General features: G+C 34.6%; 8 protein-coding genes across 11 annotated transcripts in view; 4 read left to right on the plus strand and 4 right to left on the minus strand.

Moving 5' to 3' along the window:
• The first annotated feature begins 2,113 nt into the window (after positions 1–2,113).
• On the plus strand, positions 2,114–5,518 carry LOC105252286 (THAP domain-containing protein 1-like). Of its 2 annotated transcripts, XR_002192593.2 has the most exons (7): positions 2,114–2,285; positions 2,469–2,711; positions 2,809–2,996; positions 3,121–3,297; positions 3,401–3,709; positions 4,290–4,479; positions 5,344–5,512. XR_002192593.2 is itself a non-coding variant. In XM_011259593.3 (6 exons), the coding sequence occupies exons 1-6, from the start codon at positions 2,224–2,226 to the stop codon at positions 5,403–5,405; spliced, it is 1,041 nt and encodes a 346-aa protein (XP_011257895.2). In that variant the 5' UTR covers positions 2,114–2,223; the 3' UTR covers positions 5,406–5,518. The 2 variants fall into 2 exon arrangements, 1 of the variants encoding a protein (XP_011257895.2); XM_011259593.3 differs by lacking the exon at positions 4,290–4,479 and having other exon boundaries at positions 5,344–5,518.
• Positions 5,519–6,163: 645 nt separating this feature from the next.
• On the plus strand, positions 6,164–10,926 carry LOC105252285 (another transcription unit protein-like). Its single transcript, XM_011259591.3, has 6 exons — positions 6,164–6,270; positions 6,710–7,426; positions 7,555–7,967; positions 8,107–8,697; positions 10,340–10,544; positions 10,711–10,926. The coding sequence occupies exons 1-6, from the start codon at positions 6,225–6,227 to the stop codon at positions 10,875–10,877; spliced, it is 2,139 nt and encodes a 712-aa protein (XP_011257893.2). The 5' UTR covers positions 6,164–6,224; the 3' UTR covers positions 10,878–10,926.
• A 2,011-nt stretch (positions 10,927–12,937) lies between these two features.
• LOC105252284 (ubiquitin carboxyl-terminal hydrolase MINDY-3 homolog) lies at positions 12,938–16,272 on the minus strand. Its single transcript, XM_011259590.3, has 5 exons — positions 16,167–16,272; positions 15,403–15,802; positions 14,141–14,409; positions 13,691–13,988; positions 12,938–13,554 (listed from the first exon to the last, which is right to left on the minus strand). The coding sequence occupies exons 1-5, from the start codon at positions 16,270–16,272 to the stop codon at positions 13,248–13,250; spliced, it is 1,380 nt and encodes a 459-aa protein (XP_011257892.1). The 3' UTR covers positions 12,938–13,247.
• Positions 16,273–24,680: 8,408 nt separating this feature from the next.
• On the plus strand, positions 24,681–27,042 carry LOC105256054. Its single transcript, XM_011265693.3, has 2 exons — positions 24,681–24,810; positions 24,891–27,042. The coding sequence occupies exon 2, from the start codon at positions 24,923–24,925 to the stop codon at positions 25,409–25,411; it is 489 nt and encodes a 162-aa protein (XP_011263995.1). The 5' UTR covers positions 24,681–24,810; positions 24,891–24,922; the 3' UTR covers positions 25,412–27,042.
• A 6,200-nt stretch (positions 27,043–33,242) lies between these two features.
• On the plus strand, positions 33,243–38,324 carry LOC105256053 (leucine-rich repeat extensin-like protein 2). The gene is made up of 3 exons (XM_011265692.3): positions 33,243–33,362; positions 36,229–36,693; positions 37,755–38,324. Exons 1-3 carry the CDS (start codon positions 33,348–33,350, stop codon positions 37,854–37,856), a joined length of 582 nt encoding a protein of 193 aa, XP_011263994.1. The 5' UTR covers positions 33,243–33,347; the 3' UTR covers positions 37,857–38,324.
• Positions 38,325–39,719: 1,395 nt separating this feature from the next.
• On the minus strand, positions 39,720–47,344 carry LOC105256052 (lysophospholipid acyltransferase 5). Its single transcript, XM_011265691.3, has 8 exons — positions 46,942–47,344; positions 44,229–44,336; positions 43,994–44,116; positions 42,358–42,473; positions 42,119–42,277; positions 41,785–42,021; positions 41,395–41,703; positions 39,720–41,292 (listed from the first exon to the last, which is right to left on the minus strand). Exons 1-8 carry the CDS (start codon positions 47,039–47,041, stop codon positions 41,011–41,013), a joined length of 1,434 nt encoding a protein of 477 aa, XP_011263993.1. The 5' UTR covers positions 47,042–47,344; the 3' UTR covers positions 39,720–41,010.
• Positions 47,345–53,515: 6,171 nt separating this feature from the next.
• Positions 53,516–62,741, minus strand: LOC105256051 (putative sodium-coupled neutral amino acid transporter 11). Of its 2 annotated transcripts, XM_011265689.3 has the most exons (7): positions 61,305–62,741; positions 58,759–58,812; positions 58,023–58,113; positions 56,105–56,314; positions 55,779–56,031; positions 55,333–55,681; positions 53,516–55,237 (listed from the first exon to the last, which is right to left on the minus strand). In XM_011265689.3, exons 1-7 carry the CDS (start codon positions 61,374–61,376, stop codon positions 54,779–54,781), a joined length of 1,488 nt encoding a protein of 495 aa, XP_011263991.2. In that variant the 5' UTR covers positions 61,377–62,741; the 3' UTR covers positions 53,516–54,778. The 2 variants fall into 2 exon arrangements, with proteins under 2 accessions (XP_011263991.2, XP_025264130.1); XM_025408345.1 differs by lacking the exon at positions 58,759–58,812.
• Positions 62,742–62,893: 152 nt separating this feature from the next.
• Positions 62,894–72,089, minus strand: part of LOC105256050 (mitogen-activated protein kinase kinase kinase 7) — a 10,743-nt gene continuing 1,547 nt past the window's right edge. Inside the window, exons 5-10 of one of the 2 annotated variants that reach the window (XR_889570.3) lie at positions 71,888–72,000; positions 70,749–71,182; positions 68,628–68,730; positions 64,732–64,985; positions 64,047–64,559; positions 62,894–63,334 (exon numbers count right to left, since the gene is read on the minus strand). Coding sequence is in view for 1 of the 2 variants with exons in the window: in XM_011265688.3 (XP_011263990.2) it covers positions 64,362–64,559; positions 64,732–64,985; positions 68,628–68,730; positions 70,749–71,182; positions 71,888–72,000 (1,102 nt within the window). In the remaining variant the exon portion in view is untranslated. The other variant, XM_011265688.3, reaches the window with a different exon arrangement.

A 72,089-nucleotide genomic window follows, 5' to 3' on the forward strand; every position in this document is an offset into this window, starting at 1 on the left:
ACTGATCTATATACAAATATAAAGGTCCTATATAAAGGTGCCTTTACATAGGAGCGTCTGAGCATCGAGCGTTAAAGCGTCAAAAAGGGTGACAAGCGCAGTGTGCCTATGCCAATGTTTCATGCATTCGTGATTAAAAATATTGTTTTTATTGATTTTCAACGTGCACACGTTATATCTTATACAAAGAATACATTGTAATAAATAATATTCATGTTGTAATAATATATGTTTAGAAGACATATATTTATACCAATTATTTGGTTATGTTGTACTACGTTGCTAATCGCGCAATTCTATAATATATATTTTGTATAATAATATCTATTATATATTATATATATTAATACATTTTCTATGAAGAATATACAATCTACTTATCTCTACGGTATCTATTAAATTTTTATTACTAAACATTGTATTAGCGTCAAGATGCTGGAATCTGCCTGTTTAGAATTATGCGCAAGGGTGCGCACGTGTTTTTGACGCTCAACGCTTGACGCTAAACCCCTAACAGGGGGTTTAACACATGTAGATACTGAGAATGTTCGAAGAATATCGCAAAAGTACAATGCATATATTCTCAGAACATTCGAGATACATACTATGATATATTAAGTATATACTAAGAATGCTCTAATGTCCGCCTATTTTGGTTAATAGTAAATACTGAGAATATCTTGCAGTATAATTCATATATGTAATATAAATACTTTTGATAAATGCCGTAAACGCACACACTATTTCTCATTTTAATTTCAAATAATCTTTTTAATATTCTGAATCCCAATCAAGAATCCAGAACAACTAAATTACTAAACAAATTTTAAATTAAGTCAGCTTATTATAAATTAAACTGACTAAAAAGAAAAAAGAAGAAACTTTAGAACTCATGTTAAATACCAGTCCTTTATGTCCATTTCACCAAAATTAAACTACGAGTTTGGTAGCGCGCGTAGCGGCAAAATGAGGAAACACATGCAATATTATAGAATATCCGGAAAATATATGAGAAAGAATATACTAATACGCGAGATATTCAAAGTATATTCTGAGAATATATGAAAAATAATATACAACAAGAGATGTTATGGGATTATTCTCAATATATTATATCTGTAATGTATATTTACAGTATAAGTATAGAATATTCGAATGATATCATGTGCTGTTAGGGACATAAAAATGTTATAATAATTAATATAAAATTTTCAAGTTCGAATTAATATAATATTAAAACAATATATTAAAAAATGTATACCACATTTCTTATATATATTTGTGCATCCTTGCACCACGCATCTTATTGTCATTATTATGGATATATATATATATATATATATATATATATATATATATCCATATATACCTATGTATGCACCTTAATTTATTTTGCTCGTTTAATTTATATATACATAAACGGAACAACGACGATATATAGTATATATATCACATATCTCACTCAATAATCCATAGTCGTAGGACTATAAAATATTAGTCGCATTCCAATCGGTAACTCAGTCTGCCGCCTTTGGGTGCCTATGTGTACATACTTTCGGGGTAGAGAACCTCTAGGAGAGAGAATGGACAACTGATCATGTGACATGTGATCAAGTTTTTTCATGATTGGCTGGCAGAAAATGTATCAATTTTAGCTATTGCGACGCCAATGCAAAATATGATAACACACAAATAGGTTAATATATGTGTGTCATGTGTGTCCTATTTGTGTGTCATCATATTTTGCATTGGCGTCGCAATAGCTAAAATTGATACATTTTCTGCCAGCCAATCATGAAAAAGCTTGATCAGTTGTCCATTCTCTCTCCTAGAGGTTCTCTATTTCGGGGTACACGCTAGGTGGGGAATATATAACGAGCCTAGCAGTCTAGTGTATTATAGAAGTCTGTGGTCTAATCGGAAGTGTCTCTCCGAGCGAGGTATGTACACTGCGCGACAACGATTCGTTCCCTGGCCCCTCTCTCGCGGGGCAAGGGGAGCGTAGAAGTGACCAATCAGCTGGCAGCGTGGCAATGGCTGATTGGTTACAGGCTACGCTCTCCACGGAACGAATCGTTGTCGCGCAGTGTACATACATACATACCAATTGAAGGTCCACCATTTTACATGCCCGAGGTTCGCGCATGCGTATAGTGCTGTCCACCGTGGCACTGCAGATTAAAATGCGTAAAAGTTTAAAATCAGGTTTATAAATAATTTGCCATGGTGAGGTGTTGTTTTTGTGGAAGCATTCACAAAAAAAATGATAGACGAACATATCATAAGTAAGTAAATTGAATAATCTATACATTATACACAATATTTACGAAATGTGACAGGTTGTGTTTTCGAGTTAATCAATAAATTAAGTCAATTATTTTCATATTTCATAGAATAGATAGCTAAAGAAAACTAGTTATTCGAATATTTAACATTTTGTTCTATTCTGTGCGACCCATCTTTTACAGGTTTCCTTTATCAGATAAATTCTTATTGGAACAATGGGTCAACAATATACCATTGAAACATTGGAAACCTACCTATGAAAGTTTATTGTGTTCAGATCATTTTACTGAAGACTGTTTTGATAGATCTGAATTTAGAGTACGCTTGAAGCTTAATAGTGTTCCAACTTATTTTGGAGATTCCCCGGCAGTCTGTACAATATGCAAGCGCGAACGTTCATATCAATCTCCTTATTCATTCTTCAGGTATATTTTTTAACGTTGTATTATTCGACATTAGTCCTAAAGCTTTATATCTTATTCATTATCTTTATATTTTATATCTATATTTTTTTTATAATAGGTTTCCTTTGGAGAAACAAGAACTCCTCAACAAATGGTTGAAAAATATAAATATGTTAAATTGGAAGCCTACTGAAAGTAGTCGTTTGTGTTCAAGTCATTTTGAAGCATCTTATTTGAGAAAAGTACAAGGGAAATATTGGGCATTGAAGGAAAACAGTATTCCAACAATATTAAATTCTCCTAATAGTAATTCACTTGATAGAACTTCAGATAAATTAAATATCAATAATTTTTATTATAATTTCTATCTAATTTTTACCATAATATGAAGAAAGAAATGATTGTAATAACAAAAAAGTATCATTTCCAGTTCTTGATTCGACTGAATTACTTGCTTCTAAGGAAAATAGTCCACCTTCAACAAGCAACATTATGAATTCACATTCATCGCACAATGTGTTGACCAATCCAATTCTTGTTAACGAGGCAAGAAAAGAAAGCTGTCATGATGTTAGCAACATAATTATGAAGACACTTGACAATTCTGGTAAGGATTTAAGGATGAATGATGAACAAATTAATATATGAAAAATATATAACAAAATATATGAAATGAGAAAATTCATAACAAATTGTTAACAATTTCGCAGATGATGTGGAAATGGTATCAACGTCCATACAATTCGACTCAATAGCATCTCCAGTGTGCAAATCTCAGCAGATTGTAGATCATGATCATCAATATGAAAGTCTTTCCACAATATTGCGTCGTAGACTATTTGAATGTGAACAAAAGTTGAAAGAAAAGGAAAAGATCATCAAGATACAGAAAAGGAAATTTAATCAGCTGCAGAAAAAAGCATCATATTTCCGAGACGTGATCAATGAGCTTCGTAGATCTGTCAAGGTTCAAGTTTCTGAAGCTTGTTTACGTTCTCTGGAATCTATAGACGATTCAGGTATTCAAAAATTTTTGTAATGTGTCATGAAAGTAAGTCATAATAGTAAGTCTAATTTTATTTCAAGAATGCAATATCCACTGGCCCTTCGTAGTTTTGCGTTAACATTTTTTTATTATTCTCCAAAAGCCTATAATTATGTGCGTTATAAAATGAATTCAGCTTTGCCTGCACCAAGTACATTACGTTCATGGTACAATTCCATTGATGGTGAAGCAGGAGGTACTACGGAAAGTTTTGAAGCTTTATCACGAAAAGTTGAGGAAGTCAAAACGAAAAAACCGAAGGTACTCTGATCATTAATGATAGATGAGATTGAAATTAAAAAAGGAACACTACGTGATAGAGATGGAAAGGTTTATGATCACATTGATTATGGACCAGAATTTGTGCTAAATGACAATTGAAAAGAAGCTAAAAATGCTTTAGTTTTCATGGTAGTTAGTCTTGATAGATAATTGGAAATTGCCCATTGCTTATTTTCTCATCAATGGAATTGCATCAAAAACATCCGCATTAATTGAAAATACATTAGTTCAGTTGCATGAGATCGGTGTTGAAGTTGTCTCTTTGACTTTAGATGGGTCTAATGAATATTTTGCAACTGTTCGAAAATGGGAGTGTCCCGTTTGCCCACGTCCCGATTGACCACTGCCAATCATATCGACCTGTGCCTATGGTAACCAGCAACGATTAACCAATCAGAGAATCCTATTTTGAATTGGCCAATTGGCGACGTGGGTAATCGAATCCCGTTCTTCGAAAATTGGGTACAGTTTTTTCTGAAAATAAAATATAGCCTTATTTCTCCCATTCAATAACTTCTAAACCTATATACGTAATTTTTGACGCTTGTCACATGCTTAAATTGATTCGTAAATGCATTTGATGAAGGGAAAATTTTACTGGATAATAAAGGAAATAAAATTGAATGGAGATACATTGTGCAATTAGCAAAATTACAAGAGGCAGAAAGTTTACGTGCTGGTAACAAATTACGTTTAAGACATATTGACTATTATAAAATGAAAATGAAAGTAAATTTAGCGGCTCAAACTCTGAGTCAGAGTGTTACCGACGCGTTAGAGTTTTGCTTAAAAGAACTTCAGTTACCAGAGTTCGAAGGTTGTGAAGCAACGATTGAATTTATCCGTTCGATTGATATTTTATTCGATTTCTTAAATTCTCGTAATCCTTATGGTCAAGGATACAAAGCTCCGTTAAAAATAAAAAACGAACATATATGGAGATCGCGAATCGAAGAACTTTTGACGAACATTTCAACGTTGTGAAACGGAGAAAATAAATTGATGTTTTCATTAATTATATATATATATATATATATATATATATATATATATATATAATTGTTGAAAACATCAATTTATTTTAATATTATATATATATATATATATATATATATATATATATATATATATATATTCTGAAATTATTTGCTTTTATTATTTGCATTTTTATGTCCAGAATTTAAATTTGTTTTAGAAATAAAAAAGTTCTATTTTTCTTTTCAAAAATTGTCTTTTTTTCTTCTTTTTTTGCCATCATCTTTCACTCTTCACAAATTATTTATACATCGATATAAAAAAGAAACTCATAATTGATTTATTTCTCAGGTAACTGTTATCCCTCAACTTCAAATGACCAACAGTTTGAGCTGTACAAAGTGATCTTCTAGTGATATCAAGGCATAATTTGTGATTATTTAAGTTTTTTATATTGCACATAACAATATCAATTTCTTAATTTTAAGTTTTTTTATAATCAATGGATAACATTCTCTACACTTGTAAATATTTTATTTATATAACGAATAGAAAATAAGATTTAAGAAATTATAAATAAAAAAAAAACATTTAAAAATTCCTCGAATCATTATAAGTTTATTGCAATTTAAACATAATATAAATTTTTATTGAATAAAGAATTATTGTCTTATTAAATATAAAATCTTGTAATATTTTGAATAATTTTATTATTTATTTCATCGTTTAATACTGATTCTATTATTAATAACAAAAAATTAATGTAAATTTATGTTAACGTAATTTTAGTCAAACTCATTTGAATTTCCCACCCTTGGAGGCAAATTGCCGGGTAAGATGGCGGCTGTCCATAAAGGCCAACGCACGTAAAGAACTCTGATTGGTTGAATCCTTTATGTCGCATCCATAATGCATTATTTTGAATGCATAAATTTATTTAAATTACAAAAAAGCAACTTTCCCAAATCAAATAGCTGCGTAGCATTTCAAGCTCGAACTTAAGACGATCTCAAATATAAGATCGGACTATGAATACCGGCCATAATACTGTAATGCGCGATTGGTTGAAAAAAAAGAAAACGAAGTGCCTCAAGTCCGTTCGTGTCATCAAACGTTGGTGCACATGAACTCATCTGCTCTAACCGCCATCTAACCTGTGATCCAAGTGCTCTCTGGAGTACATTGGAGTATGCGACGCGAACAAACCTATACTGTGCTTCAAGCAGGTAAACATGTCGCCGATGCGGCAGAACTTGCGCGATTCCAGCGGTGATTCTGGTACGTAAATGTTGATGGATTTTCATTTACGTTGTGTGTTTCTTTGCAATTCTATGAAATTAATAATGTATATGACACGAATGTCACAAGCAAAGTAATTTCAGCAATTTTTGAGGTTATGTCTATAAACGATATTCTGATCGCATTTGTTTTATTTTCTTAATCGTTATATTTAAAGGTCCATATTCCGAATTCTCTTTTATCGATAAAAGTGCTCCTTATAAGCCTTTTGATTGGCTATAAGCCACTTTTAGAGGCCCTTTTATCGATAAAAGAGGATTCAGAATATGGACCAAAATGTTTCCTTCTGGGAAACTTTGCAATAAAAATTAAACGTGTTATCTTTGTACTATATCTAATATCGTGAAATTTTCCTTCTTACTTAGATCAAGGTTCAAAATCTGACGAGAAATCTATAAATCCTGATTCTGTTTTTCAGGATCAGAATCCGACAATGCCTCTGCCTCCTCGAGATCAAGTCGTAGCGATAGTCGAGCGTCGCAGGCTCCGAGACAGACGTCGAGCAACGCTAGGAGCGAGCGCTCCGAGGACGAGAATGACGCGCCCGCGTCGCCCACGTCGAATGCCAGCCGCGCGTCGAGATCCACCGTCGAGTCGAACAAGCTGGATGGTAGTCGCAAGTCGGAGAGCCCTTCAGCGGGCTCAGGCTCAAGACGTTCGAGTGTCGGTTCAGTTCAGAGCGAGAAATCCGGTTCTGCGAGATCCAGGAGCGGCAGCCCAAAGTCAGTGGCCTCCAACAGTTCGATAGACTCTCAGAAGTCACCCAGGTCACCGAGGTCGCGCTCGCCGTCTCCGCGCGGTAGCGTACGTTCCTCTAGTCCGAAGTCACCCATCAGCTCGAGATCTGCCCATTCGGCGGAGAGGAAATCCAAGACTCCAGCTTCTCCTGTATCCAATGCATCGGATTCACCAAAAAGTAGACGATCTAGAAGCGTTTCCTCGCAAAGGAGTAACAAGTCAGTGGGTTCCGCGAGTCCAGCAGAAAGGCGCTCGAATTCTTCCGCGTCGTCGAGAAAGTTTGACGAGTCCGCGGAAAGAGCAGGTTCTGAAAAATCTGACGGCAAGAGGTCGAGATCCAAAAGTCCAAAAAATGATAAAAGCGATAACGAATCGAACAGATCCTTTAAACAAACAGGTTTGCATTTGTTTTATTTTATTAGTCAATATATTTAAAATATGTTTCTTTCTTGTGAAACTTGGCAATAAGTTAAAAAATATATTTGGACTGTATCTAATGTTATGAAACTTTCTCTCCTTGCTTAGATCGCAGTCCAAAGTCTGATGAGAGCGATGAAGAACGATCAAAAGTTAAACGACAAAACAGCGGTTCTGGTTCAGATACGGAAAAAACTGTTAAACGAATTAAAACGATAATAGACTCAGATTCTGATAACGAGACGGCAGATAAAGAGAATAGCGTTGCTCCAACCGCGGACGCATTATTCGGTGATGCAAGTGACATTAGCACAGATGATGAGAAGGACAAGAAGGAAGAAGAGAGGGACAAGGAACGGAGCCATAGTCGAAGTAGGAGTAGAAGCAAAAGTCGTAGTAGAAGTAGAAGCAAAAGCAGAAGTAGAAGCAGAAGCAAAAGCAGAAGTAGAAGTAGAAGTCATAGTCGTGGCAAATCCGAGAGCGGTGGAGAAGGTCCAAGTCATCGCGCCATCATCGAAGATGTAAGTTAACAAGACAGGCATATAATCTTTACATTAATGTGCTTTCAGGCTTTCGCGACTTATTTTTAATTCAAAGCGAGAAAAGCGAAATTTGACGAGAACCGCCAATGTTTTAACATTAAACATATTCTATGTGTAGGAAGAGGATAAAGATAAAGAAGAAGAACCAGAGCCACCTCCAGAAACTAGAATCGATGTAGAAATTCCGAAAATTACTACTGATCTCGGACGAGAAATTCACTTTGTAAAGTTGCCGAATTTCTTGTCCGTTGAAACACGACCGTTTGATCATGAAACGTACGAGGATGAAATTGACGAGGAGGAAACTCTGGATGAGGAGGGCCGAGCGCGATTGAAGTTAAAAGTTGAAAATACATTGAGATGGAAAGAAACATTTAACGATGACGGTAAAGTAGTGAAAGAGAGCAACGCAAGATTCGTTAAATGGTCAGACGGCAGCATGTCGTTACATCTGGGTTCGGAAATCTTCGATGTGTACAAGCAGCCTTTACAGGGCGATCACAACCATCTCTACATTCGTCAAGGTACCGGTTTACAAGGCCAAGCAGTGTTTAGAACAAAATTAACTTTCCGACCACACTCTACCGAATCATTCACGCATAGGAAGATGACTATGTCTTTGGCTGATAGATCACAAAAGACCTCCGGCATCAAAGTTCTTTCTCAAGTAGGAATGAATCCAGATCAGAACAGATACGAGATGATAAAGGTATGACAATTTCTTTATACAGGGTGGCCCCGAACGTTCCAGCCAGACTTTCAGATCTTATAGGAAATTTAATTCTGAACAAAAAATTTCCTATAAACATGGGTCGAAAAATGCTTCCTTAAGAAGTTATCGCTCCTCTGAAAAACCTCTGATGAAGGAAGAGCAAAAAGTGAAAAGAAAATGAAATAAAAAGAAAATGAAACTAAATAAATTTCTAGAAAAAAACGATAAAAATAAAAATCTTTTTCTTTTATACAGAGTGTTCCAAAAGTCCCGGACCGGTCGAATATTTCATAAACTATGCAGTTTAGAAAGAAATGTTTCAGACAAAAGTTGTATGGCTTGAAGGGGGCCATCAGATAGTGGCAATGATTTGACATGGGAGAGTCATTTGAAAGTCACGTGAAGATCACCGTCAATTTCTTAACCCTCTATTTTTTATTACATATTCGTGTAGCTTATCTCGAGTGCTTTCCAAAACACTATAAAAAAGTATTTCTTCATTGAGTATTTTTCGAGTTATGAGGCTCGAAATCATTTCTTAATTTTGCATAAACCATAAAATATCTAGTAAAATTCATTTTTCGATTATCTTACCTCAATAATTTTATGTACAAAATAATGAGAGGAATCAATTGGTGTAAAGAAAAAACATAGTTGTTTTTAAGGAAAAAATATGTAATTTGCAATTAACAATTACATTTTTTTTTTTAAACAACTATGTGTTTTCTTTACACCAATTGATTCCTCTCATTATTTTGTACATAAAATTATTAAGGTAAGATAATCGAAAAATGAATATTTTACAAGATATTTTACGGTTTATGTAAAATTAAGAAATGATTTCAAGCCTCATAACTCGAAAAATACTCAATGAAAAAATACTTTATTATAGTGTTTTGAAAAGCTCTCGAGATAAGCTACACGAATATGTAATAAAAATAGGGAGTTCCATTTAAGAAATTGACGGTGATCTTCACGTGACTTTCAAATGACTCCCATGTCAAATCATTGCCACTATCTGATGGCCCTCTTCAAGCCATACAACTTTTGTCTGAAACATTTCTTTCTAAAGTGCATAGTTTATGAAATATTCGACCGGTCCGGGACTTTTGGGACACCCTGTATAATGTTAATGTAATAGCATTTTAAGAGCAAATATATTCTTTCAAAACAAACCTACATCTAAACATACAAAACAAAGCTTTAATTTAAAAGTATAATCCGTTACATATCATAAATTTAAAGAAAAAAAGAAAAAATAAAGAAAAATTTTCTTTTATGAAAATAAAATAAGTTAGTTAAAAAAAAATTTATTTTTATAAAAGAAAAAGATTTTTTTATTTTTTATTTTTATCGTCTTTTTCATGAAATTTATTTAGTTTTATTTTCTTTTTATTTCATTTTCTTTTTACCTTTACCTTTGTTCTTCCTTCATCAGAGGTTTTTCAGAGGAACAATAACTTCTTAAAGAGGCATTTTTCGACTCATGTTTATCGGAAATTTTTTGTTCAGAATTAAATTTCCTCTAAGATCTCAAAGTCTGGCTGGAACGTTCGGGGCCACCCTGTATAATATCTGTTAAATTGATTTTTCTATGCTCTTGCTTCAATATGTCATTGTATCTTTTTTTTCGTTTTAGAAAGAAGAAGAAAAATTACGTATGGCGATGCGAGTCCAAAATAAAACAAAGAAGAGTACTAGTGGTATTCGGAACACTAATCGTACCACAGGAGCATATAGTGGCGATGCTTATCATGATGATGGTTCCGATGACGAGGGCGCAATTTCATTGGCAGCTATAAAAAATAAGTATAAAAAAGGAATCGCAGCAATTCCTTCTAAAGGTCAGTTCTGTATATTACATTAAAATGAATAACTTAAAAAAAATTTTTTTTTTCTCTCTTACATTTATCTCTTATATAAAATTATATTAGATTTATTTATTCTTATATTAAAAGCAATGTCGTGCAATAATTCTTTTATGATATTTAAAAAATATTGTCTCTACAGCTTCAAACATTTATTCTTCGGATGAGGAAGGATCGGATATTGAAACACATAGGCCCAAAAAGAATATTAAAGGAAAGGCACTTAAAGATTCCGATGAAGAATCTAATTCTGAAACTTCTGCAGGAAGTGGTGGTGATGATAATCAAGTTGATGATGCAAGTGATTAAAATGTATACATATCTTAAAATTTAGGAAATAAAAATCTTTATAATAGTATAAGACATATTGTATAAGACCATTCTATATACTAGTTGCAAATAGTGCAAATATAGATCGTGCCTGATTTATATAATGTAAATATGATGAATATAATAAATATTATGTATGATTGAAGTAATTAATTTAATAATAGTAAATTTAAATATAAAAATTTAAATATAACTATAAAATTGTAAGCATATAAAATTAATTAATCTGTTTTAGTGTGTCAAAGAATGATTTAAAATAATGTTTATAATTGAAGAATAATAGACGATTTATATGTAATTGTTAAAAAATCTTTACCTTAAATTGGATTTCAATTATTGCAAAACAAAGTAAGATTGCAATAGCTATTTTTAATCAAAAGTAGTAAGTTTATTTAACATTGCTGCATTTTTGCAATAGTTATATAAAATAAACATTGATTAAATAAAATTATTAAATAATATCTCAAAAAAGCGCCCTAATTTATATCTCACATGTTAATTTTTATAGAATTCATAGCTATATATTGCTTGCTATCAATTAGAAAAAAATACTTGAAATTTAATAATTTAATTGAAAAGGCGCTTTTCTTAAAGCACGAATCATATTTATGGCAAGAATTATAAAATAATAGCGCACGCAGAATTTAAAAATGATAGCGCGTCATATTTTTTTTATATAATATATATAATTATATATATTATATAATATTGTATATTTTATCTATCATAATTACACAACAAAATGAATTTTATTTAAGCTCGCCTAGAAACTATTTTTGTAAAATGTAACGAATAACTTTCTTATGAAGTAAACAGCACGAATAAGTAGAATTTTTTTTGAGAAACCTGTCTAATCTTTTGAGAACCTTGTCTGGTGTCATTATAATAAGCAGTCGACCATCATTGAATTCTACTGGGTCGAAAAATTTCATTAAAGTATTTTCCCTTATAAAGTATAACTAGAGAAATAGAGATTGTAGTTTTGATAATACATAATAAATATTCTCATAAAAATAAAATCTCAATTTCATTGACACAGACAGTGCAGTGCAATATTTTGACATTAAATGGCATAAAATACTTTTAATAAATTTTTACTTTGACCATATGTGTTACAAATACTATTATATTTCCGTGGAAATAAATAATATTTTATATTGGCAGGTGTATAATCAATATTCTTTATAATATTCACCAATACGAATCAGAGGATGGCCGATTTGACTAGACTACGGGCTTAAAGTGGTAATTCTCTTTCTCTCAACGATATTCTATAGAAGCGCTCTTAAAATGGTAATTTTCTCTCTCTCTCTTTCTCTCAATGATATTCTATAGAAGCGCTCGGTCAAGTCATTCTATACGTTCGGCTCTATTGTGTTTGTGTTCCATGTATGTATATGTATGTGTTTATATATATATATATATATATATATATATATATATATATATATATATATATATATATATATACACAGAGTGTATCAGACCATCCGTGCCAGCCGAATATCTCAAAAATCGAGAACGGCAGACAAAAATGTTTCTTACAAAAGTTGTAGAGTTTCGAGTAACGCATTACACAGCAATATTAGTATGACCTTGAATAGCGTTGTCAAGGTCATGTAAAGATCACCTTCAATTTCTTCAATGAAATCCCCCATTTTTTATTACATATCCTTGTAGCTTATTTCGAGAGCTTTCCGAAACACTATAATAAAGTATTTCTTCATTGAGTACTTTTCGAGTTATAAGGCTTAAAATAATTTCTTAATTTTACATAAACCATAAAATATCTAGTATATTCATTTTTCGATTATCTTACCTTAATACTTTTATGTACAAAATAATGAAAGGAATCGATTGGTTTAAAGAAAACATGTAGTTGTTTTTGAGAAAAAATATGTAATTGTTAATTGCAAATTACATATTTTTTCTTACACCAATCGATTCCTCTCATTATTTCGTACATAAACGTATTAAGGTAAGATAATTAAAAAATGAATATTTTACTAGATATTTTATGGTTTTTTTATGCAAAATTAAGAAATGATTTCAAGCCTCATACTCGAAAAGTACTCAATGAAGAAATACTTTATTATAGTTTTGGAAAACTCTCGAAATAAGCTACAAGGATATGTAATGAAAAATGGGGGATTCCATTGAAGAAATTGAAGGTGATCTTTACGTGACCTTGACAACGCTATTCAAGGTCATACTAATATTACTATGTAATGCGTTACTCGAAACCCTACAACTTTTGTAAGAAACATTTTTGTCGTTCTCAGTTTTTGAGATATTCGGCTGGCACGGGTGGACTGATACACCCTGTATATATATTACAGTTTATAAATTCTAATTTAAACTAGGATTCCGTCCTATGTCCCACTGTATCTCAATCCTTGGCCACTTTGTCTGCAGGACTGTCAGCATTGGATTGCTATCCATGATACACTTCACAGTGCACTCGAGTAATACCGCTTGTCCCATGTGGTACTTCACTCTATTTTCCGGATTGCTACGTTGCAGACCATTGTAGTGATACAAGACGAATGTATCTGGACACATACATGGTTCTTCGGGGAAAAATTCATCCATAAACAATGCGAGAAGAATTATTCCTAGATTTTCACTATCCAGTTTTCTTCTTATGATATTGACACTGCAAAAATATTTCAGTGTTCAATGAAAATATTTTGACAGTCAAATTTAATACAAGTTACATACTTTTATCTTTTATGTAGTTTTAAATCAATGCAGTAACAATATAAATGTAAAGAGGAAACAAGAAAACGTACTATTCTGCATCAGTCACCAGCCCTAATTCCGCCATTACATTCTGCAGTTGATTCGCCGCGATAAAATTATTTCCTTCTGGATCGAAGCGTTTGAAAATTCTTCGCGCCTGCTCTGCCGGTGTTTCTGGACTCACTAATCGCTTTTCTGTCGAGAACAGCACGGTTAAATGCGTGTCCGATCCCACCACCCAAATCGGATGCGAGGGTGACTTTAGAAATGTTCCCACTTCGCAATAACGTAAGTGTTCCAATAGAGTCAAAAATCCCACTTTATTCTGTTTATCTATCCCACGTAATTCTGCAAAACATTTAATATGTAATGTATTAATGTATTAATGTAGAAAAAAGATTTTACGTGCGTAATACATATAAAAAAAATACATGGAATTGTGAGATATGAATAGTTGTATTGTGTTTAAAAAAAAAAAAAATAAAATAAAGCTATCTCACTTAATCCACTGATGTCCTGATCGTGATCCCAAACATGACTAACTGCTCGACCAGTCAGCATTAAATTTATTAAATTTTGACTTCCATATCCATAGGTGGAGTCAATCATGGGTTCTATGGGCTCCAACATTTCAAGACATATTTCTGAAGCTCCTTTTGTACACATCACGGTGTAAAGTAGCAACAATACGCCATACTGATCTTTCAACATTCCAATTCGTTCTGTAAAGAAATCCTCCACATCATCGATGCTCCTTGTAATAAATATCCTGAAAGATAATAAATAAAATATAATTAATAATAAGAAATAAAATTTTCAGCATTAAGTATTAGAAAGAAAAGCTCCAGCATTAGTTCAAAATATATACAGGGTGTCCCAAAAGTACCGGACCGGTCAAATATTTCATAAACTATACTTTAGAAAGTACTTTAGAAAGAAATGTTTCAGACAAAAGTTGTATGGCTTGATAGTGGCAATGATTTGACATGGGAGAGTCATTTGAAAGTCACGTGAAGATCACCGTCAATTTCTTAAATGGAACCTCCTATTTTTTATTAAATATTCTGGTAGCTCACGTCGAGAGCTTTCCAAAACACTATAATAAAGTATTTCTTCATTAAGTATTTTTCGAGTTATGAGGTTTGAAATCATTTCTTAATTTTACATAAACCGTAAAATATCTTGTAAAATATTCATTTTTCGATTATCTTACCTTAATAATTTTATGTACAAAATAATGAGAGGAATCAATTGGTGTAAAGAAAAAACATAGTTGTTTTTAAGGAAAAAATATGTAATTTGCAATTAACAATTACATATTTTTTTTTAAACAATGTGTTTTCTTTACACCAGTTGATTCCTCTCATTATTTTGTACATAAAAGTATTAAGGTAAGATAATCGAAAAATGAATTTTATTAGGTATTTTATGGTTTATGCAAAATTAAGAAATTATTTCAAGCCTCATAACTCGAAAAGTACTCAATGAAGAAATACTTTATTATAGTGTTTTGAAAAGCTCTCGAAATAAGCTACACGAATATGTAATAAAAAATAGGGGGTTCCATTTAAGAAATTGACGGTGATCTTCACGTGACTTTCAAATGACTCTCCCATGTCGAATCATTGCCACTATCTAATGACCCCCTTCAAGCCATACAACTTTTGTCTGAAACATTTCTTTCTAAAGTGCATAGTTTATGAAATATTCGACCGGTCCGGGACTTTTGGGACACTCTGTATATCTTCTGGCATGAACGTACCTCAATTGAGAATGAAAAACTTCTGATTCCAATGACTCTTGTTTTGTAGCCTGTGTTTCACTAATTTGATTAACTTTGCTAGTATCTTGGTCTGAATTTATTGCGGTTTCCGTCAATTTAGTATCGGAACTTTCTTTATCAGATGCAAAATCATTGGAATCATTGGCATATACTATCGAATACTTGGGATCTCGAACATTGACGGCTTGATTTATAATTTCAATCATAGCTTTCACAAGTAACTGATCACACTTTTTCGCCTGGATAGTCTTCCAAATTACGACATCGCTTTCCAATAGCAACTGTTTCAAGATAAATGCCTGAACCGAGGCTATGACGGCGCAAGGCCCTCCTTCTCTCTGTACAAGTGCGGTAGGTTCATCTATACTGAAATGAAAGCCTGTAAAAAACGATAATTATTAGATAGTTACTCTAGAAAATAATAACGATGTAAGTTCAAAATATTTCATTATGAGTTTTATAATGTGATTTTATATCATGTAAAGCACACGTGCGTATCTCGTAAACGTTATTCGAGTATTAAATTATCAAATTGATCAATTTCACAGGGTTGTAAAGAGTCTTGAAAGAGATTGCGGAATAACAGGGGAGGATATCGTGAGAAGCGAATTCCCAAGCCTTCTTCAGTGAAAATGATTACAAATGTCACTGCTCATCGGCCATTACACCGATGTAACATGACGTATGCGCGATTTTATCTGCCTCCGAGAAACTCAATCGTCCAGAATAATATTCCTCGCTACCTTGCGCCCATCGCTTAAAAATGTCCTCCTTGACGGTCGAACCCCAAAGGAGCGTTTTGATGTTTTTCAGGAGCTCGTCGTCGCTTGCGGCGACATTTTCGGCCATTATCTTTCGGATGCGTAAGATTTACGGGAGGTTAAAACGCGCCGTGTATACGAATTTTATCTGGCGATGATCATAATATCACTCTCGGCGACTTTTACGCTGGCTTCTCGTGGGATTCGCGAGGATTATCCGTCACATATAGGGGCACCACTACGATAACCTATTATGTACAACAGACAACTGCCAAGTACGCCGCCATTTTGATCGGTCTTTCCTTCAGCTGAAATTCGCTCTGGACCATAGACTTAAAACTAGACATGAAACTTGAGTAGACGGAGACTAGAGCATTAAAAAAGTAAGTATTCTCGTCATTCGTATTGAGTTGACCGACAGTCATCGTTTTCTGAAAAAAAATTCTTTAGGCCGGATCTACAATAGGTAATTTAAGCCCTAAGCCTTAAGAATTTGACCAATCACAGTCGAGTATTCTCTTCATACTTGACTGTGATTGGTCAATCTCTTAAGACTTAAGGCTTAAATTAAAACCTATTGTAGACCCGGCCTTATGGAATCATTTGTATTTCATATGAAGATGTTTGAAGTGCAATTAAAAGGATTTGTGAGTCATCCGTATAATTTTAATTATTATTTTTTTTATTATGTAATTAGCCGACATAGATAAATATAAAAAAATTTTTACATAAATCCGTTTGTATTTCGTTTGAGGAGTTTTGAAGTGTAAAAGGTTTGTAAGTTATTAGATTAATTGTAATTAAATATTTTTAGACTGTGAACCGGAAATTACACTTTCAATTACACTTCAAAACTCTTCAAACGAAATACAAACGATTTTATGTAAAAATATTTTTTTATATTTATCTATACTGGCTAATTATATAATAAAAAAAAATATTAATTAATTAAAATTATACAGATGATGCATAAATCTTTTTAATTGCACTTCAAACATCTTCATACGAAATACAAACGATTCCATAAAGAATTTTTTTCAGAAAACGTTGACTGTCGATCAACTCAATACGAATATTCTGTCCGCCATTTTTCTTCCAATCATATGTGAAGGTTAGGTATGTTTTGTATACATCAAACATCAACAACCTTTATAGTCTCGAAGTTATAAACACATCGTGTTTTCGTTTCATCGTCGCAAAAGTTCTAATGGTGCTTTCAAAATGCAATATGTAATTTAATTTACAAAATGTAATTTACAAATAGCCAAAACTTAACTTAAAAATACAAATATGTGAAAATATGACAAAACTGCAACATAAAGACAATTTTTGCGACGAGTATTATAAATAACATGTCTTTAATCCTTGAAATTGTTCTAAATATGTGTTGCTTCAAAAACATGCAATGAAACGGAGACACGATATGTTGATTTATGAAAACTATGATACTTTCTACTTGCGCGTTTAAGAACACATGTTAATTAATTAAGAATCAATTAATACCTATTTTCAGTTTAACAGAATCGATATTTAAAATTAATTTTTAGATTAATCGCGAGATCGAAAAGCGTATGTATATGTACAATCAATGCGTATTGACATATATGAAAACATCTAACCTTTCATGCAGTTGGAAGAAAAATGGCGGACGAAAATACTCATATTTATAGAGCCTTACGGAGACCTTTACGAGAGGAAGCTGATAATAGCGATAACAGGTACTAATTAGCATACATGACATATACCTGCAACCTTATGATACTTTTTTATTAATGTAACATTCACAGGATTATGATATATATATATATATATATATATATATATATATATATATACATATATGTGTATATACAGGGTGTCCTAGACCACCCGTACGCCCCTTTTCTTTCAAAAACTAAACATTTTAGAGAAAAACGTTTTGGACAAAAATTGTATGGTTTTGAGGAAACATAAGATGATGTCATTGGTTTGACCTTGGATGGCATCGTTAAGGTCAGGTCAACGACACCTTTAATTTGTTAAATGGAACCACCTATTTTTTATTGCATATTCTTATAGCTTATGTCGAGAGCTTTCCAAAACACTATAATAAAATATTTTTTCATCAAGTACTTTTCGAGTTATAAGGCTTGAAATCATTTCTTAATTTTACATAAATCATAAAATATCTTATAAAATATTCATTTTTCGATTATCTTATTTTAATAATTTATGTACAAAATAATAAGAAGAATCAATTGGTATAAAGAAAACACATAGTTACTTTTAAGAAAAAATATTTAATTGTTAATTGCAAATTACATATTTTTTCTTCGAAATAACTGTGTGTTTTCTTTACACCAATTGATTCCTCTCATTATTTTGTACATAAAAATATTAAGGTAAGATAATCGAAAAATGACTATTTTACAAGATATTTTATGGTTTATATAAAATTAAGAAATGACTTCAAGCCTCATAATTCGAAAAGTACTTCATGGAAAAATAATTTATTATAGTGTTTTGGAAAGCTCTCGAGGTAAACTACAAGAATATGCAATGGAAAATAGGTGGTTCCATTTAAAAAATTAAAGGTGTCTTTAACCTGATCTTAACGATGCCATCCAAGGTCAAACCAATGACACCATCTTATGTTTCCCTCAAAACCATACAATTTTTGTCCAAAACGTTTTTCTCTAAAATACTTAGTTTTTGAAAGAAAAGGGATGTACGCGTGGTCTAGGACACCCTGTATATACAGGGTGTCCCATTTTAATCGATGACCCCGAATAACTTTTTTAATTTTGATTGTAGGAAAAAATGTTTCAGACAAAAGTTGTATGACTTGAAGGGAGACATAAGATGGTATCATTGGTTTTATCTTGAAAAGTTGTTTGAAGGTCACATGAAGGCCACCTTCAATTTTTTTAATGGAACCCCCTATTTTTTATTATTTATTCTTGTAGCTCATCTCGAGAGCTTTTCAAAACACTATAATAAAGTATTTCTTCATTGAGTACTTTTCGAGTTATAAGGCTTGAAATCATTTTTTAATTTTACATAAACCATAAAATATCTAGTAAAATATTCATTTTTCGATTGTCCTACCTTAATACTTTTATGTACAAAATAATGAGAGGAATCAATTGCTGTAAAGAAAACAAATAATTATTTCGAAGAAAAAATATGTAATTTGCAATTAACAATTCCATATTTTTTCTTAAAAACAACTGTATGTTTTCTTTACACCAATTGATTCCTCTCATTATTTTGTACATAAAAGTATTAAATAAATTGGTATATAATTCGGCTCTATGTATTTAAACAACATAATAATTAAGTAACGAGCACTAAGAGCCCAACAAACGCGGATGGCAATGCGTAAATTTTTACGAACATTAATTGTTCGCGAAATTTTTTTTTTTTTTTTTTTTTTTTAAATTTTCGCGAACAATTAATGTTCGTAAAAATTTACGCATTGCCATCCGCGTTTGTTGGGCTCTTAGTGCTCGTTACTTAATTATTATGTTGTTTAAATACATAGAGCCGAATTATATACCAATTTATTTAGAATTACACGTCGAGCTAATTATCGTGTTCTCATTATTTCCACCGATTAATAAAAACGTACAGGAGAAGTATCGGTGTGGGGCTGAATAGCTCAGTGGTAAGAGCAGTCGCCCGGCAAGCGAAAGACTCGGGTTCGATTCCCGATTCAGCGACTTCGCCCCGGTATTTTTCCTGTCTACATCTCTCCAGGGGGGTAAAGGGATTGTTATAGAAGTCTCAAACCAAGAGAATCTATAACTTGGCATATGTGCATATGTCTTAAAAAAAAAAAAAAAAAAAAAAAAATTCGCGAACAATTAATGTTCGTAAAAATTTACGCATTGCCATCCGCGTTTGTTGGGCTCTTAGTGCTCGTTACTTAATTATTATGTTGTATAAAAGTATTAAGGTAAGATAATCGAAAAATGAATGATTTACTACATATTTTATGGTTTATGTAAAATTAAGAAATTATTTCAAGCGTTATAACTCAAAAAGTGCTTAATGAAAAGGTACTTAATTATAGTGTTTTGGAAAGCTCTCGAGATAAGCTACAAGAATATGCAATAAAAATGGAGATTCCCGTTTGAGAGAAAAGTTGCCCCCCACCCCCAGGGAAGCGGGGGCGAGGTCGATTTTGGTATCATTCGACGGCCCTCTTCGACAGAAACAACTTTTATTTTGGATATTATGTCGTAAAATGCGTATTTTTTAAGTTATTTCGATTTGTCAGGTTACATGGGACACCCTATATATATATAGGGTTGTAATATTAATATGCGCATCGTTAATTGTTTTTATCGAAAATAAAATTATTGACCGTGGAAAATCCTTTGAGAACTTTTTTCTCATTTTTTTTCTCATGAATAAATAATAAAAACTAATTTGATTGTAATAATTTTTACAGAAGATATGAATTCAGTTGTTCAAAACAAGTTTATTCTTTATAGACGAAAATGAAATTTTCGCATCAATGTGACTCTTTTTAAATGATAATCGATATATCGAAATATCTTCTTGCGAGAGCTGATACATTTTCTCTTGTATACATTTGTATCAATCAATCAATGAATTGTTGCACAGATGACAAATAAATTACACAATAAATATCATTATAAATATTTTTATAAAAATTATGTTATTATATTATATTATTATTAAATTATATTATCACATTATAATTATATTATTTATATTATTATATAATTATAAGTTATAATAATAATTATTATTATAATTTACAATAATAAAAATTATTATTTTAATTATAATTATAATTAAATAATAATAATAATTATTATTATTAAATATACAATTTTTATTACATGTATATATTTATTTTTATTATTATATATTTAATTATTATATAATATGTCATTTTATTATTATTATAGTGATAATTATTATTTTACATAAATCAACTCTAATTTTATGTATCATCCTCTTTGCGACTTTCTTTGTATGCCTCAGTTCCCAGACAGCACACATGTCCAAAAGACATCTAAAAGACTACTTAAAGACGTCTTAAAGTCCTTTAGACATCTTTAAGACGTCTTTTGGCCTTTTTGTGCTGTATGGGTTAAGACATTCGCACAATAATTATTATTATCACTGTTTTAAGATATAAACATGCGCGTGTCATATACGCAATTTTCTACACGCAATATTTTAAACGGGCGGATCTCTCTCATCGAGGATTAAAGGACTATTGAAATAATTTGTTGAGAATTCTATTTCATTGTTTCATTTTATTTAAAAATAAAAGCACATAGTAGAGAATTAACGTATACTTGTAAAAATCGCCTGATGCGAGAGTTGTATAGTTACATGTACGTATAATCACAATACTTGACGATATGATGGATAACTTCTTATACTTAATACATTCTGTCCGTTATTGCTCGTAATAGGGTGCTCGTATTCCGAGTGAAAGTCATGGCTCGTAAATCTAAGGCGGCAGAGAAGGTATTAGGCATTCCGTGATGGCTCGCCGTGGTAAACGATTGGAATTCCAAAGAAAGTATTTTTTTTCGCGGGAAAAAGGAAGACAACGATAGAGACAAGTCCTTTAGAAGCGCTTTGGAAAGCTCCAAAATAATGGAAACAAGATCTAATCAAAGGAGTGGAAGGTCTCTCGAGATGATTTTTCCGTTAGCCAGTCAGTCGATGACCCGATCAGGAGCTAATGTAAACTGAAACATCGCGGAAACATGTTTTTTGAGATGCAGATAAAGGCGAGTGTGTCAGTCAGCATTTTAATATATATATATATATATATATATATATATATATATATATATATATATAATTTAATATATATATTTAAATTTTTAATATATGTATTAAATATTATATATATATATATATATATATTATTAATTTTTAATATATATATATATTTAATATATATATATTTTAATATATATATATATATATATATATATTATATATATATATTGTAAATTTTTCATGATAATATTTTACAGATAATTAATTCGTAAAGTTTTCGTGATACCTTTTTTCTTTTGATCGTTGATTGTGAATCGCGAGAAAAACGTGTCGTGGCGACGAAGACACGTAACGTTTTACGCAGACCCGTCGACGAGAAGTTATTTTCTCCTCGAGCGCTCGCCTCGCTACGCTAATCGCGTAGCGTAATTAGATTCTACCAGGCCTAATGAGTCATAACTGTCAGTATGGAGATCGACGTACATGCTTTTTGCTGACGAGTTCTTATGATCCCACTTATAGAAGCGAGATTTTACACACGGAAGTGTATATGTGTATGTGGTTTTAACTTTTCGGAAGCTCGTTCCACGTTACATTCTAATTGAAGCGACCCGAGGCAGCTGTTCATATACATATATATACAGAGTGGCCCCGAACGTTCCAGTCAGACTTTGAGATCTTATAGGAAATTTAAATCTGAACAAAAAATTTCCTATAAACATGGGTCGAAAAATGCTTCCTTAAGAAGTTATCGCTCGAAAACCTCTGATGAAGGAAGAGCAAAAAGTGAAAAGAAAATAAAATAAAAAGAAAATGAAATTAAATAAATTTCTTGAAAAAAGTCTTTATTCATTTTCTACTATTACGTGCTATTAAAATATTTGTTTAAAAAAAAATTATTTTATTTTCATAAAAAAAAGATTTTTATTTTTTATTTTTATCCTTTTTTTCAAGAAATTTATTTAGTTTCATTTTCTTTTCACCTTTTGCTCTTCCTTCATCAGAGGTTTTTGAGCGATAACTTCTTAAGGAAGCATTTTTCGACCCATGTTTATAAGAAATTTTTTGTTCAGAATTAAATTTTCTATAAGATCTTAAAATCTAGCCGTAATGTTCAGGGCCATCCTGTATATATATATATATATACATATATTATATACACGATGAATAAACTTCAAGTCTCGTCTCATCGGTTAATCTTGACCGAGCGCGTTAATGTCACAAAGTTCAAAGGAATACACCGGAAGCACATTCGCACATGAGTAATGACCTTCCGTGTAGCGCTTTCGGCTTGAGAAGCGATCCATTCATATAATTTTACTAGCAATTACAGAAGTAATATCAGAGAAAGGTATCTTTGTTATATAAGAGATGGTTTCTCATTGTCAAGCCGGCAAAAGTGCAAGTCGTAGCGTTTGCAAGCACGTGAATGGATACATGTAACGCGTGCGTGTCTCTAAACACTTAAAAAATTTATTGAATTTAACTAACATACACATACACGTACTCGCGGTTACGGTCTCCTCAATGTTATTTCTCTAGCGCATATTTTCTATTATGTTTGCATATTTCGAGGTGCCATGGTATGGTATGGTCCATCATAGATCGGTGAACCGTGTCGATTCTGGCCTGCTTTCGCTTTTGTGGTGTCGAAAGAATGCAATGAAATAAGTTTAGAATCTATACACATATACATGTATACATATATGTATGTAAACATACTCATGGAACCAGTAATGTTCCAGCATTCGTCAAGGTATTTGCTTGTAATTTACGAGTATTATTTGAAAATAATAATTCAGATACATCCTTTGATTTAAAAGTGAAACGCTGAGAATACCAAGCGATAGAAGCGAGTCTTACGAAACGTTTGCATTAAAGTATGCTTATCATTTCCTCAGATTACGTCATTACTACTCCTCGGCTGTATCGCCGTATAATCAATCTATTTAACCAGGGAACCGATATTAGACGACGACGAGACGACTGTCGAGAGTCATCTTCGAATGAAAATTTGGACATCGGATCCGATGCCGGATTCCAAGAATATCTTATCGTCCAACTCAAATCAACGAAAGTATCCGGTATGGAAGAGCGACATGTATCAGCATAGGCGTCGGCAGGGGGGGGCAAGATAGGGCATTTGCCCCCCCCCCTGAATCAGAGAAATAATTGAGAACCAAATCACAAATAAATAAGAACCAACATCACAACACAAATAAATCAAATCCAAATTCAAAACGATAATAATCCAGTAGGCCTATTCCACTATAAAAAATTGTTTCAATAGATTTCCACGTCGCCTATGAGGTACTATTGCTGACGCGTTTTTTCTAGAGTGATTTTCCCAGTAAATCTATTCCACTATAAAAATTAATTGTTTCTTGTTTATTGCCATAAACAAGCGCGCGACGCTTTGTCTCAGGTACGGTACTCTCCGTTTATATAACTAATATAACATCGTTTTTTCGTTGGCATTATTATTGTAAAATATAAAATATTTCAATATGGATATACGAAACTTTTTTAAAAAACCGAGATTAGAGGAAAGTGACCAGTCAGAAACCCAATCCTCGGATACAAAGGAAAATACAAAAAAAAAATACAAAAAAATACCTTTCTCGATTTGCACCTACCTTGTCGCGGTGAGAAAGCTTTTATAACTAAGAGGTGTATTAATTTAAAATTACACACACATATATATATATATATATATATATATATATGTTATTCAAAAAATATTTTGGATCATGCCCCCCCCTTAGAAAAAATCCTAGCGACGCCTTTGTGTATCAGAGGTTGAAGATAAGGTCGTTAGAAATTCGGCCATTGGCCACAAAGGAGGACGACGGCGGGGAGAAACCGAGAGGTGAGAGAGAAATATTTTTCGTGCGCGGAGATCACGCTGCCGAGTGAAAATATTATTTCATAAGACTTCTTTGACCTTAGGCCAGCAGGTGAGCAAGGTTTCACAGCGGGAGATGTCTCGTATCAACGCGGAGGTCGGCACCGATTATGACGATCACCAAGAACGGAATTACGTCAGGGTCGTGCAAGATGAAATCTTCCGTACGACTGACGAAAGGAATCCGTTGGTCAAGGAGGAGGAGATCGACTTGGGTTTCCTCGACGACCTTGGCGGTCTGGCTCCCTATTTGCCAGATACCGAGGATAGCAGTGTTCCTCTGAACAAGGAAGAGTCTTCTGGCGGCTTCTTCAACTGGCTTCTGTCGATGTTAGGATTGACTTCTCTCGTCGTGGATGAGAAAATCAGGGACGAGGAATCCACTGAGCCAAAATTTAACAGGTCGACTTCGGGGTCTTCTGGCAGCTTCTTCAACTGGCTTCTGTCGATGTTAGGATTAACTTCTTCCGTCGTCGATGACACAATTAAGAACAAGAGCTCCACTGATCCGAAATTTAACAGGTCGATCTCGAACGAGTCGAAGAAACTAGCTAAAGATCGATGAGAAATGGATGAAAAAAAGATGGTTTTCTTGCCGAAACTCAAAATTCGATATAATGCTGAGAAATTGGCTGAGAATCAACAGAGGGTCCCGATTGACCACATCACCAATTGGCTAATTTAAAATAGGACTCTCTGATTGGTTAATCATTGCTGGTTACCCTAGGGACAAATCGATATAATTGGCTGTGGTAAATCGCAACGTGATCAAACAGGATACTCCTAGAATCGACCCTGAAACCAAAACCGCTAAATGAAATCAGTTCAACATGACGTATATATCCTCCCTCAAAATATATCCTCTCCATTGATCGTTTTAAGATTTCTCCCCCGATCGCTACATCGCATGATAATTATTATTAACTTGTAGAAAATATAAATTCACCAGACCAATTCATCAATTCGAGATGCCGCCGACTTTCATGGAAATAGCGACGTAATTAAAAAGTATAATAGAAAGTCAAAACAAAACAATACAATGAAATAGTACGAGGTAAGCGGATATTCAAAGATGCATCGATTGAATAGTTTTACCGACGAGCCTACCGCAGGTTAATTGACATCTCGATAAGTATAGAATTACATGCTACTCGAAATTAATTTAACGCTCGGTTGATAATTGTGCCATTTGTAGATGTAGACTTCTAAGATTTCTTGATTTCTTAATTACGTAGAATGAAAGCGAGTGTAATTAAATGAACATTTTATCACATGCGATCAAATGTGATCAAATAGAACAGTCTCATCGTGTGAAAAATGTGTACATATTGTTTTCCTTCAATTTCTTTTACATAAAGATAGTACATTTTTCAATGAATTATAGATATGTTTGCGGCATATTTCTTAGACGACAAAATCTTCTACGCAGATCTACCCGTATATTATATTAAAGCATCTGAATCGCAGCGCAACGTTTGAGAGTTTCTGATGCTTTCGCAAGTTTCAACGATGTTATGCGCGTATGGTGAAATTCGTACGGTGAAATTTATCCGGTAAATCGGGCACGAGACGGAGGAACGCATTGCCGAACAGGTGTCCCGTTTTTACGATCAGATAATTCGTGATATTCGATACATACATTTATATATAACGTATCACACGCCTCTCTCTTTCTCGCTCTAAGTCGGAGAATCTATACAACTTGAAATGGATTAACGGTATTTGCATACCACCGGAAGTATAACGAATGTATAATGATTCGAGCACACGTAAGAGTTATTACACGGCGAGAACGATGCTAGAGGAAGGAGAAAAAGGAAAACGCGGGATCGCAGGCCGCATTCGCAGAGATTACTGGGGGCGGAGGGGGGGGGGAGATTAGGCGAAAGAAGAGATAAGCCGCACACAACACACGGAGTGTGTATATGTTCCGGTTTAGCGGTCCGATATTCGTTGGCGAGACGTGCGAATCGCGAGCGGTTGCTTGGTTTTGCAACGCGGAGCGGCTCGCGTACTCGCCGTAATTAGTTTGACTTTCACCCATCGCGCTCTACCGTCCGTCCAAGTAGGCGGCCATGGTTGAGGACCTATGAGGCCTCGATCTGGCCAATCGAGGTTCGGTCGACGCGACTTTTTTCACACGAAGAAGACAGGAGCAGATTTTGAAATCGATACGCCGCATACATATACAGGGTGTTTCTTAATAAGTGCGAACAATTTTAAGAGATGATTCTTTGTCGAAAATTAAGGAGGGTTTTTATACAAACATTAAAAAGATCTAATAAAAAATTGAAAGGGAGGGGGGGTTGCTAGTTTCATACCTTTATAACAATACGGGAGGCTAAAAAATATAAAATATATTTTTTAAATAAAAATATAAAAATATTAATAAATAACCTTTTTACTAGTAGAAAATATCCTCCTAATTTCATTTTTTTTAACTTGTTCCAACTTTGAGGAAAAAATAAAAACCTAATTTTTACCCCCATTTTTGGAGGAGTGCAGCACACAGGGAGAAATGTAGGAGCATATGTTTATATGAAAAAACCCTCTTAATTTTCGACAAAGAATCATCTCCTAAAATTTTTCGCACTTATTAAGAAATACCCTTTATATATATATATATATATATATATATATATATATATATATATATATATGTATATCGGCCAAGGGCGCGCGCGCATGAATTCCTTGGCTTTCTTTCTCTCCGAGATAAATATTATCGTCTCCATTATTATCGTATACATTACATGGATCGCAAGCCACGAGGGAGAGCCTCGAGTCCCATAATCGATAACGATTTAAATGTCGGCAACATATTAATAGAGAAATAATCCGACAGCCTTGAGAGCTGCCGTCGAAAGTCTCTTAGATTCTTCGCAGTTTCGAAAGATTAAAAGAGTCTGACTTTTTTATCTGAGAATTTTTGGATCTCCAACAATTGAATATTTACACACATATATGTATATATATTTGTGTGTATATATGTATGTATATATATCTAAGGGCGAAAGAAAAGAGGCGCCGGTATGATGCGATTTCGACACATTCGGAGAAGATTATATGAACGTCGTGTCGCGGAGAAACCTTTTGCCATTTTTTATACTCTTAGAACTATTCTTTTGAAATTTACGTGTATTACGGATCTCCTGGCAGATGTCCAGGTGCGCGTTTAACATTATAAGATGCTCCTAGTAGCTTACATCGCGACTCTACGCATCGTATTATGACATCAGAAGCGAAAAGTCGTGTGTTTCTTGCAAACGATAAATCAAGATTTAAAAAAAACAAAGTTTGCGATTCGCATTTAAAATTTATAATAAACGCTTTATAAAAAAACGCCAATGACACTGTGTCTTTTTGATTCGTGGATCAACAGATAATTCTGATTGATTATCACAAGCGATTCCTCTTCGCTGAAAATTTCGCTTTATTCGCTTTTTGCTTCAATGACAGATTAAAAATGAAGTTTTCTCCAAATCTCATTAATCGTACTATCAAATATTTAAAATCAGTTAATTTACATGGATTGTATTTATAGAGAGAGAAAAAAAAATTCATTCGTAATCCAACGTAGTCGCGAGAAATCGAGAGTTATTAAGCGAACGTGTTAAAAACGCGGGCCTAATTGATCCTGGGTATTATATGCGAGGCAGGTGAGAATGCGTTTTCGAATATGCGGACTCGAACTCTTACAATAGAAGGGAATCCGGAGTAGTCGTCCGAGATTAAGAAAACAGCTCCGATCTATCTCGGCAACGATCTCTCTCAATCTCTCGAACCGCGCCGGTGAAACTCATCGTCCACAACGAATGCGACGACGGCCATTAGTCGCGTAACTTTCGTGCGAAAATCGTATAATGTTATTAATTAGAATCGACATTTGACAGGTACGTGACAGGTCCGTCGCTTTCGCTAGGCACTTTGTCGAGGCGCGAATCGATTTTTACATTTTTTTACAATTACGAGACTAAACGTTGAGCAATCGACCTCTTATCTTTTGAAGGTAAGATCGAGTCGGGATTTATTAGGCGCGAATTATCGCGTCGATTATATCACTTATAGCTAATTGTTTACGAGCGTCTATTACGATTTCTCGTTTGTAATAACCGGGGAAAATAAGCGTCGATGGTTTGATAGATGGAGATACACTGAAAAAATTGCATTCTCAAATCCAAGAATATGCCACTTATCTTTAAAATATATACTAAAGAAGGGAGATCCTTTTGGCACTATTTTTAAAGATAAGTGACACATTCTTAAGTTGAGAATACAATTTTTTCAGTATAGGGAAAAGGGAGGCAATTTTGAATCACGCAATCGCACCGTCTATAGGGGTGGGTAAAGTATCCGCGTCTTACATATATAATAAATGATATATAATATATGTGTATGTGTTTGCGCTAAGAGAGCTGCGTCATATCACATATATGTAATATTACACAGCGAGTACGTTCACTCGCGTTCGAGGCGAAGAGCGACGTAAAATTTATGTAGCGTCAGATTTATGCGCTCGCGACTCGCTCTGATACCTTCGCCCTGATATCGTCGCGAAGATGTACTTAACGCGATCGCGATAAGGAGAAGAAAAACGAATTTCGACCGGATATTCAGCGAATCTTCTCGAGCTTTCTATGTGAACGAAATTGTAAAGAATCAAAAAGTTCCCTCCTTTTATCTACGTAATTAAGAATATCTTGGGCGGAATGATCGAGTTTTTAACACGCTTCATTGATGTCAAATTAAACATACGGAGATTTTATTATATACAGTGTTTGCTGGTATCTAGATAAAATTATCTAGATAATCATCTAGATAAAGAAATGGCTCATCTTTATCTTTAACTAGATGAAGAAATACAAAGTATCTTTATCTTTATCTTAGATGAAAAATATATGTCCTCTTATCTAAAAATTGTCTAAAATGACGTTTTCATTATGCAAAAAAGTTTTCCAGGCATGCTTCTAAAAATCTATCTGAAATATCTAAAATATATTTTGTATATTATTATTATTAATATATTATAAATATATTATTATTATATTATTAATATATTATAAATATATTATAAATATAAATTAATAAATAAATATTTATCATTTATATACTTTTTGCTTTATTATTTAAATATTCTTTAAAAAAAGAGAAAGAATATGTGTTTATGATTTTAATATCCCATTTATAATCTGCGTCACATTTTTTACAAATATTTATAGTCTTCTAAAATAAACAAAAATATCTAGATAATTATCTAGATTATCGCAATAATCATCTCATCTTTCATCTAGATTAAGTAAAAGCAAAATCATCTTTATCTCATCCAAGATAAATTTACGGATTTTTATCTTTATCGTTATCTAGATAATTTTGAAATTATCTACAGCAAACACTGATTATATGGAATGAGTCATTTATTTTGTAACCGATTGGTTTGCAACTTTATTTTCGAGGAGGATATGATTAAACCAAATTTGAAGAACTTTAAATGACAATAGAAATTAAATGGCACGTTATTTCAAAGATTTTGAGTCTTTTTATTTAACTGCATGCCTTGCATTTAAATTTAAAGAAATAATGTTTTTTGGAAAATTGCACATCGGAAAAAATTTTATAAATCTGTCTTTTTTATAAAAGTTATAATAATAATAAAAAAATAACGTCTATTGGAAATAAAAAATTACATTTATCGTGCAACTTGCTCGCGACATATATTTATAATTAACTTCTTTTTATATTTAATGAACTTTTACCGTTTTCATATTGTTATATATGTACATATGTATTTTGTCACATCTTAAGAATATTTTATATAAAAGATATGCATCTCGGCAATTGTATAAAAATCGATATAGTGTGTACGGTTTATTATTTCTAATTGGCGTATTTCTTTACATAAGAAAGATAAAAGTAAAAAAATTACAAACACAATAAAATGAATACAATACAATAAAAAATACAATACACAATACAATACAATACAATAAAAAATTACAATTAAAACGAAAGCGACAATTAAGAAATAAGAAATAACGCTTTCAATAATTTCTTTTTTATTTTTTTCAAATATATTTTTTTCATAACATGTATAATAATTCCTCTTTAATTGTTTTTTTTTTATATCTTTTTTCCAATACAACATATTTCGGAGCACACGAGGACTACACTGACCTACATCATCCCCGACTTCCGTTCGCCGCGCAATATATCCGACGAATAACTTCGCCGGTCAAGCGCCCGAGGATGAAATCAGAGTGAAATGCTCTCCGCGCCGTGCGACGCATATCAAGACCGCGACTCTTCAAAGCGCATCACGATCCTACGGCGATTATACCGTACGTTTACGAATGCCGGTAATATCCCTCCGACATCGCGATCGCGTAACGCGCGACGACCACCGGCAAGAGGCGAATTCGCACGTCCCGTTGCTCTCCTCCCGCGTCCAGGCCACGGACGACGACGACGACGTCGTCCGGATAATCGCACGGCAACAAAGTACATGTACGTGCGTTTTACTCGCGGAAGAAAGTATACATTGGGTAACGAAGCGATCGTCCAACGTCCGGTACATACACACACACACACGCACGCACACATATATTTATATATATATATATATATATGTGGTAATGATAGCGGGGGGAGAGGTCTCTCCCTCCGGGCGTAGATAATAAGACTTGCTCGAGTGTCGGATCGGTTTGCGTACAGTAGCCGCGTTTTCTTTTTTTTTTTCTCACACGCGTCTTCTCTGTCTCTAAACTCCGATTCGCTATGCAAAGCAAATAATGAATAATTCATTAATTGGTACCCTATCGATCGAGAGTAGGTAGTTATGTCAAGAGCGGTTTCGCGCACGGCATTCCCATCGGTTACGATATGCGCGATGAATAATTCACCTCTGCAGCATTTTAGGCACCTACCGAGTCAATCGGATATTTAAATCGGCACGCACGCGTCTTCCTCCCTCCCCGCGCAATAGTAAAGTATAGTTTTTTATTAACTCGCGATGCGTGTGCGGGGGAGGGAGAGGGTGCGCACTCGAGCCGTCCAGAAATATCTTTCCACGCATTTTACGTAATGCGTACGTATGCGGTAACCGCATACGTCGGTACGAAGAAAGTGAAAAGTATTCCAGCATCACCTCCAGATGATACTATTTTTATCGCTCGCGAGAATCTCCATCTCGCTTTAAATTCTTCTCAATCTCGCGGAATCCTAATTACTTGACATGACTTTCCACGTGAACGATAAAAGCCGACATAATGGCCTCTAACACGCGAAATTAAAGAACGAGAGAGACGATTCGTCGTAAATTTTACTTGTTCTTTTTATTTCTCGATTTTCACTAAATTTAATAAATCAGAAATTCAATAGAAGGCTTAAAGGACCAGCGCAATGATGAAAAGATGCGAAAAAACGGTTATAAATTTTAATTATTAATTATTATTATTAATATTTATTATATATTATATATTATTATTATTAATTATTATTATATATTATTAATTTTAATGTAATAAATCAATAAAACGTTTATTTAATTTCGGTGACAAACGCTGCGTTTCGATCCAATTCGGATCCTTTTCAATGTCAAATCGCGAAATAACAGTAAAGACATACAAATAAAATGAAATAAAATTAACAGTCATTAGTAATAATAAACGGAAAGACGCAAAACAAAATAAATAATAATAAAAGAGTCAAAAAAGTCGAAATAAATTAACGCAAATAACGGACGAATTTAAATTTAATAAATTAAATATTAAATTTAATTTAATAAATTAAATATATTAAATTATTATTAAATAAATTAAATTTTCACTATAATTGACTTTATACTTTTTTTCTCGCGCGCGAAGAAGTGAATAGAAAAAAATCAGGGGGTTCCCGAGGAAGCTTCAATTTTATCATCTACATTACAATAATTAATAATCTTGATAAAAATCTAGATTTCCGCAAAACACCCCTGTCAGGGGGTTCGCATTGTCATCGATATAATCGTTGCAAGAAAATCGACTTTCATCTCGATGATATGCGGAAGAAAAATATCGGTCAAGCGACGTCGGCTAGGCGGTAAATTGTTCCGCGGGACGATGAATCTTCATCTTGAGTACTTTCATTTTCTCCGTGCCATGCCGTGTCGCACCTCTGGGATTCTCGACCGGTAGGTCGAATTCCGTTGAAAACGGAAGCGATGGACGACGACGCGAAAGAAGAAACCCCCCCCCGAGGAGAGGGACGCGTAACGACGATGACGATGACGAAGAAGAAGACGACGATGATGACGTTACCCATCGTCCACCTTCCTGTGCCTTCCTTTTCCGTAGGTAGGTAGGTACGTATCCCCTCGATGGCCTCTATAAAAGTTCGGAAGAGCCTCGACCGCACGCCACACGCGTGAAAGCTCGCAAGTGAAACGCCGCCCGCTCGACACGTTCCTCTTTTTCTACGTGCCTTACATTTCGGGAGTACCACCTGAATCCGATACACACGTAGGAGAAATGCGGACCGTCGCAGTAAGTAAACGCGTGTCGAAAATAAACCTTCATTATTATTCGATTTATGCTTCGCTTCAGGAAAGTCCTCGAGCTCCAGAGACGCCGAATTGAGGATATTTTTGGCGCTTATCTCTTTCTTTTTTTTTTTTTATCGTGCCATTTCGAAAAATGTTAAACGAGGGTTTAAATGAAAGCGTTTCAATTGAATTATTATAGCGTTTCAATTGAATTATTATAGCGCACGAGGGTGATTGATGCGAGCAATAAAATATAAGACGTTACGCTATCTTACGCACAAGGTGTGCGCATTTTTTATTTATGATTATTCGTCGATCGCGTGCTTAAACAGGCATTTTATTACGGCTATGTAATATATTATTTGCGAGGACAAGTGTAACTTTATCGAATTGAATTTTTGCATTATTTACACTCGAGGCGCTATAAATCCGAAGCTTAAGCAAGGCACCTGCTGCCTCTTCTTCTCTTCTCCTCTTTCAAGGGACACTCAAAACCGGTTGTTAAGTTTAAACGTCGATTGGCGCAATCCTTTTACCGAGTAACGAGCGATCAAGTGACCAGGTGCATTATAATGAGAGTAACTTTCGTCCTTGCGAAATCGCGCGATCATCGAGACATTCCGATCGCCCGTCTCTCCTGTCCTTCTTCTCAAATCGTTCGTTCACTTTTCTTGCTGCGTCGATCAAAAAAAAAAGCATACGATTAACAAATTGATGAAAAATATTTGTCGAAAGACATTCGCTTTCTATTCGAGTAATACAGATCTTGCTCTCGGCTCGCGAGTCTGCGCGTTTACATCATCATGGGTTCCAGTGACCGAGCATCTGCCTCTTCTTTTTTTCCTTCAGACGATGGAAAGTGACCCGGCACGTTTTTCCCGCCGTGAAAAAAGAGAGGGAGAGAGAAAGAGAGACTGGGAAAAAAAAATCTCTCAAACGTGCCCCCGCGCATCGCGTATGAATCCCGTGGACTCGAAGCGACTCGCAACCGCGGTGTAAAAGTAAAAGGGGGATCCTCCTGTGCCCCCCCGCCCTCTCATTCGCCGACACGGTCTTGATAATTACAGCGCCAAGGAAAATAGCGAAAGCAGAGCTCCTGCTCTCAAAGTCTCCCGACACCGCCGCGCTCTCGAAGCATCATGATTAAACGATCGCGGGTCGTTAAATGAGTAGGAAGCTTCGCTCGAGCGAAGTGAGGTATCGCCCACAGGTACATTGACAGCGTATCGTCCTCCTTCCGCGCTAACGCTGCGACATGGTGCCCCCCCCTCTCTCTCGCCCTCGCTCCCTGTTCGGGAAATGTGGGAACGGAAAATGCTATTCTAGATCAATGCACTTTCTCACGTCTCGCGGTGCGAAGAGAAATATCGCGAGTTGCGAGAACTCGCGAGGTCGCGACCGGTCGACTGACAGTTGAAGGAATCGACGTTGAAAAGCCCGCTAACGAGTTTCCTCGTGTTGCAAGAGCGCATTAGTCGTCTTTATCGGGGAGGAAATTGTACATTGTACGATTACGTGACTGCGAGTCAAAAGTCACGACGCGACAATCGATCGCGGAAGAATCGTTGATAACGGAATCGCGCGAATCAAGAAATTTCCATTGCAAATTAGCTCCTTAACAAGCGATGCGACTTAGCGCGCATATTTCACCCATTCACGGACGATGTCATTTACACACACGAATATGTATATATTCCTATTTACACGCCATTCGTGTTAAATGAACGTATAATTAACAATTTATTAATAATTCATCATATTAATCAATATATTATATGCCTCGCTATAACTTTCGCACACGGTGTATAATTAATTATAAAATTAACAATTGTTAATTACACGCTAATTTGACCCAAGTGCTGCACTGAGAAAAATCGTTTGATTGCACCAAGACGTATACGATTGAAGGCATTTTGGTTAAATCAAATAAGAATTTCTAGTTATTATAATAAGACTCGATTTTTTCATAACTAGAACGTTTAATAGATTTTACTATAAGGATTTGGTTAGTATTTTTTGGATGGATCTATAAAATTTCTTGTTACATTAATTTCTTTGTTTGCCGCTGGCGGTGAGCCACTCTTAACTTAATTCGTATTCAATATTTGCCATGAAATGTATATAAAGAACTAGTATTAACATTAAATCCAAAATATATTTTTTTCTCTTACGAGCAGTAGCCAGAAAGAGGATCGCTAGCGTTCTGATTGTGTGTATTTGAGCTGCATCCTCTTCTTGTATACTGTTTATCAGTTTAATTTCTAACGAATTGAATTTAAAATAATTTATTTAGTAATTTGAATTAAATTTATTCAATAATCTTGTTAGAATTCAGAATATTAAACAGACTTTTGGGATGGGATTCGATTGACCACGTCGCCAATTGGCCAATTCAAAATAGGACTCTCTGATTGGTTAATCGTTGCTGGTTACCATAGGCACAGGTCGATATAATTGGCTGTGGTCAAACGGGACGCTCCCGACTTTCTTTTGAGATTAGATGGAAAAAATTTTAGACGAATTGGTGCTGGCTCTATTATTAATCAGAAAATTTGGTAAATTTAACAGGAAGAAATTAATCAGATTCATCTGGTAATTCCTACAAGAATTCTGGTTCGTCCATTTTCCAACAGACATACTGGTTGAATCCACCAGAATTCTAATGCAAAGATTTTCTCAGTGCATAATTATTGACTAAGTTTCCACCGGGAGTTCGAATCGGGTCAGAGTTGGGTCAGAGTCAGGTCAGTCAAGTTGGGGTGAACTTTTTATGATAGAAACACCAATAAACCCTATTCTGACCCAACTCTGACCCAATTCGAACTCTCGGTGGAAACTTAGTCAACGATATTATTCTCTCGTTTTAGAGCACGATTTTCGTGATCGCCTGTTCATCGATCGCGTTGGTGATCGCGAAACCGGCGCCGGAGCCGCCGGTGAGCTCGTACTTCCCACCCTCCGGTGGGGGTGGTCCCTCCGGTAGCTACGGGCCACCCGCGGACCGTTATGGACCGCCGCAACAGAATCCGGTGGTCCACAAGCACGTGTACGTCCACGTACCGCCACCGGAAGCACCCGAGTACAAGGCGCCCAAGCACGTGCCGCAGCCGCAGCCGCCGCAGAAACACTACAAGATAGTCTTTATCAAGGCGCCGACGCCGCCTACGCCGACCGCGCCGCAGTTGCCACCGCTGCCGCAGCCGGATGAGGAGAAGACGTTGATCTACGTGCTCGTCAAGAAACCGGAAGAGGCGCCCGACGTTGTACTTCCGACGCAGGCGCCGACGCAGCCTAGCAAGCCCGAAGTCTACTTCATCCGATACAAAACTCAGGTAATCTTCTTTTCTTTTCTCTTTTTTTTTGCGACTCTCGGTTCCCACTTTTATACAATCAAGTTGGGACGCACGTAGACTGAGAATGTTCCTTCTTGTGAGGGGAATTAAAACGCAATATAGATATTGTGCAATTTCTCAGTCGTTTTAAAACACGATGTAACAACCGCTACCAGAAAGCGGTCTATCGAGAACCTTGGTTAAGCATCTCCTCGAATGTCCCAATGACGAAAGAGGAAAGTGTGGCGCCTCGCTTGCGGAATGTAAATTGCTCATTTTGGATGATAAAGCGAACGAGGCAACATTTCTTTTTTTTTTTGCGTAGGAGTTATAGATGCGAATATCAGACATGTCGTCAATATCAATGACATCCGCCCGTCATTTATCTCAGCGAGTTTACGGCCTCGCTTAGTTGGACCGATCATTTTTTTTCGCGTAAAAAATTGTCAAGATAATTGACATGTTGACGACTTGAATAATTGTAGAAAGTTTCTCTCCTCGATTAATATAATGATACTATTGGCATAAGCGAGCTGTTGAAATTTCCAGAATAAAGCCTTAGTCAAGACAGATGCAACTATTAATTACACCGCGCATCAGTTGCAGTTCTTTGTTGCGAAGGAAATATCTAATTATATATATTTATTATTACGCGCATTAATCAAGCATCGATCGAGGAGAATCCTTTTACAGTATCAATCAATTATAGCTACTGAAATCTCTCTGGCTTAAATTGCCTCGGGCTTTCAGCATCAGAATATATATGTACCGACGTGATTTAAATTGCGCGAGAGATTGGGTCTGTTCTCTTTAGCTGCACTAGTGCAATAAGTTGGAAAGAGACAAACGTACTTTCTTTCACTCTAACTAATTGCACTAGTGCAGCAGTGCAGCTAAAAAGAACCGGCTCATTGTCTATCGAATTCTATCAAACTGCAATCGCGGAAAAGGTCACGATCGCGCGATGAACTACTAGCATATAAAAATATTTTACGCACATGTGTCGTTTCTCCCTCTTTTTTTTCATCTCCTTCATATATATTTATTTTCACGCATTACAGAAGGAATCACAGGGCGGCGAATACGGTCCACCGGGGCAACAACCGGGACAACCCATCGATAGTTATGGAGCACCACATCCGGGTCCCAGCGGACCGTATTAAATTGGTCGTTAAATAAATCGAGAATCGTGTGTCACGCCGTCCTCGAAACTCGGCCACCTTCAGTCGGGAGACGGTTTCTCTATCTCTCGGAGACTATTCTCGATCACTTTCTTTCTCATAATGGACGCGGACGTGAATCCGGACACCCGGACACTTGGATCTTAATAACTGTAGGAGGGTTGTATATATATCTGTAATTCTGTATCTCGTAAGATAGACCGCATGGTGTTTAAAGGATGCTTAAGAGGCGGACGCTTCGTATTGCCAAGTCTACTCGCGCGCACACGTAGATGTATGTACGTGTGCGTGATCCCCGAATAACTGGCCGAGTATCAAGTACGCTCGTGTCCGTCTTAAAAAGATATCTTAAAAAGAGAAATGTGAAACAAATCATTTTATATGCGAGACGTCGATGTTTCTTTCGTATCTTTTAAGAAAATAATCGTAAATATACACTTTTTATATCAACTTTCAGTATTATTACATGTAATCACCTCGTGTATATCGCCTTTCTCTCTTCACTAACTTTATCCTTTGTTTCGCAAATTCTCACAATCCGCACAGCTTCTCATTCTAGCGTCTCTCATTAGATACAAAGTCGAAATTATTCATAGATCTAGCTCGCACTCGCAGAACTCCTATGCCTCTAACTACTTTCTTTTTTTTTTTTAATCTTGAACGTGTTTCAAGTCTCAAAAATCTGTATCCCACTCGCAATCATTATTTATGACAAAATTTGCAACAATTTATTATAACGCTTCTCTTAAAGATATTTGAAAAAAAATACGTAAGATTAAGAAGTCAGATAAAATACTTGCAAATATATGCAACAGAGTGCAATTGTCCAAGTAGAATTTCATATTAGCGTTAAGTACGAAATATATATGTGATCCAGAAGAAATTCAGAATTCTTATAATACTGTCAAAATTCATGCATTCGCGCTTATTAACTAGATGAAGATCTTACACTACGAACGTCAGTTTTAGATCGTTCTCTATTAGTTACAATTCTAATCAACGCTATCGGCAAACGTGTATACAATTCCTGACTGCTATGTCCGCTATTTATATATATATATATATATATATATATATATATATATATATATATATATATACAGGGTGTCCTAAAACTCATAATCAATCTTTCAAAGACAGATTCCTGGGATCATTTGGAGACGATTTTTCCTCAGCGAAAATGTCGATGAAGGCCATCATTTTTTGCATGTTCCCAATTTTTGTCATCATATATCTTTGCAATTAAGCCTTAAATTAAAACTCAATTAAAATAAACTCTATTTAAAATTAATTGAAGAATGTGGTTTTGCTAATATTTTATTTCTACAAAGTTTAGCTTTACGAAAAACCCCTTATTTCCAATCACTTATAATTCGAAAATTATTAATGCCTCGACATTTTCGTTGAGGAAAAATCGTCTTCAGATGATCCCAGGAATCTGTCTTTAAAAGATTGATTATGAGTATTGGGACACCCTGTATATATGTATATTCCTTTATATTCAAGTATCTAAAACTCTGTGTAAACCTGTACGCGCGACTATGTCAGAAATATCTTTGATAAATTAAGATCATAGGTGAAATATATACTATGAATTATTTGTCGATCTATAATTCGATCATTCGTAAATAGGAACGATAAAAGATCGAGCGATTGCAAGAAGTATTAGTATCCGGGCACTCTTTTTTTATTTTTCATATATATATGTGTGTGCACATATATATGTATATAAATATTGGATTAGTAATAACTATATTTCTAAATTTCGGCAAGGCTATATATATATATATATATATATATATATATATATATGTACTAATTCAATATTTATATACGTATATAAATATTGGATTAGTAGCAACTATATTTCTAAATTTCAAAGGCTATATGTGCGTAATGGGAACCGCAACAGGGATAAATAGGTAGATCGTTGTTTAGATTTTTATCTAAAAAAATAATTGCGAATGTATATATTAGATCGAAAATCGCTTCTGAATCGTTACTTTATACTGATCTAACGAAATACTGCAAGAAGGTATGTCCATACATATCTCCCCGACTAGAATCAATTTTAATCTATTATCATTATATGCGTATATTTACATTTCTAGAATAATTATAGCGGAACGCGATTAAATCGTATTTGGATTGATAAAATGCGGCACTACAGTAAAATAGATACTTCAATCGCTCACTAGAGGAACGCGTATCCGAAAATACTGACCTACGTTGTTTTTACGTGTTACATAGCTAACTTTCGCACTTACAAAATCACGATATTATATCTCCCAGATATTTTCCGCAATGCAATTTCCCTGAATCTGTTTTAGTGGACGTTCTTATTGCAATATCTAAATACATAAATTGCTTTCTCTTTCGAGTCTCTCGGGAATATTGTGACATCCGGCTAACTTACTTAGCCGCTGTAATTACGATATCGTTCTTATTATTATAAGAGCGTAACGCGTTTTAAAAATTACAATATTATCGGTGAAATGTATGTACAAGTGAGCAGAACCTTGATCGAATATCCTACGTACAGAAAAATTACAGGATTAAAGATGCAAGAACATGCTGTTGTATAAAAATAATACTGTGAAATATCTAGAATTATTAATGAAACTTTAAAAAGAAATATGTACTAACATAAAAATTTTAAAATAACAGACTCAAAATTCCCGACCAGCGGAATTTTTTTCTGAACAATGCATTAATTTGCAAATGGAAACGTTCTTAGCAGTATCATCCTCACGTTCTTAGGATCACCACTTATATAGGATAATATTTCAGCACTATCGCATTTTGTTTAAGCGTTATTTCATTTTAAGGATATTTAAAACAAATTTCTCGCTCATGAAACTTAATCATCGAGATATTCAAGTGACGGAAATGCGGCAATTATAGAATTCTCAACTATTGTGAAACGCGAGAGTGATAATAATGTGCTCTATATATATGTTATATTCTACATTTTCCATTGGATATGCGCTATCACATTCTCTTTTAAAAGTTGAAGATCAGTATAACTAGTATATCCATCCTTTGTTTTCACAATTATATATCTTCTCAGATATTAATTTGCGACAAGAACAAAGGACAATGTCGCAATTGGGGGGGCGAGCGAAATTGTGTGATCTTATTCTTGGTGCGATCGTTGACGCTCATGTCTTTGGCCAATCAATCGTTTAATGTACGGTGCGAGTAACGGATAAGAAAGGAAGAACACGTGTCCGCAATAGTACACACTTGCGTAGACTTGATTATATCGTGGATACGAGAGAAGTATGAACGACACGAGGCTATACCCCATGAAAATTAAAGTGTAAAGCTTCATAAAGAGCCAAGCGAGCATACGTGCTTCCCATCGAGTCTTCAGCAGCGTTTGCACCTTTTCGCTGTTCTGTAATGCTGGTCCGATCTGGAAAAGAGAGAGAAAAAAAATGATAGATCGGATAGAAAAGAATGGCAAATCGGAAGAGCCGAGTAATGGATTGATTTTTGAATCACGCATTATACTTACGTCTCGTTCAAAGTACATGATAAGAAATTCCATAAAGAAACAGTTATAGTATCCGGAGTGAAAACCGTGCCAAAGAGCGAGGAAGAGCAACGTCATTATTTGGCTGCGCATTCTTGAGCCCAAAAACTTCAACCTCTTATAGATATACTCGGCGCACCAGTGATTGGTGTTTATGTTAAACGAGAGAATATAGTGATTGAATTGCGTAGCGGTTTCGAACGTTCGCAGTTTAACGTTCGCGCAACCGTCCCATTTAATGTGACCTTCGGAGTCTTTTCCATTGTATGTCAAACCAAAAGTAATGCACACCTGAAATCAGATATAGTGAGATGTACATGCGTGTTACAGAAGACGATCAACACGAGGACTGCAAGCGTGAATTATATTTACCCCTTCTGTGATTAACCAGACGCTGACATATTTGTAGAGATTGATGCGACCCCACACGCCGATGAGCAAGCATTTTTTTATTAAATTTAATTTCTGGAATGACGGTTCGAGGAGATATTGATCGGAAACGTAGAGCGTTCCGATCTGAAATATCGCCACGTATATAAATCCAACGAAGGCCCGCAACAATCCAGCCGATACGCAATCTGGCAATTTGACAGCCCCGGTTACCGGATCCTAATAAAATACAAAGCGCAACATTTATCGAGATAGATTCATATTTCTCGCAATTTAACAGATATTTATATACGACAATAATAATCATTACACGTACACGCTCGCTAAATCGACTATTGACATAATCCAGGTATCGTCGTATACTGAACTGCGGCCCGATGAGGAAAGCACCTGGGAAATAAGCGTACGCCGCGATTTCTAACAGCGACGGTTGTTCCTTCAAGGCTACCAGTTTCTGGCTATCAGACAGCTCCTTCTACAATATTCGTTCCATTGATTGCGTCGCGGAATAATACCGTGAGATAGTAGAATTATTGAAAGAAATAGCGTTCGTACGTCATGTTTTTTACCATCCCATATATTAAATGCAAGTCCTATTAACCTAAGGGTAAGTACGCATTGCGGCATTGTCCATTTTATATCATAATCTTGGGTGCTCGTGGTGTAATAACCTGCGTTAAAAACATTTCTTATTCAAATATCTTATAATATACAGGGTGACCCATTTTAACTTAGGCAGCCAAATAACTCGAAAAATAAGCACACTACGAAAAAATGGTTAGAATCAAAATTTCGTCATTTCGAGGGGGACGTAAAATAACGTTAAAATCAGCCCCCCCACCCCTCCCCCTGGGCGGTGAGGGGGGGCAAGTTTGAAATCTTAAATGGAACCCCCTATTTTTCATTGCATATTCTTGTAGCTTATCTCGAGAGCTTTCCAAAACACTATAATTAAGTACCTTTTTATTAAGTACTTTTTGAGTTATAAGGCTTAAAATAATTTCTTAATTTTACATAAACCATAAAATATCTAGTAAACCATTCATTTTTCGATTATCTTACCTTCATACTTTTATGTACAAAATAATGAGAGGAATCAATTGGTGTAAAGAAAACATACAGTTGTTTTTAAGAAAAAATATGGAATTGTTAATTGCAAATTACATATTTTTTCTTGCCCCCCCTCACCGCCCAGGAGGAGGGGTGGGGGGGCTGATTTTAATGTCATTGTACGTCCCCCTCGAAATGACGAAATTTTGATTGTAACCATTTTTTCGTAGTGTGCTTATTTTTCGAGTTATTTGGCTGCCTAAGTTAAAATGGGTCACCCTGTATAAGGTGCTCGAAATATAATAAGTGAAAAAAAAAATAATCACAAATATCAATTCGCATAAGTCAAGAGTATAATATTTCGCGATATTATACTTTTATTACGCGACATATTTCCAAACAGAATTACAAGTTGGTGATGCATTCCCTATCCTTTCAGAAAGGATTTCTTCTAACAAGACGAAAAATATTCTTGACACATTTAATCCGGTCACAATCTTTATATAGTATAAAAATGAAATTTTAAAACTAAAATAATAATTATTATTCTTCTCTCTCGAATTAAATAAAATTGTCTTTATAATCTGGAAACAAGAATAATATAAAGAAATCTAAGCTATATATTCTTGCACTTAGAATAATTTGATATTAGCGTCAGTAGCTGCGCGAAACCGATATGCATCTGTCGTCTTTTGTAGATAGTATCAGGATCATTTCATTCTAGATTTAAAAATTTTCCATTTAAGATTAAAATATTCTTTTTTAATAAAAAATATGATTGTCGCTATATCAATCCTATTTTATGATAGATTGAAGTGTAACAGCATTAAATTTAGAAATCTTTTCTGTAAGTGTAATAATCAAAATAACATCGTAATACAAGGTTGCTCTAAAAATATGACAGAAACGCACATAGAGCAAGCAGTTATTGTTTTTAGAAATAGCTTAGTGTCGAAAAAAACCTCGAGTACGTTTTAATTTTATGTTGATATTATGTAGATTAATATCTCCAAGTCCAATAGATAAATCGAGAGAGTGTAATAAACACAGTATCCACAAATAGATGTACTTGTAAACCGATTTTCTTTTCAACTTTATAACATAAACTCTTGACGTTGGCGTAAAGTTAACATTGCTTTACCGTAAAGTAAATACAACATGTTGAAGAGGAACGTCATGATGACGAACAATCCGGTGTTGCCGAGGATCATTAAGATCAGATACGTCCCACATATCGCCGTTGATGAATGAAGTATGTGATAATCTGCGAAAACAGAGAATACATGCATGTCCTTCTTTGTATGAAAAGGGGCAATCGTGCACGCGTCGCTATTTTTTTATTCTCCGCAAATTGAGATATCGTTGAAGCGAATTACCGTAATTCCAGTAACCAATTGAGAGACCGCACGCTATGAAAAATAAGTGCTGATGAATAGGATCCTTGCCATAGAGCGTGTATCTGTGAAGGAGCGCAACGGGAAATCCTGAAGTCACATAAAGTTTCATGGTCAATTTTTTTTATCCTCACATTATTACGTGAAAATTTATCTTTATTTTTATTTCTTCTAATTACATGATGATTGTTCAATGATGATTACTTTGATAATTTCTCATGTATTTTTTCCTTACATATTCTCACATTTTCGCCTATATCAAATGCTAAAGTAATAAATTGAACTGAAGTCGTATAAAAAGTTTGATATTTTTTACGTGCATATAAATACATATGAAATGTCTATTTTATTATATGGGAACAAAAAATAAAATTATGATGAAAAAAAGGCATTCTTGTTTTGAAAATATATTTAGTTTTAACATGGAAAACTTGAAATGAGATTATATTGCCTTAATTAAAGAAAAATATACTTGCTTGAATAATTGCTTACTTGAATGAAGCTATTTTGTACAATTCAATCAAGAAAAATATATTTTTATAATTTAAGATTTAATTTTCTTGAATGGAAAAGAAACAATGTTAGATAGAAAATAACATTTTTAAATCAAAGATTATAATTTTCTTAAAGTAGAATTAAATAATTATATATTCTTAAGGTGACAATTACATTATTAAAATAAGACTATAATATTATTGAAATTTGAAATTATTAAATTTTTCTAAGAAGATTATAAATTATTGCGTATATACGAAACAATGAATGCATTAGTTTAAGTATATAAGTTTTGATTTGACACTTATTTTTTTCTGTGTAGAAAGACATAACTTCGACATATCGAAAGAGAGAGATTAAGTCACAATTAGATCATTATCGAAGAAGTTGACGACACGAATGGAAAATGCGTATCGTTTTCTATTGATTTCTAATCGTGTATTACAAGAGATATTAGATTTCTCAATTCTTATCAGATAAAATATTGACAGGGTGGAAAAAACGAGAAATAATTTTCGTGTATATAAATATATTTCGAAATCCTGCATATTAAAAAAATCTAATTTGTCATTTAACAGTAACAAAAAAAATTGTCATTTTAATAGTAATTTGTTTACAAACAAATCATTCTTATATTATTCAAATAAAGCATTCTTATATTACTCGAATGATATTCTATTAAAGGAGAACAAAAAGAATCTATTAAGCTTTATCAGTTCGCGAAATGGAAATATTTTGCACCTGCTCGTTGACAATGAATAATCGCAAGCTATTTACGTAACGCGTTTGTAAATAAACACAGGTACGCCTCTCTCACGCACGCGTGTTTTTGCTCTCATATTCATCTACCTATTTTATTTGCAATTTTACTAAAAGTAAATGAATATAATGTGTACAATGTACCTTAACGGCACATGATATCATTCGAATATTCTATATTCATACTGTAAATATACGTTACAGATATAATATACTGAGAATAATCCCATAACATCTCTTGTTGTATATTATTTTTCATATATTTTCAGAATATACTTTGAATATCTCGTATTAGTATATTCTTTCTCGTATATTTTCAGGATATTCTATACTATTGCATGTGTTTCCTCATTTTGCCGCTACGCGCGCTACCAAACTCGTACTTAATTTTTGGTAAAGTGAACATAAAGGACTGGAATTAACATGAGTTCCAAAGTTTCTTCTTTTTTCTTTTTAGTCAGTTTAATTTATAATAAATTGACTTAATTTAAAATTTGTTTAGTAGTTTAGTTGTTCTGGATTCCTGGTTGGGATTCAAAATATTAAAAAGATCATTTGAAATTAAAATGAGAAATAGTGTGTGCGTTTACGGCATTTATCAAAAGTATTTATATTACATATAATGAATTATACTACAAGATATTCTCAGTATTTACTATTAACCAAAATAGGCGGACATTAGAGCATTCTTAATATATCATAGTATTTCGAATGTTCTGAGAATATATGCATTGTACTTTTGCGATATTTTTCGAACATTCTCAGTATCTACATGTGCTATTAATTACATGCTTATCATTGATCAAAAATTTGCAGCTGTCGATTCTATATAAGCGCGTAAGCGGAATAACCCAGATAGCACACGACAGAACATGCTCAAAAGACATCGAAAAGACGACTTAAAGACGTCTTACAATTAAATCCTTTAGACATCTTTTGGCCTTTTTATGCTGCCTGGGAAGTGATTGAAGGATTACGAGTATTTCGTGCATGCACACACGACGCACGCATAAACGTTCGGCACGAGACGCACGTTTCCTGGCGTCGCTCAAGGTCCGCGTATGTACGTACATGTCAATAACGCGCATATCGAGGCGAAAAACGACATTAAAGATTAAAACGTGAGTATAAAGTCGCAAGTGCAATTACACCGCATTATGGATTATTATTTTAGTTATGTATGTGCAACGTACGTAACGTCGCGCAGAGGGTGATCTGCTCCCCCTCCGAGGGAATCCCTAGAAGGAAACGAGGTAGGAGAGGAAGAAGGAAGCACGCCGGTAATCGAGCCGTGTGGAACATTATGAATGAACGCGGATCGATTTACCCCCGGATATAGCGTGCAAAAGAAAGGAAAGAGAAGAAGGAAAGGGGAGAGAGGGGGAGGAACGGGATCTTCTCTCGCGAGGAGGCATTTTGATATCGAGCGTTGAATACTTACCCAGTAAAATGGAGACGAGAAGCCGCAGCGCGGCTTCCGGAGCGCCCAACAACGTCGACAATCTCGCCAGCCCGCCCGGGCTGTACGCCACATCGTCCATGACCGACGAACGACTAACGAAGCACGCGAGATTCTATTAATGAAGGCAGCAACGAAGGCACGCTCCCTCTAGACTCACAAGCATGGCCGCGACGACGTTCCGTCTCCTCCCTTAATCGACGCGACGAGCACTAAACCACCGTCGCGATCGAGCTAGCTTCTCGAGGAACGCTCTTGCGATTAACCTTCGCCACCGTCGTCACCACCACCGTTGGCTCGCTGCGTTGTTGTTGCCGCAGCGGCGGCGGTGGCGGTAACAGCTGATTCGACGTCGCTGCGCGCGACGCGTGTGGTGACAGATGACGGGCGACGACGGAGGTCGGAATTCGGAATGCTCCGAGATGACGTGGTTCTCGCGTCCTCGTTTCCCGTTTGTCGAATTAGGATATTGAGCGACGATCGAAGGCGCACGCGGCTTCGAAACCGTCTCTCCCTCTCTCTCTCTCTTTTTCTCTTTTTTTTTCTTTCTATTAGCGTGTTTTAAGTGAAGCGAATAACGTTGTAAAGTGCCTTCAAAGTTAACGAATTATTTTAAGGATGTTTTGTACCTATTTTCAAAATATTGACAATTTAATGAAAATTGTACAGAATGTCTTTACATATATTTAGAATCGTCAGTACAATTTTTAAATCGATTCACTAAAGCGTTCACAAGTTATAAGGATTTTAATTTGCACCGACCCTAATAGCACATGATATCATTCGAATGTTCTATACTCATACTGTAAATATACGTTACAGATGTAATATACTGAGAATAATCCCATAACATCTCTTGTTGTATATTATTTTTCATATATTCTCAGAATATACTTTGAATATCTCGTATTAGTATATTCTTTCTCGTATAGTTTCAGGATATTTTATAATATTGCATTTTATAATATTGTGTTTCCTCATTTCGCCGCTACGCGCGCTACCAAACTCGTACTTAATTTTTGATGAAATGGAAATAAAAGACTGGTACTAACATGAGTTCCAAAGTTTCTTCTTTTTTCTTTTTAGTCAGTTTAATTTATAATAAATTAAATTAATTTAAAATTTGTTTAGTAATTTAGTTGTTCTGGATTCCTGGTTGGGATTCAGAATATTAAAAAAATTATTTGAAATTAAAATGAGCAATAGTGTGTGCGTTTACAGCATTTATCAAAAGTATTTATATTACATGTATGAATTATACTACAAGATATTCTCAGTATTTATTTATACTATTAACCAAAATAGACGGACATTAGAGCAATCTTAGTATATACTTAATATATTATACTTAATATATCAATTATGTATCTCGATTGTTCTGAGAATACATGCATTGTACTTTTGCGATATTCTTCAACATTCTCAGTATCTACATGTGCTGTTAGGGGAATTAACATGTGTTCTTATGAGAAACGTATAACCACGATTTAATGACAAAAACGCCAAATGACAAAAACGCATGGAAATAATATTCAGAATTTGTTTAAAAGTTTAGATAGATGAAATATTTGGTCAAATAATATTATACAAGTACAAACTGGTTAAAAAGATATTAAATGTAATTCAATGAAGTTAGCCATGTATCTGTCACAAGGCGAAATTCTCTGCCAAAAGTTAATCATTTTGATTAACAAAATTCGAAATATTTCAGTAAAAACGCAATAAATATTAAAAAATACAATTACATTACACACAATTTCTTACTCAAAATACATTAAAAGTGGATATATTCGTCAATATTGATTTTCAGCTACTTTTTGTTGGGATTGTACATATAAAACATCCTTAATTATATCTGTTGAATTTTACCTTGGGAAAAAAGGGAGGTAAATTGCTCTTAGAGTTGTCTTCTACGAGTTTCTCATTAAAATAATAATCCAAACGAAGAAATTCGTGCTGTTTCTTAACGACGAATCCAGCTCCTTTGACAAGCTAGAGATGGTGAATAAATAATCGTAGGTTGGCAGCAGTCGGGAGTAAAAAATATTCAACATCAATTTTTCGCAGCTGTCACGGCGAACCAAATAGACCGATTGAGACTGATCAGAGATCAAGTAGGTCGTCGGGAATAGATGGTCATCTCGAATCGATGGAACGTACGGAAAACGAGAGCTATTGAACGCACACAAAACCGGACAAGGTCAAAGCGATTTTGCTCTTGTCACTCACTTCACGTTGCACAGTCGTCGGGATGGAAAAACAGAGAAGTCTATCATTTTATAACGCGCGAATTTTTTCGGAATCTTTCAACGCGCGCGAACATTGGCTCGATATATATCGTAGGTGGAAATTGAAGAGGAGGGGGCTGTCGCTTTCTCTGGAGCTCAAACGCGAAGAAACGCGCATGAATATATCTCTAATCGCTTTCACTCACTTTTGTTCTCTTTTGTCGGTGAAACCCTATGATAAATTACTTGCAGAAAAGCGTCGAGGAACGATCGTATTCCGATGCGACAAATGCTGTTGTCGCGAAAGGAATTTTTACAAGCGAGAAATAAGGAGGAACAGGCGTCTTTGCTTCGTTTGTAATCGTAAATTTCTTTTTTTATTGCACGAAATAAATTTAAGAACAACATCATAGCATCGTATAGCATCGATAGGTACGCGCGCACCATTCACAACCTGTTATATACATACATGCATACATACATATAGATATACAGGGTGTTTCTTTACAAGTACGAAAAATTTTAAGAGATGATTCTTTGTCGGAAATTAAGGGGGGTTTTTCATATAAACATATACTCCTACATCCCTCCCTGTAGAGTTACACTCTTCCAAAAATGGGGTAAAAATTAGGTTTTTATTTTTTTTTTTGCAAATTTGAAACAAGTTAAAGAAATGGAATTAGGTGGATATTTTCTACTGATAAAAACGTTTATTAACATTTTTTCCAGTCTCTCGTATTGTTATAAGGGGACGAAACTAGCAAACCCCTATTCAATTTTTTATTAGAACTTTTTAATGTTTATATGAAAAATCCTTCTTTATTTTCAACAAAAAATCAAATCGACAAAATTTCTCTTAAAATTTTTCACATTTATTAAGAAATATATGTATATATATACCCAGCAAACACCAAGTAACAATATATATATATATATATATATATATATATATATATATATAATGTTCCTTGTAAATGCATGCATCTCTCTATCACAGAATAAATATGGAAGCTCCGCCGGATGTTGGAATAACGCGAGATCGTCATTTACATAGCATAATGACTCTTGCACGCACGATGCACACGCATACACATTCGCGTACGTACTCTCGATACCCGCGACAATCCGCGTCTTCCATTTTTGTGAAATTTTGTCGATTTGGTCTCTCATTTCTCCCGCACAACTTCCATTCCTTCCATCGCAAATGTACTCTCTCGCACGCGCGTGGAAAGGGGATTAAAAAGAATTCGAAAACGATACTTCCGCACTTCTGCAACTTTCATTCGCGATTCGAGACACTTCGTTAAATCTAAATTTGCCGGAAACGTAACGTTAAGTCAAGACAGAGATTGATGCTACATGTGCGCGCATCGAAAAACATTAAGTCAGTGTGAAACTACACATACACACACATACACACTCATACGTAGAGCAGAAGTAATATTGCATACTCATCAAATGGATTATATTATGATCTCCAATGATCGTTCCGCGTGTAAAGTTCACTTAACGTTTGCAAATGATCGTCAATAATATATTTATATTCATATTTACGAACATTAATATTGCATCCATAAGAAAACTTTCTTCTCTCTCTCACACACACACACACACACCACACACACACACACACACACACACACACACACACACGCACGCACGCACGCACGCACGCACGCACGCACGCACGCACGCACGCACGCACGCACGCACACACACACACACACACACACACACACACACACACACACACACTCTCTCTCTCTCTCTCTCTCTCTCTCTTTCACGTGTCAAAATTGGCACTTGGAATATTTTTTCAGACTGACACTAATTTTATCATTTTTGTAATTATTTTTGCGAAATCGTCAAAAAAAATGTAACATTGTCAAATGTAACGTTTAAAAAGCTTTAACAGATTTATTACATTGCTATTGTTTCGCATTAATCTATATTTGTAAATTTCTTTTATCGCTAACTCTCTAATCGCATTATATTTTGTTAAAATTCTTTCAACCTTTGTGTATCATACGATTTATGAAGGTAAAATATTATAAGGAAAGTATCGTATCAAGTTTATCCGCAACTTATTTTTGCTGTAGAGCAAAGATAAATTATACGTTTGCCTAGCGAGACATGACATTACGAAAGCGAAAAGAAAAAGAGAAGTCGTAGTCCTCTCATGTATAAAATATTTAATTATGAGAACTGTCCGCATGTATATGTATATATATATACGTACTGCGTACAGTCATATTCAGTCGCATCCACGCGCTCGAATTACTTTGACATCTAAATCAACAAAGATAATTTTAATGTCACTATAACGATAGTATAACGGTAAGTTAAACCGTAAAGCTCACAACCACGTAATTATTTATCGAACTCTTATATTAAATGTGCGAGCCAACATTGAAAAGATCGGCACAGGAACTTGAAACGAGCGCGAAATTTTAAAAATGACGGTAATGGTATTTTATACGATACAAGACATGCATAAATTCACGACTTCACTTTCTCTCTTTCTCTTGTACCTATGCTCTATTTAAACATGTATACACACATGTGTACAAAGAATATATCGTGAGTATCGCACACACATATGTACATATATCAGTATAATAATAACTTTAAACGTAAAATGTGTCTTGTCACTCGACGAGGCATACAACGTGTGTCTTACAAACATTTCACGGAACGACGTGTGTGTATGTGCGTGATTGCGTACGCGCGCCACACAAATTTACAAATAACAGTGTTTGCTGGTATCTAGATAAAATTATCTAGATAATCATCTAGATAAAAAATGGATCATCTTTATCTTTAACTAAATGAAGAAATACAAAGTATCTTTATCTTTATCTTAGATGAAAAATATGTCATTTAATCTAAAAAGTGTCTAAGATGACGTTTTTATTATGCAAAATAGTTTTCCAAGCAAGCTTCTAAAAATCTATCTAAAATATCTAAAATATATCTTTTATATTATTATTAATTATTATTAATATATTATAAATATATTATAAATATAAATATAAATTAATAAATAAATATTTATCATATCATTTATATACCTTTCTGCTATTATTTCTTTATAATATTAAATATTCTTTAGGAAAAGAGAAAGAATATGTGTTTATGATTTTAATATCCCATTTATAATCTGCGTCACATTTTTTACAAATATTTATAGTCTTCTAAAATAAACAAAAATATCTAGAAAATTATCTAGATTGTCGCAATAATTATCTCATCTTTCATCCAGATTAAGTAAAAGCAAAATCATCTTTATCTCATCTAAGATAAATTTACGGATTTTTATCTTTATCTTTATCTAGATAATTTTGAAATTATCTACAGCAAACACTGCATATAAATATGTATGAATATATGTATATATATGTATTATTTTTAAATACAGATCTCTCTTATATGTATCCTCTTGTCTCATTATCTGCGCGCGTTTTACTTTTTTTATTCGCGGATAATATGTATATTCCGCTTTTTTCACAGGGGGGAGACAAAAAGGATGGGAGAGAGAGAGGGTGTATCTCTCTTTCATTTAATATATCAACTTTATATATAGACTCTTTTAATAATTTCTCTTATCTTAAATATAGGCTTTTCTTATATTCTTTTTTTCATATAGATTCATGAAATATATTCCTAAGCAGGTAAACATGTTTGTGATTCTTACACATTATGATGCGCGAATCGTGCGCGGTAAATACTTTCCTCTTACATGTGGTCTTTGATCAGTGTGAGCGTCCGTAAGCGTCATTTAGGAAGCGGAAGCTTACTTTCGCTTCGTGATTGTGTTGTTTTCACTGTGGTTTTGTGTGATTTTATTTTGATTATAGATACTTCACAACTCTCTTTCTCTCTTTCCCTCTCTTTTTCTAAGCTATAAAAACACAATATTCCAAAATCCTTTCCCTTATAATCTTAATCAATTAAATTTCGCAAGCAAGAATATAGAATCTGATAATGATTGTACCAGCGCGGAAAATCTCATCGCGATCGTCACTCGTTTATATTATTTCTCTGCATTCCTTTTGATTTTTGTCACACTATAAATAATATTTGATTGTAATCAGAAAGCTTATACGCGCAAGAAAAAATACTCTTACATACGATTCTCCACGAGTTCTTCTCATAAAAGACTAAAAAATGATCGAGATATATTATTTGCTCTCTTTTCTCCAGGAAAATCAAGCGCATCCCGAGAATCTTAGGCAAGATAAGGCAAATTGCGAAGACGAAATTATACGATACTTCTTTTAAGCCATCATCTATAATTATCACTTATGAGCATTTAAAATATTTATATATCTCTTAATTTTTTTTAACATTCAATATATTAGTCCCTTATCAAGAGAAAATACAAATATAATGTGTATGTGTGTATATGTGTGTAATGTATATACATATACATATATATCCTCGTTTATAAACCGTTTATCTGTTCAACATTCTTTGAAAAATATAATGAGATTTTTAGCTTACGCGTTCTTTCTATATATACGTTAGTCACCTAATCACAATTATCTAATCACGATAATTATTATATTTAAGATTCGCGCATTATGTAATCACGAAGATTCTTTTTTGGAATTTTATTAGAACTAGATAAAAGGTCCTATTTTTCGCAATCTATAACGAATAATGTCCTATCGATAATAATGAATAAATATCAATATCGGAAATTCGAATTCGAATTCATCGCGATTGGTACGTTAAAATTCTGTCTGCCTAATAATAATATGCGCCACGAAAAATTAATCTTTACTGTGTCTTTTACTCGCGAACGTGTTAAGCTCATTGTGTGCCCGCAACTATGTAAATGTGACAAAATTATGGTTCCTTTTCTCCATAATTCGATAAATTTGCGTACGATGAACATTCAAAGAACTATCTATATTTTATTGAATGGCATAAAGGACGATCATCTATTGCCAATTTTTGGATCCCTCGTCTTGTAAGGCGAATCCTGTATTGCATTGATTTTGTATTGCGAGTACGCTATATTCGAGATGATTTTTTCTAATCTCACAATATTCGCAAAAATGAGAATCGTGAAGAAAACAAATTAAATACTCAGATAATCCATTAACGTAAATGGTAAAGTCTCTTCTTTTTTTTGCAAAATTTGTGTCCCCTTTTTTGTAAATTTGTATCCTAAAATCTAAAGATACCGAAGCTTGTTTTATTAAGATTAAGCGCATCATAAAATGTCTCCGTAAGATTTGTCAATCAGGAAACTGCGCAATCGCAATGATTTGCACAGTTTTATCTTTCGTGTAATGTATGATAAAAGTTGAAACGGTATATTTATTCATAGACAAAGTCTTGTTTCGACCCTGGTCTTTCGACTCTTCTTCCTGCGAGCTTGGTATAAAATCTCGCGTTTCCATTCCATCCTTCATCTTATTTGATATCCGTATAACGAATAATTATTGATTGCATCCTGGCGATTCGAATTATTTCTACGCATATTTGTACGCACAAACTTAATCGCACTATATACTTTCATTCGAAAATTTGGCAGACTTACGACTAAACTGGATTTTTTTCACCGTGCCCATCCGTTAAACTTAGACTGCGAGCTGCGTGTTGACATTGGCGGACATCGTGGTCGCATCGACGTATTGCTGATGCTGCAGCATCGTCGTATTGTTGATGCAGTACGGCATTATCTTGCCGTGAAAGCAACTGCCAGCGGAACTGCTGTTGATTATGAGCAGCAAGAGACCCGAGACAGCAGCTAGGATGCCAGCAGTCATCAGACCGAGCGCCGGTAGCTTTTTGGGTGAGAGGATGGGCCCCTCCTCGAGCTTGAGGTAGCAGAGACCGGGCAGAACGTAGGCGAGCGGTACCGCAGCGAGGATACCATTCAGCTCGAGAACGACACCCAGGCAATCCGTCAACATGGAAATCAGGTACGCTGCGGATACTATCGTCAAAGTAATTATCAGGTACTTGCGGTCCGAATTGGGCACGTATGCCTCGTGCCCCTCCAATTCGTCTGTGCCCTTGATCGCCGTCAGGAGCACCTGAAAAGCGACGCAAGATGTAACATCATGCGATATTTGTGCAAATTTTTAGATATCCTGTGCGAAAAGGTGAGAAAAAGAGGAGAGGAGTTTACCTCACGCGTAACGAAGCACTCGATCGGAAAAGTGAGTAGTATGGTACCGCTGAACATGACTCTGGCAAAATTCATCAGATCGTCATCCCAGCAATAGTTTTCCATGAGATCACCCTGTACATACGACGTGAAAGTGGCATAGCCGACGATTCCAAAGGTCGCGGCGATGAGGAAGGACGTAAAGAGGGACCAGTGCGTCACCACATCCCATTTTTGTTGGGTCGCTCGTTCAATCGAGCCGTAAATTAGGAAGGTATTGTGATGGCACATGAAGGCAAACGCCATTATACCGATGGACGGAACGACCCCCGGAAAATTGGCGAATCTCCAACTGTCGCTCTGACTCGGACTGCAAATCAATCACGCCTATATGATTACACATAGCGATTTTATAGCGGGAACGCAATCATGCCTTTCTGTTTTCGGTAAGTGAAACTCTCGCTTACACCATAGCGGACATGGTGTCCATCCGAATGAAGATGGCGAGGAGGATGAATCCGACGCAGACCAGAGAGAGGAAAGAGATTTTCGCTAGTCGCGCGACGTTTCTGTAAAGACAAAGTGGGATAGTGATGCCGAGTGTCGCCAGAAGAATGACAATCTGTCGATGCGCGAGGATACTCGTCTCGTTTATTCCCGTTACTCTTATCAGAACTTTCGTCACTGTATCACCGACGACGACGTTGTAAGAGACCATTGCTGCAACGTTAAAAACACATTATTTTACACAAGAATAGAATAAGTACATCTAGAATATACTTTTTGTGTATACCTATGAACGGGTACATGAACTGCAACGCCGTGAGAATGTAAAATCCAGCGCGGCCGAAGCTTGCTCGCATTAAACCCTGGTAACTCATCTCGCCGCAGATGTGTCCGCTTCGCACCATAAGGATCAACGAGTAATCGGTCAAGACTGCTACCAAAATTAACAGAACGATTCCGAGACCGAAGCCAGCTTGGTGCAGAGCATACGGTATTCCTAAAAAGATTCGCATCCATCTTAATCTTTTAAGCTTGGCGAGTACCCATATGGCACAGAAATATTCAGTGTTTGCTGGTATCTAGATAAAATTATCTAGATAATTATCTAGATAAAGAAATGGATCATCTTTATCATTAACTAGATGAAGAAATACAAAGAATACAAAATCTTTATCTTTATCTTAGATAAAAAATATATGTCATCTTATCTAAAAATTGTCTAAGATGATGTTTTCATTATGCAAAAGAATTTTCCAGGCAAGCTTCTAAAAACCTATCTAAAATAGCTAAAATATATTTTTCATTTGGAAAATAATATTACAAATATACTTTATCTTGTACTTGTTTTACTTAAATTTGTGCAATGCATTAATGTTTATTTTATAAAAATGATATATGTATTGTTACACATTGATTATTATTAATATATTATATATTATAGATTATTATTAATATATTATATATTATAAATATATTATAAATATAAATTAATAAATAAATATTTATATCATATCGTTTATATACCTTTTTTATTATTTAAATATTCTTTAGGAAAAGAGAAAGAATATGTGTTTATGATTTTAATATCCCATTTATAATCTGCGTCACATTTTTTACAAATATTTATAGTCTTCTAAAATAAACAAAAATATCTAGATAATTATCTAGATTATCGCAATAATCATCTCATTTTTCATCTAGATTAAGTAAAAGCAAAATCATCTTTATCTCATCTAAGATAAATTTACGGATTTTTATCTTTATCTAGATAATTTTGAAATTATCTACAGCAAACACTGGAAATATTGCAGCAACATTGCAGAAATATTTCTTTGCAAGATTGCAACATTGCAGAAATGTTGCAAAATATTGCTGCAATATTGCAGCATTGTTACGGTGCAACATATTTGTGATATTAAAACGCGTTTTGCTACAAATGCAGACACCGTTTTAAATTTAATAAATAAACTTTGCAAATATAAAAAAATGTTTAAGAAACATAGAAAAAAATGCCTTTAAAAAAACATCTATTAATGTTTTTATTAGATGTTTCTTAAATATTTATCTCAACAATATTACATACAATTATTTTACGTACATTCGACACCAGAATATTTTATAATACGTGCAATAAATGAATTATTTCCTATTTACCCATTCAATTGAGAAAAATCTGTTTAATATTCTGAAACCCAATGAAGGGAGAGATTATTAAACCAGATTATTAAACAAATTATTTGTGAGGGTTCTACTCATTAGGATTCAGAAATATTGAGTAAATCAAGTTAATTTATCGCCAGAAATTAAACTGACACAAGACAAGAAATATAATTACTACATTAATCTTTTGTAGACCTTATATCCATCTTATTGTTAGATGAATTCGAATATGAGTTAGTTAAATTGGGTGTCGCCGCGTAGCGGCAAGTAAAGAAACACATGTTATACATTTTCGCTATGTTAAAACGTTGCTGCAACATTGCCAAAGTAATATTACAAAATAATGTTTCTGCATTATTGTTGCAACATTACACTGCAGTGAGCAATATTGTAACGTTGCAGCAAGCTTCTGTGCTTTATGGGTAAAGCAACATAAATTCTCCTGCCAGATAAACGTGTCTTTGTTTCTTTTTCTATCCTTATATCTTTCGAAATCATGAATTTCCAAATTTTCTATACATTGCGTAGTTTTGATTCTGAATTACCGATCACGCCGCTGCCGATGATGGAATTGATGAAGTTGAAGCTCGCGAGTGGCAGGCTACTAAATTTCCCGGATTCCTCTTCCTCTTCCTCCTGCGTAAACACGTGCTGACATTACCATAGTGCCCGTTTAACAAGCGCGAGGATACTGCCCATATATATGCGAATATATGGCGTAACGTTAATTAAGTAAAACATATCGCATATTCACGCGCGCTCGTGAATATTCCGCGAGAACGTTCATATATTTCGTTGCTGATGAATATTAATGGCACGAGTGCGAAAAGGCATTTCGAGAGAAGTGACGCTATATATGTAAAGTGTCGCGGGTGTTGTAAATTAGCACTCTCTCTCTCTCTCTCTCTCTCTTTTGTAGGCACGAGCTAAATAATTCCGGTAGCCAGTGGAATAATTTAGAGCGATACCGTAGTGTTAAGGGGCGATAAAAAAACGAAGATGATAGCGCACATGCCAAGTCGTGCTCTTTTGTAATAGGCCAATTGACGAATATCGAAAGTGCATCGCTCGCCGGTTGACCATCGGCACGTCAATTGTGGAAATTTCTGTTGCACAACTTTTAATCTCGGCTGTATCGCACGAGTCGGCCACGGATGAAACGAACGGAGCTTAGCGAGTTGTAGAACGAATTGTAGACTGAGGACAAGGCTTTTAATTAATCGTTTTTTAGCGCGATGAAATGAGGTGAAAAAGTGGAATGTGAAATATGTAAGTTCTTACCCCGACTAATCGCCTCATGTCATCGTAGGATTCCTCCGATGCGAGGCTGCCGCCCTGCCAAAGAGAATTTTCGAAAGGGTCAGCTGATAATATTATTAAAATGTGAAATATACAGGGTGGGCTATTTTAAGTGATCCACTCCAATAACTTTTTTATATTTGAATGTACAACAAAATGTTTCAAATAAAAGTTGCTTGACTTCGAGAGGGACAGAAGATGGGTGGCAAAAATTTGACCTTGGATAGTCATTTGAGGGTCACATAAAGGTTACTTTCAATTTCTTAAATGGAACCCCCTATTTTTCATTGCATATTCTTGTAGCTTATCTCGAGAGCTTTCCAAAACACTATAATTAAGTACCTTTTCATTAAGTACTTTTTGAGTTATAAGGCTTGAAATAATTTCTTAATTTTACATAAACCATAAAATATCTAGTAAACCATTCATTTTTCGATTATTTTACCTTCATACTTTTATGTACAAAATAATGAGAGGAATCAATTGGTGTAAAGAAAACACATAGTTGTTTTTAAGAAAAAATATGTAATTTGCAATTAACAATTCCATATTTTTTCTTAAAAACAACTGTATGTTTTCTTTACACCAATTGATTCCTTTCATTATTTTGTATATAAAAGTATGAAGGTAAGACAATCGAAAAATGAATGGTTTACTAGATATTTTATGGTTTATGTAAAATTAAGAAATTATTTCAAGCCTTATAACTCAAAAAGTACTTAATGAAAAGGTACTTAATTATAGTGTTTTGGAAAGCTCTCGAGATAAGCTACAAGAATATGCAATGAAAAATAGGGGGTTCCATTTAAGAAATTGAAAGTAACCTTTATGTGACCCTCAAATGACTATCCAAGGTCAAATTTTTGCCACCCATCTTCTGTCCCTCTCGAAGTCAAGCAACTTTTATTTGAAACATTTTGTTGTACATTCAAATATAAAAAAGTTATTGGAGTGGATCACTTAAAATGGCCCACCCTGTATATTCGATTCTTTTCTCAACAATTTAAAACACGCGTATCCCCTATTTTTAATTTCGCTCGTCCAGTTTATCGGTGTATCTCGGTGTAGCCTGCGTGCATTCATCCTTATTACACTGACAGCTAGTTTCATAGACTGATAACTCTATTTACAAGAGAGAGAATGTCAAAGAAGCTTGCGGAGATAATCACGGTTGAAATGAGCATATTGAACGAAATGTCATTGCGGAAATTTCTCACGGTAAATTGAATCTCCTGTCTCTGTTTTTCTTTTCTCTATCTCGAGGCGCCAACAAAAACTTCAATTAAAATAGCAATCTCTCGAAAACATCAAATCCATTCGCGCAAGAAGACCTATAATTATAGTTTTGGTCTTTTTTGTTCAGCTCGCACGATTGGTATGAAAATCTGACGAATTGCGAAACAGTAAATACATCTCCGCGCTTGTAATCGCGATGAAATTGGAATCAACAAAGTAGAGAAAGCCGTGTAACTTTCTCGTCGCAACTTTTTTTACATTAAAAAAATGCAGGATTAAAACTTTCGTTAAAGTAAATACGCGAAAGGGTCGCACGATAGGACTCAGTAATCGATGTTTATCCAATAGAGTATCCGAGAAACCTCCTAAACAGCACAAAAAGGCCAAAAGATGTCTTAGGCTTAAAGAATTTAAGACGTCTTCAAGTCGTCTTTTGGACATGTGTGCTGTCTGGGCTACCTGTCAAACGTAAACTGCTTGTCGAAGCTCGGGAAAAAGACAGAGACGTCAGGAAGAATCGTATCAGTCCTTTTGTTCGATTTCGAACGTGGTGATCTCTCTCTTTCGTATACCTGTGTTGCGCACCAGATTATCACACATATACAGGGTGTCCCAAAACACATAATCAATCTGTCAAAGACAGATTCCTGGGATCATTTGGCGACGATTTTTCCTCAGCGAAAATGTCGATAAAGGCCATCATTTTTTGCATGTTCCCGATTTTTGTCATCACATATCTTTGCAATTAAGCCTTAAATTAAAATTCAACTAAAGTAAACTCTATTTAAAATTAATCGAAGAATATGGTTTTTGTTAATATTTTATTTCCGCAAAGCTTAGCTTACGAAAAACCCCTTATTTTCAATCACTTATAATTCGAAAATTATTAGTGCCTCGACATTTTCGTTGAGGAAAAATCGTCTTCAGATGATCCCAGGAATCTGTCTTTGAAAGATTGATTATGAGTTTTGGGACACCCTGTATATAGGTACAGTTTAATACCGATTCCGAACGGCTCTAATTAGAGATTTTCATGGCAGGATTCTGCCTTCCGAGAAATGAGCGTATATAATTTTTCGGTTCTACCGGGAAATCGAATCCGAGACTCTCAGAAAGAATACGACACTGAAATTCATTTCTCCCCGCGTCTCGTTTAATGATCCGTCGTTTTGCGTGCACCGCGAGATAATTTCGCGGAAGTGGAAGGAAACCGGAAACGCCGGGGTCGGTCGACGTGGCAGACCGCATCCGGACACAAGGCAAGATAGACGCTTCTTAATTACTTTACTCACGTCCTCGAAGTTCTTCCTCGCGTCCAGGATGTAGCTCTTCTCGTTGACATCGTCGGACGCAGGGTGGGCCATCCTAGAAACGATCCTCCGTGCGGAGAAGGTGATTCTAACTAACGGGAGAAATGATAGCGCGAAAAAAACGTGCGAGAAACTTAAAGGGAAGGAACGAGGCTCGCGGGCAGGTCCGTGGACGTCTAAAGAGTTCCGGCCTATCTTCTCTACCCCTTCTTCAGTTTCCCGCCTCGCGTCTCTCCCCGCGGCGTGCGCATCTCTCTCTCTCTCTCTCTCTCTCGCTGCCTCCCTTATTCTCTCCCTCCGTTCTCCCTCGAACGCCCACGCACGCGCGCATATTTTCCCCCGTTTTCCCAATTTTATCTATTCGCTTTTGTCTCCCTATCATTGTCATCGAATCATGCTTCATAATTTTATTTCATTCTCTCTTTTATCATTCTATTTTCCTTCTTCTTGGAAATAAATTATATTGTTTAACCAACATACACGCCCACGTATCCGCACCCTCTATTCATACCCCCGTCCCTTCTTCCCACCCCTCTTCTCTCATTCACTATCTCCTCCCACCCTGATAACCCAACCCTTCCCCTCTTGTTTCCCCGGTTGATCGGCCGCGTCCTATTTCCTTTCTATTTCTCGTTCCATCGGAGTGCAATACGACTAGGACGAGTTTATTGATTCCATTGATGGAGTTCATCCTTGTTTACCGACTCTATTCTGCGTGTTCTTTCGTTGCGTGAGCTGCATAAGTCGCGCTCGCATATTTTCATATCAGATCGTTACAATACGCACAGCATGTATAATATTGGCTAGCGTATAAGCTTTGTACATCCGCATATATTACGCGCTAATCTAATCATCTCCTGATAATCTGATTATAAACAAGCGAATTCGATACACGGATTATTAAAATAGAGACCGGTTTCTAATAGTTTAATAATCTAACAGTTTCAATGCCCACAAAATTAGAGGAATGAAAATATCGAATGCCCTAAAAAGTGAAAAGTATTGCAATGGTGGACATAAAAATAAGAGAAAAAATTCATACAAAGAATTATGCAAAACATCCATTGACAACGTCGAGATACTTCGTGGTTGCCGGGAAATTCGAGCAATATCCGAATTTTTGAAAAAGTCAGACAATCTATGATGAGACGTGTTCATGAGACATGATTGAAGCTTGTATTCAAGTCAGAGGTAGTCATTTTGAGCACTTTCTGTTACCTTAACTATTTTAATTTCTGTTGAGAAATAAAAGAAGCTATAACTTGAAAACAAGATCATATCGGACATATGTTTATATGAACTTTTTCTCTTATTTTTGTATCCTGAATCCACCATTGCAATACTTCCCACTTTTTAGGATACACCCTGTATAACTAAAATAACGCATATAAATTTACTTACTAAATTACTCCTTACTAACACATCTATAAATCTATTAACGCAAATTTTGTCACTTCCCCTTATGAAGGAATTATTATTTATTCCCCTTATGGATTCTCTACAGATGTCGTAAAAGATTTTAAAAGCGTTAAAAAGACTGAATCTTTTGCAATCTTTTAAAATTATATTTACATTTGTACATATACATATTGTGTATTCACATAAAGCTCAGGTAACAATTTACAGATTCTCGGGAAGGAACTCGTTGAAAAAATTGTCTGAATGTAATTACTTTGTTGTACATCTTCATCTCCCTTTTTAGTCGTGAAATGATGGGAATTCTGAGAGACTTTATATTTAAAATATAGGAATATATATATTTTGGGACGCGGAAAACAACAAAAGTCCAAGATTTTTTTTGAACTGGGATTTTGATGCGCGAGAATTTTTTTATCGACATTTTTTTCTTGCGCTCTATTTTGGTTTTTTTTATATATACATGTAACAATTTGTCTTGATATTTGTCTCGCATTACAGACAGTCCTTTATTTGATTCGATAAAAACAGAAACACTCCTGCACGTTAATTTACTACGATTTAAACAGCGTCTTTATCTTCACAATTCGTTTGATCTGTAATTGTTGCGAAAAATGTTAATCTCGCATTTCAATGAAATATAAAGCAGTTATTCACAAGAAAAAAAAATAGAAAAAAAGTCGCACAAAGCGATAAGAAAAACGAATTTTAATCCGTTTCTTGCAACACGATTGGCTAAAAGTAATAACTCCATAGTCGTATACAGATTATATCTCTGATACACGATCAATTCAATCGAATATATATGTACCACATATATCATATATAGAAATAAAATTGAAATATAATCTAAATGATTGCGCATCCATATTCATTGATCATTGTTCGATTTGCAATATTCTTTTTGTGCATTCAATACGTTTTATTATATCAAATCGAGAAAATGCATAAAACGCTTTCGACCGATAGGCAATATGATAGTTTGAATAAAAATTTTAATAAAAATTATATAGCATTCTTTATACGTCAAATATAAACAAAGAGTTTGACAAATTATATTATTGTCAAAGCGACTAGATTGCAAGGTTTATTATCAAAGATATTTCCAAAACTTTCGAAATCGAGAATAATCTTCCATTACACATTTTCAAAGATATTGTTACCAGTTATAGGAAAACCCTATGCTGAAAAACCCTGCTGTCGTATTAATCAATCTCGCATCGCGAGGGGAACGCGCATTGGCAAGATGACAAAAAAAAAAAGATGTGAGTGTGAAATTCTGTAACAAAAATCTAATGAAAGCCGTACCTGAATATTATAAATGTGTATCTGATACCACGCCTTCAGATGTACCATGCAAGATCGGAAGTCAATTACACAGTCTCCATTCGTCGTGTCTGGATACCCAGTCCAGTGACAAAGTCAGATCGCTTTTCGCTAGATAATCATACAGATTCGCGTAGCCATGACTTTATCGGTAGTAAGCGACGCGATTTGTATTCGCGTAAGATTGAATTGGAATTACAATGTGTATGATTCCATTCGTGTCACGCATTGCCGGCCGATCGCAGAACATGACATGTAAGTACATTCTTGTCGAGACCCTTGGATACACGTGAAACCTCAGGAGAGCCTCGACGGGTCTGGACGCGGTACCACCACCCAACCGTTGTTTCCGGAAACGGCGGGTCCTATCGTTGGCGCGGCAGCGGCAGCAGCGGCGGCGGCAGCGGCGGCATTCGTCAACGCTCCCTTGATCCTCTGATCCTTCATGATCTCCAATTGCCGCTGTAGGTTGTAACATAGTTTCAGCAATGACTCCTGAAAATTTTAATCGTAATAATTCTCGGGATTGATGACTCAAGGAGAATTCTTGAAGAATTCTCCTTGAGGCTTTTCTTGAGAAAGGCCTTTCTTGAAGAAAGGTAATGCTATCGATGAGAATCTCATCTGTGGGAATCTAAGTTAATATACGGAATAAAAAGAGGAAAACCTTTTCATCTTCGAGCTCTCGCAACTCCTGCTGTTGTCTAAGACTGTCGAGACTCAAATTCTTCAACATCTCGTTCTTGTGCTGGCTCAACAACGCTATCTCCGTTTGCACCTTGAGATACTCCTGCGCTATCTGCTTGTGCTCCTCGAAGATCTCTCGCGAACGTTTGCACGTGTCATCGGGCGTAAGAGGTCTCAGGTCGGCGTCCAACAGGCGACAGACGTTACCCAAATCTTCGCTCGTAGTGCTGCTACCTACGGCATCGCAATACGTAGAATTTATTACGGATCGAAAATAACATTATTTTCATCAGTGATATTGAAATCTTAAATTTGGAAGCTTAGGCAACTTATCTCTTTCATAATATTATACATAAATTATGTATTTTTATTGCGTGTCCATGAAATCTCGAGAACTGTGGCATCTGATCAAACTACCGCGCGCTTATTTTACCGCCTACTCTTACTAATCTTATACAGAGATTTCCCTATGACTTGAAATACAAGCAATATTAAGCAAGCGACTTTGCGCGGAGAATCTAATGTATACTAACGCAGTAGGACCCAGCAGCGCTTGAGAGTGTCGGTGCCGACGATTTCCGGATAGTCGTCGCACATGTCGATCTTCCTAAGTAACTGCCACTCTCTGGCGCGAGTTGCAGTTACACCGACGACGTTTTAACGTCCACGATTATCCTCCGATCCCATCAGCATAATTCCTTCGTTTTCGTGAATCAGGGAGATTGGCTTTCTAGGGAGATAAGATAAGGATCCTCGGAGATGGTGAGTCTTGTTGGCTACGATAGCGATATCAGGAATCTCAACGTGATGATTGCGAGAGGTGGGTTGTTATCACGGTTGATATCGCTTTCTATAACGTTTTATTTCAATGGAATGATCCGGGAATGACCGTGTCAAGTGGGATCAATTCCCGGTCGGATCGATCGGATATGTCCTCGATAAAATCGAGATCGTATTGCGCGCTTAGCGAACCCGCGCGATCGACGGGACGTGCTCGTCCGTAGGGAGTCGGCTCTCTACTAAACAAACGCACGTCTATATTGGGGATGCTGACTCAACCACACCTGCTTCTAAATATCCCCCACCCTGGCTCTTTGACGAGGAACACCGCAGAGCTCGTATACACGGAGCCAAGAACAAAACGCGCTCCGCGGCTTGATTCATCCTCGAGAGAATCTCACGTCTGCTTCTCTTTTTTTTTTCTTCTTACTCCTCTTGTCGTCTCTTCTTCTTCTCTTTCATCTCCCTCCTCCCTTTGCTCCTCATATTGCTTTTGCCTCTTTTCAGCCTCTCTCTCTTTCTCTCCCCTCCTAACGTTCTTCCGCTATTTCCACAATCGCCTCTGCTGCTCCTCGCTCGTCCTCTTCGTCGTCGTCGTCGCAACGTGCCAATCAAAAGCGAGTCACACGTCCTACCGATTAGTCGTCAGTTAAATTTAGTGCACGCGACACTCGCTATTGCGGTTACACGGGCCCTTTGCCAGGATACACCGGCAAACTTCGTCGATCGACGAACTCTCGATGAATATAGTATGTCGAGCTCGTTTCTTTCTTACCGCTCTTTCGATTGATCACTATCAATTTATCTGTACGCTAATCAGTGTTTGCTGGTATCTAGATAAAATTATCTAGATAATCATCTAGATAAAGAAATGGATCATCTTTATCTTTAACTAGATGCAGAAATACAAAGTATCTTTATCTTTATCTTAGATGAAAAATATATGTCATCTTATCTAAAAATCGTCTAAGATGACGTTTTCATTATGCAAAAAAGTTTTCCAGGCAAGCTTCTAAAAATCTATCTGAAATATATAAAATATATTTTTTATATTATTATTATTAATATATTATAAATATATTATTATTATATTATTAATATTTTATAAATATATTATAAATATATTATAAATATAAATTAATAAATAAATATTTATCATATCATTTATATATCTTTTTACTATTATTTAAATATTCTTTAGGAAAAGAGAAAGAATATGTGTTTATGATTTTAACATCCCATTAATAATCTGCGTCATATTTTTTACAAATATTTATAGTCTTCTAAAATAAACAAAAATATCTAGATAATTATCTAGATTATCGCAATAATTATCTCATCTTTCATCTAGATTAAGTAAAAGCAAAATCATCTTTATCTCATCTAAGATAAATTTACGGATTTTTATCTTTATCTAGATAATTTTGAAATTATCTACAGCAAACACTGACACTAACATATCATTTCACGCGAGAAAGTACTTTTGATTCTTATATATAGGGTGTCCCAGTTATCTTCCGTCATCTTTCAAAGACAGATTCCTGGGATCATTTGAAGACGATTTTTCCTCAGCGAAAATGTCAATGAAGGCCATCATTTTTTGCATGTTCCCGTTTTTTGTCATCATATATCTTTGCAATTAAGTCTTAAATTAAAACTCAACTAAAGTAAACTCTATTTAAAATTAATCGAAGAATGTGGTTTTGCTAATATTTTATTTCTGCAAAGCTTAGTTTACGAAAAACCCCTTATTTCCAATCACTTATAATTCGAAAATTATTAGTGCCTCGACATTTTCGTTGAGGAAAAATCGTCTTCAGGTGATCCCAGGAATCTGTCTTTGAAAGATGACGGAAGATAACTGGGACACCCTGTATAACGTTATAATATTTACGTGGACATACATATACATCTATAAGCTTTTTCAAAATTGCAATTTACATACAATTACAAATAGATGTAAATTATCGGAAAAGAAAAATATTTAATCACTGCTAACGAATCCTGATTTAGCAATATTCCATAAACGGGATAATTATTGCGCGTGCATAATAATTATGACAAATCGCATACACGCATAAACGCATTATGCGTGTTAGTCAGAGCAGGAGAGGGAGACGCCCAGAGTCGAAGAAGGCGCCCGGTGACTCAGCCACAGTGCTTAGTATTCTAGGCCGAAAATAATCTACTTCGTGTACCACAAAGCGCTACTCCGTAAGCTCAAAACGCATGCTCACGTTGAGGCATTGTATGCCATTAAAACGTCCCGCGTTATTCCGCGTATTAGTCACATACTTTTAGGGTCTCTCAAATCTTTTTTAAGGACACCTTTTTAGGACACTCTCTTTCGATGTTTTCGTAAATTATATCGAAAAAGTTATCAGAATTTTTCTTTCTTATCCTATATCGGTCAGTTCTATTGCGAATCAAATATCTATGTCATATTTGTAAATGTTAGATGTATAACATCATTATGTAAATATAAAAAATCTTCTATCTTTCTCGATATTTTAATTTCCTTTGTCAAAAATAGACATGATTCGATGATATTTTAATTTCCTTTGTCAGAAATAGACATGATTCGTGGAACAACTTTAACATCGTAGTTATAAATCATACATTGATCGCCTTATAAAGCCTAGATAATTCTTGCTAATGTCTATAATGTTTTTGGCAATATGCCTTCTCAACGCGACAAGAGACAAGTCTCACATAGACAGCCAGTTTGGTGCCGTAGCCCCTTGTGATCTTTTTCCGGCACCTATTCTGAGAAGGGCTCGGGTACGTATTCGCGAGTACATGTCGCGCAAAACTCTACTCATTCGCGATTAAATCGAAACAATACCATATTTGTATGCATTATACAATATCAATCAATTAAAATCAAAGCTATACTTTATGTCATCTAAAATTTAAAAGTTTATCAAAAAGATTATACATATGTGATATATAAATTAGAAAAGATTATACATATGTGATATATAAATTAGAATTAAGAATTAAAAATTATTTCAATATCAATTGATAAATCGACATTATGTAAAAATAATATTTATGTGTTCACTTTCTAACAAGTCAAATTTACATCACACTTACTTTGAATATTTTTCTTCGTTTTCTGTACCACTTTATCTAATCCGGCCATATTATTTGGAATTTCCCAAGATGTTTCAGAAGAGCTCGGTAAATCCCAAGAGTGCTGCAAAAAATGCAATAATGTATAAATTGTCTTTAATAGAAATATATGTATTATATCTTTAACAGAAATATACAGGATGTCTCATTTTAATTTTCCCAGGCAAATATTTCGGAAAATGATGAAAAATCGAAAAAATGTTTCAGACAAAAGTTGTGTATATATATATATATATATATATATATATATATATATATATATATAGATACACACATACATACATACATACATATACAGGATGTCTTATTTTAATTTCCCCAGGCAAATATTTCGGAATATATATATATATATATATATATATTCCGAATATATATATATATATATATATATATACACGTATATGTGTATATACAGGGTGTCCTAGACCACCCATACGCCCCTTTTCTTTCAAAAACTAAGCATTTTAGAGAAAAACGTTTTGGACAAAAATTGTATGGTTTTGAGGGAAACATAAGATGGTGTCATTGGTTTGACCTTGGATGGCATCGTTAAGGTCAGGTCAAGGACACCTTTAATTTCTTAAATGGAACCACCTATTTTTTATTGCATATTCTTATAGCTTATGTCGACAGCTTTCCAAAACACTATAATAAAGTATTTTTTCATCAAGTACTTTTCGAGTTATAAGGCTTGAAATCACTTCTTAATTTTACATAAATCATAAAATATCTTATAAAATATTCATTTTTCGATTATCTTACCTTAATACTTTTATGTACAAAATAATGAGAAGAATCAATTGATATAAAGAAAACACATAGTTACTTTTAAGAAAAAATATTTAATTGTTAATTACAAATTACATATTTTTTCTTCGAAATAACTGTGTGTTTTCTTTACACCAATTGATTCCTCTCATTATTTTGTACATAAAAATATTAAGGTAAGATAATCGAAAAATGACTATTTTACAAGATATTTTATGGTTTATGTAAAATTAAGAAATGACTTCAAGCCTCATAATTCGAAAAGTACTTCATGGAAAAATAATTTATTATAGTGTTTTGGAAAGCTCTCGAGGTAAACTACAAGAATATGCAATGAAAAATAGGTGGTTCCATTTAAGAAATTAAAGGTGTCCTTGACCTGACCTTAACGATGCCATCCAAGGTCAAACCAATGACACCATCTTATGTTCCCCTCAAAACCATACAATTTTTGTCGAAAACGTTTTTCTCTAAAATGCTTAGTTTTTGAAAGAAAAGGGTGTAGAAAAGTGTATGGGTGGTTAGGACACCCTGTATGTGTGTGTGTGTGTGTGTGTGTGTGTGTGTGTGTGTGTGTGTGTGTGTGTGTGTGTGTATTTCAATATGTACGAGGAGAAATTGAAAAGTTTCCGATTAAGAAAATAACATTTCTTGGGGCAAAATGAGATTTATTTCTCAACATAGTCTTCTTTGAATACATTTATTCTAATATTTTTCTGGATTTTTCATGCCTTCGGTGAAATAAGATTTTCCAAATAGGAATTTACAGAATTGACTAAAGCAGAATTCCAGATGGCTATTTTTTCAAATTTGTGAAGAGAAAAAAGTCACTTGAGGCTAAATTTGGAAAATACTGGATGAGGAAACAAAATTCATAAATTACGCAATTATGCGATTTTTCCTCTACTGTCGATAAATTGCAATAATAATAATAAATAATAAATTGATCAATTGAAAGTCAATTTGAAAGACTAGTACAAAAAAACTAAATGTGAGAACGTGTGTGAGAAAATGTGAGAATCTAAAAATTTTATTTAAGTAGATGTTTGACAGCTATTTATCGAATTGTTATAGAATTATGATATACAAACTGTTCTTTGTTGGTCAGGAAACTTTTCAATTTATCTACGTGCGTGCGTGTGTGTGTGTGTGTGTGTGTGTGTGTGTATAATACATCGATTTAAAAATATAAATAAAAAATAATCAAAAGGAAGATATTATTACATAGAAAAAAATTACGAAAAGAAGAAATATACAAATGAAAATAATAGAAAAATAAGATTATTAAAACTCGTACTCAATGAAATTACCAACCGGATCGCACTCCACATGTAACGGAGCAAAATTGCAATTTGTGCGTTGTAGCGCGGCGAACTTGTCATCGTATGCCGTCGGTATTGCTGCATTTTGCGAGATCGACGATTTGGCGTGTTCTAAATTACTATCCACATTCCCAGGAAAATGATTATTCGATATCGGACACTCGTCAGGCACTCGTCGAAACTCTAAATTATTTGGTCGTGGCGAGAAACTTTTCGGCATGTCGCCGAATGGCGTTGCGTGATATAATTCAAAAGGCAATGATTTCTCTATATTAGAGCATTTGTTAGCTTTTTCTAAGGGCTTTGGAATTGTACAAATAGTACCGTTTGCAACGGAACCATTCATCCCAGAATCTAATGTACTGGCTATATCTAATGTATCTTCCCTCGATGCATCATTCTCATCTATATTATCAGCTTCGCTACCTGTAATACAATATATTTATGTATGTATATATTTGTGCAATAATATTATTTGAGCAGATATAATATATATTCCATATTTGTGTTTATAATAATGTTCACACACACACACACACACACACACACACACACACACACACACACACACACACACACACACACACACACACACACACACACACACACACACACACACACACACACACACACACACACACACACACACACACACACACACACACACATACACAGGGTATCCCAGTTATCTTCCGTTATCTTTCAAAGATAGATTTCTGGGATCATTTGAAGATGCTTTTTCCTCAGCGAAAATGTCAATGAAGGCTATCATTTTTTGCATGTTCCCGATTTTTATCATCATATATTTTTGCAATTAAGTCTTAAATTAAAACTCAATTAAAGTAAACTCTATTTAAAATTAATCGAAGAATGTGATTTTGTTAATATTTTATTTCTACAAAGTTTAGTTTACGAAAAACCCCTTATTTCCAATCACTTATAATTCGAAAATTATTAGTGCCTCGACATTTTCATTGAGGAAAAATAGTCTTCAAATGATCCCAGGAATCTGTCTTTGAAAGATGATGAAAGATAACTGGGACACCCTGTATATATATATATATATATATATATATATATATATATATATATAATATATTTAAAAAATTAAATTATGTATTATAAACATACTTAAAGAATATTCAATAGGTTCTAAATGGGGATTGAAAAATTCTGATAGCTTGGTCATTATCCTTACTACCTCGTCCATGGAAGGTCTTTCCTCAGGTATTTTCTGCCAACATCTTGAAAAATATAGAATACATAGTCTATATAACATAGTTATATAGACATGGAGAAATAGATCTTATCTACTATATATTACACAATTGTA

This window comes from Camponotus floridanus, unplaced genomic scaffold (genome assembly GCF_003227725.1).
Source record: "Camponotus floridanus strain SB8 unplaced genomic scaffold, Cflo_v7.5 scaffold200, whole genome shotgun sequence".
Taxonomy (NCBI): Eukaryota; Metazoa; Arthropoda; class Insecta; order Hymenoptera; family Formicidae; genus Camponotus; species Camponotus floridanus.

Excerpts from the sequence above, each read along its gene's own strand:
- LOC105252285 (XM_011259591.3), top strand. The coding sequence starts at position 6,225 with ATGTCGCCGATGCGGCAGAACTTGCGCGATTCCAGCGGTGATTCTG. Across the intron at positions 6,271-6,709 it reads CGATTCCAGCGGTGATTCTG|GATCAGAATCCGACAATGCC; the intron begins GTACGTAAATGT and ends TCTGTTTTTCAG. Across the intron at positions 10,545-10,710 it reads CGCAGCAATTCCTTCTAAAG|CTTCAAACATTTATTCTTCG; the intron begins GTCAGTTCTGTA and ends TTGTCTCTACAG.
- LOC105256051 (XM_011265689.3), bottom strand. The coding sequence starts at position 61,376 with ATGGCCCACCCTGCGTCCGACGATGTCAACGAGAAGAGCTACATCCTG. Across the intron at positions 56,315-58,022 it reads CATCGGCAGCGGCGTGATCG|GAATACCGTATGCTCTGCAC; the intron begins GTAATTCAGAAT and ends GAATCTTTTTAG. Across the intron at positions 55,682-55,778 it reads GACACCATGTCCGCTATGGT|TCCGAGTCAGAGCGACAGTT; the intron begins GTAAGCGAGAGT and ends ATTGATTTGCAG.
- LOC105256053 (XM_011265692.3), top strand. Across the intron at positions 36,694-37,754 it reads TCATCCGATACAAAACTCAG|AAGGAATCACAGGGCGGCGA; the intron begins GTAATCTTCTTT and ends CACGCATTACAG.
- LOC105256052 (XM_011265691.3), bottom strand. The coding sequence starts at position 47,041 with ATGGACGATGTGGCGTACAGCCCGGGCGGGCTGGCGAGATTGTCGACG. Across the intron at positions 42,022-42,118 it reads ATAGTCGATTTAGCGAGCGT|GATCCGGTAACCGGGGCTGT; the intron begins GTACGTGTAATG and ends GTATTTTATTAG. Across the intron at positions 41,704-41,784 it reads TCTGGTTAATCACAGAAGGG|GTGTGCATTACTTTTGGTTT; the intron begins GTAAATATAATT and ends ATCTGATTTCAG.
- LOC105252286 (XM_011259593.3), top strand. The coding sequence starts at position 2,224 with ATGGTGAGGTGTTGTTTTTGTGGAAGCATTCACAAAAAAAATGATAGA. Across the intron at positions 2,997-3,120 it reads AATATTAAATTCTCCTAATA|TTCTTGATTCGACTGAATTA; the intron begins GTAATTCACTTG and ends TATCATTTCCAG. Across the intron at positions 3,298-3,400 it reads GAAGACACTTGACAATTCTG|ATGATGTGGAAATGGTATCA; the intron begins GTAAGGATTTAA and ends ACAATTTCGCAG.
- LOC105252284 (XM_011259590.3), bottom strand. The coding sequence starts at position 16,272 with ATGGCCGAAAATGTCGCCGCAAGCGACGACGAGCTCCTGAAAAACATC. Across the intron at positions 14,410-15,402 it reads GTTTTTCATTCTCAATTGAG|GATATTTATTACAAGGAGCA; the intron begins GTACGTTCATGC and ends ATTATCTTTCAG. Across the intron at positions 13,989-14,140 it reads TCAGGACATCAGTGGATTAA|AATTACGTGGGATAGATAAA; the intron begins GTGAGATAGCTT and ends AATGTTTTGCAG.
- LOC105256054 (XM_011265693.3), top strand. The coding sequence starts at position 24,923 with ATGTCTCGTATCAACGCGGAGGTCGGCACCGATTATGACGATCACCAA.